At 43.6% G+C, this 60,948-nt stretch overlaps 2 protein-coding genes across 3 annotated transcripts; both read right to left on the reverse strand.

Moving 5' to 3' along the window:
• Nucleotides 1-4,268: 4,268 nt before the first annotated feature.
• Nucleotides 4,269-13,494, reverse strand: LOC135198646 (uncharacterized). Of its 2 annotated transcripts, XR_010310855.1 has the most exons (3): nt 13,377-13,494; nt 13,043-13,243; nt 4,269-4,514 (listed from the first exon to the last, which is right to left on the reverse strand). XR_010310855.1 is itself a non-coding variant. In XM_064226430.1 (2 exons), the coding sequence occupies exons 1-2, from the start codon at nt 12,790-12,792 to the stop codon at nt 4,353-4,355; spliced, it is 735 nt and encodes a 244-aa protein (XP_064082500.1). In that variant the 5' UTR covers nt 12,793-12,975; the 3' UTR covers nt 4,269-4,352. The 2 variants fall into 2 exon arrangements, 1 of the variants encoding a protein (XP_064082500.1); XM_064226430.1 differs by lacking the exons at nt 13,043-13,243; nt 13,377-13,494 and adding an exon at nt 12,220-12,975.
• A 1,442-nt stretch (nt 13,495-14,936) lies between these two features.
• On the reverse strand, nt 14,937-60,108 carry LOC135198271 (serine/threonine-protein kinase Nek4-like). The gene is made up of 5 exons (XM_064225840.1): nt 60,030-60,108; nt 22,090-22,200; nt 17,341-17,439; nt 16,633-16,782; nt 14,937-15,098 (listed from the first exon to the last, which is right to left on the reverse strand). Exons 1-5 carry the CDS (start codon nt 60,057-60,059, stop codon nt 14,937-14,939), a joined length of 552 nt encoding a protein of 183 aa, XP_064081910.1. The 5' UTR covers nt 60,060-60,108.
• Nucleotides 60,109-60,948: the final 840 nt, after the last annotated feature.

A 60,948-nucleotide genomic window follows, 5' to 3' on the forward strand; every position in this document is an offset into this window, starting at 1 on the left:
CCCGAAGATGGCCAAACGAGGTGGCCGAAACATGTAGACGCCTTTTAAAAACCAGAAACGAAGAAATAACGAGAAATACCGGATAGACCCCTGACGACTACAGCCTGTTCCTGACCTACGAAACGCACCTGTATACCTGTTGACGACCCCAGCCTGTCCCTGATAACCAGTTTGCTTTTGATAACACCAGCCTGCCCGAAACTAATAATAATAATATAATAATAATAATAATAATAATAAATAATAATAATAATAAAGATTAAAAAAAGTAATAGTAATAAATATATGTACTAAGAGCTGGACCGAGACCTTTCAATATGGCCTTCCGAAGTCACTTTCGGCAAGGAGATCGCACCTTCAGTGATTGACGCCCTATGCCTTGCACACAGCTGACATATTTGCACATTCAGTTGTCAAATTTTATTGACTGGTTGAGACGCATTATAATCATATTAACAATGGTAATGCATTGAACAGACGTGAGGATATAATATGATGTTAGTGCCTGTCTACTGCTATAATGAACAAATAAAGAAAAATACTAGGGAGAAAATTAGCCGAATAATGGTCGTCAAAGTTAAGAGACAAACGCACTCGGCTGGCTTTAAACATCAAACTGTGTATCATTTTTATTTAAGTTTAGATTTTCTTCCCTGAATATATATGGTACCTGATACTTGGTGATAGTGTAGAGATCAATTTGAGTGAGGCAGCCGAAAATAAGTGGACAATTAGATAACTGACATGATATTATAGGCCAACTTAATTTGGGAGTCAGGAGCTCCAGTTGTATGCTCGTCAAACTTCGGGAGGGGGAATAAAATGGGGAAAATGTTTTAATCTTTATAGTTAGCTTATCCTGAACAATTCATTCACAATTTCCGTTTCCAGTAATTATTTGTGTTTTGATACATCATCTCTTTGAATGTGCGGGTGTTAAAACGGCTCTCTATGATGGGACTTGGTCTTAATATCAATCGAATTCCCAAATCCGATAAAAATTTCTTCTATCCACACGAACCAACAGCAACTAAAGAACAATTCATTTATGGTAAGACACGTTGGGCTACGAACCTCGACATGCTGCAGTGTCCTAACTATAGGCAAGAGAAAGAAAATGACCAAAGACGCTATTAAGCGAGAATACTTATCTTACATTTCTTTTTTTAGAGGAACTGAGAGTGGCACCATATGACTGGTTTAATTATTGGCACCATATGACGGTGGTCACTATTCAAAAATGGCTCGGCACACATACTTGTAGCTGTTGCCAATTGTGACCCCCCCCCCCCCTCCCATTCAGATAAAATACTTCGTGTGAAGTAATAACTCCAAACCAAATGATAGTGCTAATATTATATAGTATATATCTATATATATATATATATATATATATATATATATATATATACATATATATATATGTATATATATATATATATATATATATGTATATATATATATATATATATATATATATATATATATATATATATATATATATATATATATATATATATGTGTGTGTATGTGTGTGTGTGTGTGTGTGTGAAACTATAGAAAGTAGACCAAGCCTAGGAAGTCTCACACATAGTATTTATATAGATGTAATGGAATTAATGAAGTGAAATATTCCATACTTCAATAGGAATTTTAAAAGATAACTCCGGCAGTAATTCTTATCCTGAAGCATCACAATATTTCTTGAATTTTTTGCCTTTTACAGTTTATCAGGCTCACGATTTTCAGATACTTACCATATTGCTAATATTAATATGACCTATGATAGATTTTGAAATATTTCAAGTGTCCCACCTCTCCCTTCCAATCGTAAGTTATGTCTGTGAAAGGGTAACCACCCACTAAAATGTCTGGCATTACCATCACAGCATTCTAGGATATGAAGTGCTATTGTGGTGCAAATTTTACTTTATATCTCCAATGTTGGATGCAGATCCTGTCTCCCCCTCCCTATCCGTTGTGGGGTGTCTGCCAGAGGGTAACCACCCTCAAAATGTCTGTCATTACCACACAGTACTCTAGGATGTGCAGTGCTATTGTAGTACAAATTTTACTTGGTACTATGATGTTGGATGGAGATCCTGTCTCCCCCTCCCCTCGTTGTGGGGTGTCTCTCAGGGGGTAACTACCACTAAAATGTCTGGTATTACCACCACAGTACTCTAGGATGTGCAGAACTATTGTAGTACAGATTTTACTTGGAATCTCCATGTTAGATGCAAATCCTGTCTCCCCCTCCCCCTCCCCACTCGTTGTGGGGTGTCTGTCAGGGGGTAACCACCCACTAAAATGTCTGGCATTACCATCACAGCATTCTAGGATGTGCGGTGCAATTGTAGTACAAATTTCACTTGGTATCTCCAATGTTGGATGCAGATCCTACCTCCCCCTCCCCACTCGTTGTGGGGCGTCTGTCAGGGGGTAACCACCCACTAAAACGTCTGTCATTACCACCACAGTATTCTAGGATGTGCAGTGCTATTGTAGTGTAAATTTTACTCGGTATCTCCTAAGTTGGATCTAGATCCAATTAACCCCCCCTTTTCAGTGCGTCTGTCAGGGGGAACCCAACCTCCAAAATGTCTGTCACTGGTCATTCTATAATCAGTTGAGTCTGCAGATATATTATATATTAGTTTCATCTGGTATCTCATATATTGGATCTAGACCCAAAATCTAACGAGCAATTAGTGGTGCTTGTTAAGTAAGCCACCCATATATTTTCGGCAGACGGTCAGTTTCACAGTTTACACGTCTACTCCTAAATACCAGTAGGGGTTACAGTCGGTTTCTTGTTCGTTGTATCTCAACGGTCCGGGCTGCCGCTCTACAAGGTAGAGTATGAAATTACAGGGAGCATGAGCTTGTGGGAATTACGATGTTGATAAGGTGAATGAATATAATATTCACTTCTTTCATATGGTTTAGAATATATCGTACTTTTTCAGTCTACTCTTGGCGTTCTTGTTTCAGTACTGGACCATCATTGTTCCCTTTATAAAGCGATAAAGTTGGTCATTTTACATCCTTAAACACATTTGATGTGCAATTTGATGCTTTTCACATAACACAGTAGACTTTGTTGTCCATTTTGTCACTTGGTATCAAAGGCTTATTAATTGACAAGGCTCCTACAAACGACACAGATGCACAAAGCAAGGCAGCTGGGCCAAAACAATTGTTTTTAAGGACCTTTAGTATCATCTAAGCTGTGCCACATAGATCCCACTGACACCCAGAACAGATGCTATTACAAGGAACTCTTCAATCAGATCTGGAACAATTTTACTGAGTACTTACATAATGCACTTTTACTCACAATATATTTGTGTATTTTTCTATGGGAAGTCAAACAAAAGCATGTTATGGGATATGCAAGACATAAATTACTTTATTTTCAAAAAAGTGTTTAAAACATATACTATATACTATTTATAAATATAAATGGTTAAAACATATACTGTACACTATTTATAAACATAAACTGGTAAAAATATATATAAATGCATGTAGAACTTTGGTTTTCACTGAGTACAGAGTACTCAACATTATCATGGAGTACTGTACAACATATAAATAATTTCTGTTTTGTGGGAATGTGTCATCAGTTACTCAACCTTGTATCACTATCAAGAATACAAAATTCTGGACAGACTTGAAAAAAATCCTTCCATCTATCTCACTTTCTTTTCCTCTCTCCACATGTATAAAACAGCAATTAAAAAGCATATAAATAAAGTGCCAAGATTGAGAAATCCGAGTTAGGAACATATATGTTTTTGGATACACACACACTGTTTTTGGATACACACACACACAGTGTAAAAGTACAAAAACATTAATTTACTATATACTACACTTTACTGTATAATATTTACCATGATACTGCAGAGACCCAGATGTTTAAAATTAGTATATCATTTTTTGCCTTAAAAATTACAGTCTCTTTGCAGATTACCAAGATAGAGGTCTAGACTTCTGAGAATGTTTGCAGCAGTAATGAAGATTATATGATTATTAATGTTATGATCATGATCCTGATTTACTGCAGCTTCAGAATCAGTCAATTTGAGCTAAAGAGGTTCTCTCTGTACGTATATGAAATAGTTTTTATTCACAAACACAGACATAATAAATAATTAAATAAATTCTCTATTGGATGACAATGATGCTGGAAAGACTTTCAGAAAACTGCATATGAAGGACAATCATGAAATAGTACACCCAATTCCCAAATATGGGAAAAATTCTGCAATAAATAATGATACTTCCACTTATGTGGCAGAAACTGGACGACAATAATATAATAACTCACAATTAGCACAATTTTATCATTCCTGCATAAAACAGTAACACAGCTTGAGATGACAAAGCGTTGATGACACAGCAGCAAACTTTTGGTCACCAAGTATATTACGCGCCTGGTTGTGCTGTTCATCCCAATCATCCCAGGAGCCAGACTTGACCACGGACAAGATCAACGCAGCTTGCTCCTGAAAATTTTGCAGTAACACATGAAAATAGTCAGATAATGACTTGATGACATAGGGTGAAATGTCTTGCAACAGATATTTCATAGATTTTTTGTGATAACACAAAACAAAAGTGTGTGGGAAATATTATCTTTACTCAAAAGAATCCAAAATAGCAAACATATAGAATTTACAATAAATATGAAAACCCAAACTTACTCTAATTTGGTTTGCATATCACCAGGTTCACGAACAGATTTTCAAGGATTCTTTTCTGTTCCTTTCATTCAATAAATTGAGAAATTGCGTTGTGTTTAAGTATACACTTTAATTTAATTTACCATATCTTGTGATCGTATAAACCATTACTTGACCAGGAATAGATTATTTATAATTATTACTACCTTAAACATTGTGAAATTTCCTATCCAGCGATCCGAAGAATAGTCTTATTCATCTACAAATGCCTGCTAGCAACAATATCTGACATGCATGCATGCCCTTCAATATTATTACCTCAACAAAACCCTTATAAAATCATAGACTTAGCTGTAACACATCATTTGGGAGTCCTTTCTCACTTGTGCCTTTGGCAGAAAATTTAACTTCGCGAAGGGCCAATGATATCTTTTCAAGAATTTTTTTTTTGTGTGTGTGTGTGTGTGTGTGTGTGTAAAACTCAAATTTATGAACTTGTGAAATAAATGATTTGAGTACCCCTGGGCCCCATGATGGAAAAACTACGGCACAGTTGATGACCATTGGCACGTCCACTCCCGAATTTCCTAGGTACTGCCACAAGTAGGTGAAAAAAAGTACTATAAAGATACAAAGGAACACCCTGTTTCAAGTAAAGCAGCAGAGCCAGAAAACCAAATAGAGTGCATAAATACAAAAGAAACAAACAAAAATAAATTGGTAAACTCCAATATCGTAACAATGGAACCATATATGATGAAAACAATAATTCTGAATTAGAGACAAATAATCCTCTCAGCAATACAGAAAAATATAAAAATCATAATAGACAAGCAACATACATAAAACAAGGACCAAAAAGAAACAAAAATTACCGACTTAATCCCACATTGGTACATTTTGATGACCTCTTTGGACCATAATTGGTCAAGATTTCTAGTCCTCAAGCTGACAACAAAATCTCAGCAGCGATGCTAGAAAACAAATTACTTAACATATATCCAACACAAGACATGGAATGCAGACACATCAAGGACAATGAATGGCTTATCCAAGTAACCAATAAAAAGCAGTCCACTGCCTTTTAAGTATAACAGAAAATAAATAATATAAAGGATAATAATTACAAGCCATGAAACATTGAATTATGACAGGGTACAGTCATCCTACCCAATAGCGAGCAGGAGCTTCCTCCTTCAAAACAACTATTGCTAGACTCCCTAAAATTGAGATATAACAATATCCACGATTTAGAAATATACTCTATTTCAAGTAGGAAAGATAAAAGTAAAAATATCAACATTGCCAAAAATAAAATTTACAGGCCAAGACTTACCATTTAAAATAAAAATTCTTGGACAAAATAGAGAAGTTCGTCCTTTTTGTTCCTAAACCCTTACGTACAATGTACACAGTGCTCAAGGTATGGACACACATACAAAAGATCCGTAATAAAGCTATATGTGCAGTCTGTGCATCAGATGACCATACCACTAATTGGAACTGTAAACAATCAAAATGTATTAATTGTGGCGGACTAGCCCATCACGCAAAATCTAAGGAGTGTTTCATTTTACCAATATAACACAGAACTTCAGTTGTTAATAAATAGGACAGGAATGTCAGTCATGGAAGCCAGACTTGAGCTAAAAGTAAGAGGCGTTAACAATCCATCCAAAAACCCCCACCTTTTCAAATGTGACTAAAAATCAAGACATCAAACAGCACAATGACAAACAAGATAGTATAAACATGGAAAACTGGATTTCATACCAAAATAATACTGAAACCCAAATAAAAGTGATATTACAACAACCAATACCACCACCAACATAGATGATTGCAGTTATCCATGGAAAAGAACTTCCAATAGAAGAAGAATTAAATAATGATTGATAATCGAACTAGGCAAAAAGAAAAGAATTCTAGAAAGAACCCCACCTAAGGGAAAAAAAAGAAATAAATATGAAATTACAATCAATCCAGAGAGACTCCAACTACACCAGGAGAACATTTAAAAAAGATATTAAACTAACCTCATCACAAGTGGAAAATACACAATTACCCTCAATCTCAATCAAACAGCCAACATCTGGACAGTAAAGATCACTCTTTACAATTTCCATCAAATAATACTAATGAAAATCATACCATTAAACCAAACCAAAATATAACTATCACCCCCCAACCATCCACAAGACCGAAATATCCCATTACAACAACAAAACAAATAACCCCTCAAACCAACAGTCCTTATCACTACAGAAAAGGAACAATAGAATTACAAAACCAGAAATTTCTAAAGCTAGACCAAAAACTTCTGAACCAATAATTAACATTACCAAACATGCTTCATCTTGTGGTTGTAATGAATGCTTTGTAAGTACATATAACCAACTAACTACCAAGACGAGGAACACAGTACGAATTGTATTGACAATTTTACCAAATTAAGGAGGTGCCCTTTAACACACCAACAATGATGAACGAATTATGTTCTGAATCCTTAAAATACAAAAAGAAATTATAAATCAAAAATAGACTTATTAATATTCAACTATGAAAACAAACAACGCAGAATCTAATAACCAACATACAAATACAACGATTAAAAAACCACAAATAAATTCAAATGCATATAAACTACGAGATAAAGTAAAATCATCAATCAATTTACAGAATTTAACACCAATTCCTCCCAATAATGGAATATAAATCATTCAATGGAATATAAATGGTCTCTTAACCGAACTACGTCGGGTGATTACAAAGAATCATACGAGACCACAACCCAATGTGCATATGTCTACAACATATAGGAAGTAACCCTACAAATATCCAACACTATAAAATTGCCTGTTATCACCAACTGACGGTGGAAAATTAGGCACAGCCATATACGTTCATAATAGCATTAATATGAACCTGTTGACATACCATCTATGCCATATCAAATAACATCAATTAAACTGTATATGCCTGATAAAAGTAAAATTACTATTTGTAATTTATATAACCAACCAAATTTCAATGCAAATTCAGTGATTTTCTGAACTTATTAGCAAAAGTATACAGGAACCACTACTTATAGTAGGAGATTTTAATGCACATAATCATTATGGGATATTAATAACCCCACTGACACATCCGGAATCAACATAGAGAATACTATAATGAAACACAATCTGTATTGTCTCAATGAAAGCGAAGTTCCAACATATTTTTCAATACACACCTAACCTTTTCTTCAATTGACATTTCATTATGTTCAAATGATGTAGCGGAGAAATTTGAATGGAACGTCCTAGACGATTCATACACAAGTGACCATTTCCCAATCATTCTGAACTTTAAGTAATGTCAAAATATTGCCACCTACAAGATATATATCCAAAAAGCTAACTGGGATAAATATTTCCTATACACAGAAACATACCACCACCCCATTCATAATGAAGACCACAATACTACATGTGAATCCTTCTCAAACTTCATAATAAATGCTGCAGATAAAAGTATTCCAAAAACCAAAACACATTCCACAAAATCCCCTGTCCCATGGTGGAATCCAACATTAACAACATTAAGAAAATAAAATAAAACATATATTGAGTCGCAATCTAAACAGACTAAAACAAAACTCGCCTTAAATCACTCAACAAAATGCCCTATAGTATAAACATATTAAACAAAATAGTTATACAAACATAACAATTAACCACATTAAACCACTATATAACAAATATCACAGCCAAATTTAGAAAAACGGTAATAGCTGAAAAAATCGCATCATGGAAGGAATATGTCTCAAACATATCTTCAAACACATCCACAAGGGATGTCTGGCAAAAGATAAGGAAAATCAATGGAAAACATATAAGACCTCCAAGAAGTGCAATACATTTAAATGGAAAAAATATACCATGATACTTATGAAATATCAAACATATATTGGGAAACATTTTGAAAACATCAGTGCTTATCCAGCCTAGATACACATTTTCAAAGTATCAGAAAACAAAAAGAAAATATAATACTCAATTTTGAAACTTGAAGACCTGGAATATAACTATATTTTTAACATGGATGAACTAGATAATGCCATCAACTCTTGTCATCCCTCTGCACCAGGATATGATAAAATATCATTTGAAATGATAGAAAAATTAGCTCCTATAGCTAAATCATATTTATTAAAATTTTACAATAGTATCTGGCTAAAACGTGTCTTTCCTGATAAATGGAAACATGCCATAATTATTCCAATAAACAAACCAGGAAGGATGCAAGTAATCCATCCAATTATAGACCGATATCTCTAACAAGTTGCCTATGCAAAATCTTAGAAAAAATGGTTAATGCACGATTAACGTATGTAATAACCAAAGAATCCATTTTAACACCAACACAATCTGGTTCAATAGCTGGCAGATCAACCCCTAGATCCCTTAACAACATTTAGAAGATCAATATCAAAAAACTTTGCTTTAAACAAAAGAAATTAACAGTAGCTTATTTTTTATTTTTTGATATAGAAAAAGCATACGATACAACATGAACATACCAACATCATGCAAAAAACTCCACTCCAAGGGACTAAGAGGCCACTTACCAATATGTTTATTAAGAACTTCTTAACAAACAGAACTTTTCAAGTAAGAGTAGAAAATTCCTACTCAGTAACCTATAAACTGGAAGAAGGAATCCCTCAAGGTAGTGTCTTGAGCTGTACATTGTTTGCTTTAGCAATCAATGACATTACTATAAAACAAATTTACCAAGTGGTGTAAAAACAGTTTATATGTTGATGACTTTGTCATTTACTATACGAGTAGTAATCTGAGACATGCTCAGAGAGTTCTCAGTACTGCCATTTCAAATATATGTAGTTGGGCAAATTCAGTTGGATTTAATTTTCAACTGATAAAACAAAAGCAATCGTCTTCTACAAAGACAAAAGGTGGATGAAGAACCAAACAATCAAACTGCATCTTTATAGCACTGAAATACAATTTTGTACAAAAATCAAGTATCTAGGAGTAATTATTTTGATCAACATTTAAATTGGAAAGAGCACATCAAATACATTAAAGCCAAGGGCATCAAAGCCCTTGCCATATTAAAAAAGTTATCACACACTAATTGGGGAGCAAAGCGAGACATTTTATTAATGATATATAAGGCAACAGTCTTATCCATAATAGATACTGCTGTCCAATATATTCATCCGCCTCAGAATCTGCATTAAAATCTCTCGATGCAGTGCACCATGAAGGCGTGCGATTGTGCACAGGAGCTTTCCGATCGTCCCCAACAAACTCACTTTTGGTGGAGGCAGGTGTTTTGCCCTTAAAACATCACCGTAATTTAATAACAATACAAAGAGGTCTTTCAATGCAAGCAGGATCGTCTCCTGCAACTTACTGCTTCCAAAACTGTAATCAAGTAACAGCAGTTTAATAGTACTAGCTCTTTCCCAAAAAGAGCTAGATACATAATGAACATACATAATATGAATCCAATTTTTCACCCACCAATGGAATTGCCACCACCATGGATTTTAAAAGAGTAAAGATATGTACCTCCCTGTCTTACCTACTCAAAAAACAAAATGACAATTACGGAAATGTACCGCCAACATGCTTTGGAGCACATTAGAAGAAAAGGGGCGACAAATTTATGATATATACAGACGGCTCCAAAAAATAATGTTGGAGTAGGAGCATCTGCATATTCGAAAAAATATGTTAAGTAAAAAAAGCCTACCTTCAATATCATCAGTATTTACTGCTGAAGTCACAGCCATACAGATGGCTCTAGATATGATATCTGAGGCAAAAGCAAGTGTCTCTGTTATTTTCAGTGACTCACGTAGCGCTATAGATGCAATAAGACAGTATAAACCAGGAAACCAAATAGTACAGGAAATTCAAATAAAAATTCATCAACTCCTCCAATCAGGAATATCAATGGAAATATGTTGGATCCCAGCACACGTGGGAATAAAAGGAAATGAATATGCAGACTCTGGCTGCCAAAATTAGCCTGCACTATCCCTCCAACAATTTCATATGCCCCAGTGTCAGACTGGGTAAAATCAGTTAAAACATTAATTACAGGATTGGAAAGAAGAATGGGCCTCTGTGCCAACAACAAATAAACTTAAAAATATAAAAACTGAAGTCTATGCATGGAGGACATCCTCACAGGAGGAAAGAGCAAAAGAGGTGATCCTAGCAAGGCTACGTATAGGACACACAAGATTCTCACATGGTCACTTGATGTCAACACCACATGCTGACCCAGTGAAATGTAACAGATGTCAAACACCCATGACAGTACAGCATTTGCTTGTTGAGTGCCCAAATTGGACCCAGCAAAGTATATTATCTGCGGAGTTCGGAAATGAAAAATATTCTTGCGGAAAGCAGGGATTTTTCAATTAATAAAATCATAAATTTTTTTAAATAAGACGGGTTTCTCAAATAAAGTCTAATTTTTTTTTTTTTTTTTTTTTTTTTTTTCAGGTCGGATTGATCCCTGAGAACCAGCCCGAGAAGAGTCTACTTGAGACTCAGAGGTCTGGAAAAACTAACACCTATTAATAATAATAAGCTGTAACACATGATGGTAAAATTCCTCCCGAAGCTGTGTTGATTCCTTCCCCCCCTCTACATCACGAGATACCGTAAAGTAACAACGACCTTCACTGTTAGACAACTGAACCGGTACTGCCTGATTCTGACTCAAATCAGTCGGAGACGATTGGCGATCCACGCATGCGCGACCCGCATTCGCTAACGACAATCCTTAACGACTCGTTAAAGATTGCTTAGAGTTAAACAACCATTTAATGTATTTCACTCTTCAAAAACACTCAATAGTATAAAGAAATATTATATTATTACTAACAATTCAATACAACTTAATCTAATTTTCTATGCATCTTGCACTGCATAATGTTCACAATATTTCCCTTACAAACTAAAAGACAAATGACTGTTTAGTGGTCTTTATAAATGCATCTTGCACTGCATAATGTTTCACAATATTTCCATTACAAACTAAAAGACAAATGACTGTTTTAGTGGGGTTTTCTTTATAAATGCACTATCGTGATTCCATCTTGAGTCACGATAAATACAACGATCTTTGAAAAATTACATGAAGTTCTGGCTAAGTCTTGGTCTTCATGTATTCATAACTTTGTTTACTTTACCTGTTTCTCTGTGTCCTAAGTAACTTTTATTAAGAGTATTAACATGTTTATACTACTGTTACCTCTAAATGGAAAGATTTATTCTCCAATGAAATATCTTAAATTGCTTTTACTCTGTAATATATATATTCAACCTCTAATGCTATGAGTGACACCTATCCTAATACTGGACAAACAAACAGAAAATGTGCAAAGTGGTTCTTCTAAGGTTCTACAGTGCCAATGAAGTGAAGTCTTAACTGCAACTAAATAAACAATCACTCTAGTGACAGGAAATCAACACTCAGCCCAAAATGGAAAATATTTTACCTCATCAACACTTTTCATCAACGTTTCTTCTAACATTGACAGCCTGCAAGAAAGGTCCAGGCCACAATCACTAGTAACAGTAACCTTATTTCTCATATTTTTTGTTGTATCACTCTCAAAGTTGAATGAATCCTTAAGTGTCGTATCAAGCATGCTGACAAAGTCATCAATGTCGTCTGATTTGATAGGAGAAGCATTTTCTGTGCTTGCTGCTTCTGCATCTTGTGTCCTGGGAGAATTTTCACTGTTGCATTCTCCTTCACTGCTGCTGGAATCGCATACTTTGGTCTTGTCATTATTAGAATTAAGCTCTACTAGATTAGGTTCAGCTGGCAGATCACTGAGAACTTTAATATCAATTTCCTTGTCCCTTCTTTGTCTCCTCCTTACCCTAGCAGATGAAGAAAGATAAGGCAAATCATTTTCTGGCAACCTAGAATTTACTGGAGATTCATCAAGACCCTGAAATGGTATAGAACTGCTAAAATTTTCATGAGGTTCACTTTCAGAAGATGGTGCCCTTTTGATGCGTCTTCTTCTACGAGATTGTGATCCAATTTTGACGGCCTGCATGTACGTCGATCTTTTCTCGACGTTTACACTGACATTCCTTCACTCCACTAGGCTTAACCTCCATCCGAGATCGATTCTCTAATTTCATTTTATCTCCAGCTATGTGCAAAGATGCAAACTCTGTAGGCAAAACCTCACAGCATCTTTTAACAAGTACATTGGGCACATGGCATTCAAAATGTTTTTTTTTTTTCTTCCTCAATATGTCTGCATTCAAAATTCTTATTTTCTGTATATATCGTAAACTGACCTTAGAAGGAAGCTCAAAGTCTTTCTTATCATCTACACATGATGGAGCAGTTGTATCCTTAAGGAAGGTTGAAATATGTTCCCGTATAAAAGGTTTGTGCAAAATCTGGGAAGCACTAGGACGGAGATTAGGGCTGCGGCTTAACAAGGAGAGAACGAGGCTTCGCAATTCATCTGTGTACTTGGAAGATATACCTTCAACCTAAAAAGATGGGAAAATAATACCTGAATAGGGAGTTCTATAAACAGTACCAATGTTAAAAGCTAAATAAAACAAATATGTTGTCATACATAAATAAACAATAATAAACAAATACACTGTATCCTTAACATACCTTTCCCCTGGATATTCGACAGATAAGTGCCGACAAATCACGAGCAACGAATGCATGCTTCAGAGTTATCAATTCATATAAACAACAGCCAAGGGCCCAAACAAATCACTCTTGTAGCTATATGGATCCCAGAAAATAATTCTGGACTCTGTTGCTAAAATGGAAGAATGCAAAAACAAGATCATTTTACAGCCAGACAAATCGGTGGCAATGATGGAAATATGGAACTCTCTGGGTTTAAAAAATGGGATATCTCCTGTCCATCATCTAACATACTCTCAATCAATGCTTCAAACACTTTTGGAGAGTTTATATTTACAATATCTCCACTAAAATATCTAACTTTCAATCCTTTATGTTCATACTAATTAAAATAAACATTTATCAAAAAAGAGAAATAATATACTTTCTGAGCTGTTAGTAAGCAACATAGAAAAGCAATATCTCCTACCATAATATTACTCTGTCATGCCCATACTGTAACTAACATGTTAGTTTATGCTGGAACATTTAATATCTAAAACAAGTATATCATCAGAACAGAATTGTTTTTTTTTTTTCCCAAGAAACCAATTTGATTTATGAAATTTGGCTGACAAGCCAAGTGCGGGGGTACTTTCCGTCGTTCAGCACTTATAACTGTGAAAAATGGGAGTTGGAGAGGATGGGGAGCAGGATAAAGGGATCCAGAAAATAAAAGAGATGAAGTACAAAGAGCTAAAGGGGGAACTGAAAGAAAACTACACAATTGCACTTAGAAGTAACAGTTAGAGGTGCTGGAAGAGGGCTGACAGAAGGGAGCAGGAGCAAGTACAGTGAACACCCTATTCGCAGACTCCAGATTTGCAAATTTCTCTCTGGAACATATAATACCCACATTATTTGTAGAAAATTTGCCTATTTGCAGTATTTTTCTATGAGATATCTATGAGTTATATCCACAAATTCCTGGTTTTTATAACAATTTCATCATAAAATGCACTTTTTGTAATAAAACTATTAAAAAACCAGGTATAAAAATTGTTTGTGGATTTTTCCTAAGTTTTAATTAACAAAATAGGCAGTTTTAAGCATTTTTATAGGGGTTGAAACTGTTTGCCAAAGATCCTACTTTGGAATATAAAGCCCTATTTACATGAACTCTTTCTTACAAGAGTCTGTTGATGATCTACAGAAGGTGAAGTTAGAACATCTGGCTATGCTTTGAATGTTTCTGGGCTACCTTGATGAGAAGTAACAGGTTAACTGATTGCCTTATATGTAATCATCATTTATAATTAAATGACCTCGTTTTATATTCTCATCTTTTATGGTAATAATGCTGATACAAACTACTTCATGCTTTACAAGGAAGGTTAATTTTAATGTAACAATATATTACACTAATACTTTAAGACATCATCATTACCAATCAAAACAAGTCATAAAAAAAACTCATTAAATCTGTGAACAATCTAGAGCTGCAGTATTTTTAACATGAAATGTAACATTTCCATGAAAGGATTAAGCAATATACAATAGGAACTTGAAATTGTCTGACAAGCTTTTGGAACCAACACCTTACATGTAATGGTGGTGTCCAATCATCGTTGTTGCCAGGTCCACTGAGGAGTTCAACACACGGGCAATGCCAAAATCTCCCAGTTTAATAAGACCGGACCGAGTTAAGAAAATATTCTGAGTCTTCAAGTCTCGATGAAGGATGTTGTGAGAATGGAGGTACTGAAGAAAGTTCAATTAATAAATCTCCACATGTCAAAAGGTAAATCTACAGACTAAAGGTAAATCTATGGATTCCTTAACTATTCAATCGCTAAGCCCAGGACAGCAAAATGATAAAATCTGTTAAACTATGAGGTTACTATTTATTTGCATTTATGTTGCTTGGGCCAGACCTGATATCGATACCAAATGGTCAAACTGGACTGAGCTGACAGGACTACGTATGCTAGGTTTCCTAGCACATGAGCCAGGTACTCAAAACAGCAATGTCAATGAGGCTGTGTAAGCAGAAAAGACTTACATTGACAAATCTGACCCAACCAAAACATACATCTGTGGTTTCATATCTCTTGGTTTACTGAAAACTATTAAACATCTAAGATCATTTCATAAGCTACCATCAGCCACATAGCAATATCTTTTGATACAAGTAATTGCCAAAAATATAATGGTAGGAAGTTAAGTGGACAATATCTGAAGGCAAATCTTACATTTTCATCACTGACATAGCTCTCTACTTGCCACATATTTCACTGTCTGATAAACTACCTCTCCTCATGTTCAAATCCCGGTAAACATGTTCCATACCAAAATTATCTTTTCATTACTGTTATAATATTTGTATTCTTCATGAGGCAATGTTTGACTTTATTCCTTCAGTACATTGGATAATATAAGATGGCAAATCTTGCAATGTCATTTCTATCATACATATATATATTGTATGTATGCCATTTGTTTTCCTCTTTTAATAAGTGAAATTCTCTCTTTCTCTTTATTATTTAAATGTCTATCTATGGTCTCTTTATTTTCTAACTGTCAACATCCATGGTTAAAATGCAATCACACTCAACATTAACAAAAGCTGCAATGAATCCTGAAAACAATCAAGTATGATCAGCCTCTAATAGCAAAATCTTGACCCTTCCCATATGGCTGACATCCACAAAATACGTTTAAAAACTTCCTCATAAAGTGACCTACTTTTCCTAGTCTGTGCATAATTTACATAACAACCCTGGTATGTGCTATAATTGTTAGCATATCCAAGATCTCATCCTGTGAGACAAATTGTCTTTTCTTAAAGAGTCCCAAGCAGAATTTTTGTTTCTCAAAATCTTACATGTACAATCCTGGACTTAAAGAGTTAGCAAACATTTGTTTGAACTACTTTTTTCTTTACAAAAGAATATAAAAAGAACACATACACAAATAAGGTTTTCAAATTTACAGGTCTTTCAGTGGAGCTGTGGATATCACCTAAATATATTTCATGACCTTTTACAGACCACTAACATAAAGTCATTCTTTTATAGGAAACCTTAGTTGACTATGTATTGCTAAGTTGAATGAACTAAATCTCAACAGTAAGTGATGTGAACCAAATTGGTTTCATAAAAAAGATATTTTGAAACAAAATGGATTTTCTTTTTTTACCTGAATGGCAAAAAATTCAACTGAAAAATTGATTAGGAGTAGCCAACTTGAAGTACCATCAAAAGCAAAAGTACATAACCATGATATAACTATATACCTGCAGTGCCATTGTGATCTGAATGAACCAGCGTATTATCTGCTGCTCCGGAAAGAGAGTACGGTGCTGATGACGAATTTTTGTGAAGAGATCTCCTCCTTCACAGTATGTCATCAGCAGGTGCAAATGATGATTCATTTCAAAGGAGCCCTACAAAAAACTTGTGATCAATAAATGGTATACAGAAAAAAAGCAGTTTATTACAGGAGTTATGTATGGACAACCCCAAGACTAAATCACAGACTATCAAATATACTTTCTAATAACACACTTTGTCAGTTCTGTTTTTATTCTTTACATGGATACTACAATCTTCTAGGCGCTATATTCATGTAGCAAAACATCTTAACATTTTTACCTCTGTTACCTTCACAAAAACTGACAAAAACCAAAAATAATCAGGGCCAAATCCCCACAGCATCTGGTAAGCTAAGGGGCTGCTATACAGGTTGATTGTCATTCAACAATCTTTGTAAATTACCTGATCAAAATATCTTAAAAATAAAAAATTATAAAAAGCCACATGGAACCTTTCAAATGACACAGAGGCAAGAGAGCACATATTGATAGGAAGGTCTTTTACATATAGTGGCAACTCCTCAAAATCAAAAAGAAAAGGAAAAAAAACCTCAACAGTTCATTTGTGTGATGAAAAATTTTATTTAAAATAACAACTGCAAATGTTGATTATTTAAAGAGGTACTGTACCTTGTATGAAACAATATTAGGGTGCTTCAGTCCTGCCAGAATATGTACTTCTTGTCTGGCAGTCTTTTCTTCTTCTGAATTTAGGTGTGAAAGTCTGACCTGAAATACACAACATTCATATGTCCGTTCACAAGTTCCACAGGTAAAATGTGATACACTGCATTGACAAAAATAAGAATAGAAAACAGAAAAAATGATATTGTTATGATACAATAAAGTTTGTTCATACTTACCTGGCAGATATATATATGCTGTATTCTCCGAAGTTCTGACAGAATTTCAAAACTCCCGGCAAACGCAGTGGTCGGCCAGGTGGTTAGTACCCATTCCCGCCGCTGGGAGGCGGGTGTCAGGAACCATTCTCTCTTTTCTATTCAGATTTTTTTAATGGATCATTGTCCCCTAGGGGAGGCTGGGCGGGTACTTGATTATAATATATCTGCCAGGTAAGTATGAACAAACTTTATTGTATCATAACAATATCATTTTGTTCATGACACTTACCTGTCATATATATATATAGCTGATTCCCACCATTGGAGGTGGGAGGGGACAGAATAAAAGGATTTTGGGAAACATTTTCACATGCAGATGATAGACATCTTGGTTCCTTACCTGTTAGCGTAGCTGACTTCGTGATTACTGTCACCAAGTCTGCTTTTGCTTTACTAGAGTCTCCAGCAAGGACGTGACCTGTATAGCTGGTGAGATCTAGATGATCTGACAACGGGGGCGTGACCACAATGTGTCTAGACCATATTGACCATACTTTAAGGGCAGCGAAGCAAAGAAAAAACCACCACCTGACCTAGCCTAGCAAAGTTAGTCCCCAAAACTTTTAAGGCTAAAATAAAGGGAAGTCCGCCTCTAGCGGTCGACCCTACAACCAAAAAACCAACAACCATAAAATAAAAGCACACCTATCCATTCTCTAAAGGATAGGATTCGTGCCACTTCCCGTACCCAAAACTGAATCTGCTGATATGTATGGTCCAAGCGAAAAGCAGTTCTCATATGTCACTTTCACATCCCTGAGGTATGTGAAGCGAACACAGAGTTGCTTCGCCAAAATGTGGTGCTCACAATATCGCTGAGCGCCATATTCTTCTGAAATGCCATCGAAGTTGCGACAGCTCTAACTTCATGAGCATTGACTTTCAGAATTTTAAGATCACTATCCGGGCAGGACGAATGGGCCTCCCTGATGGTGCTTCTCAAGAAGAACGCTAAGGCGTTCTTAGACATAGGTAAATCAGGTCTTTTCACAGAACACCAAAGATTGTCCGATTGACCTCTAATTTGTTTTGTTCTATCCAGATAGAATTTTAGAGCTCTGACAGGACACAGGACTCTTTCTGGCTCTCGACCAACAATCCCTGCTAATCCCTTGATATCAAAGTTCTTAGGCCAGGGATTGGAAGGATTTTCGTTTTTAGCTAAAAAGGAAGGACTCAGGGAACAGACTGCATTGTGTCCCCTAAATCCAACATTTTTGCTAATTGCTTGAATCTCACTCACCCTCTTCGCAGGTGGCTATGGTGGTTAGAAAGAGGGCCTTCTTCGTTAAATCTTTCAGCGAAGCCTCGTGCAAAGGTTCAAGAGACTCGCCATTAAAGATTTTAGAACTATATCCAAATTCCCGAAGGTGTTTTAACCTGTGGAACCTTTGATGTTTCGAAGGATCTCAGAAGATCGTGAAGATCCCTATCATTCGTCAAAATCTATGCCTCTATGGCGGAAGACCTGTTGACAGCATACTCTTGTATCCTCTAATTGTTGATACTGCCAGGTTGTCTACATTCCTAAGATGTAACAGGAAATCGGCGATTTGGCTCACAGAGGTCTTGGAGGAGGAAATGCCCTCTTTCCTACACCATCTTCTAAAAACAGCCCACTTAGACTGGTAGACAGATTGAGAGGAAGCTCTTCTCGCGGTGGCGATAGCTTTTGCCACCGCTCCTGAAAACCCTCTCGCTCTTTGCCAGTTTCTTGATAGTCTGAATGCAGTCAGAACTCAGAGCGAACGGGTTTTGGTGATATCTCTCGAAGTGGGGCTGTTTGAGAAGATCGGGTCTTACTGGTAGGATTCTTGGGAAGTCCACATAGTAGGGACATGACCTCTGTGAACCACTCGCTTGCTGGCCAGAATGGTGCGACCAGTGTCATCCTTGTTCCTTCCGACGCTGCTAACTTCCTTGTTACTTCTCCCAGAAGTTTTGAACTGGGGGAAAGGCGTATACATCCATCCCCGTCCAGTCCCAAAGCATTGCGTCTACTGCTACTGCTTCCGGGTCGATGATCGGTGAACAGTAAAGAGGCAGTCTCTTCGTTTTCGAAGTCGCGAAGAGGTCCACTATTGGTCGTCCCCATAGTCTCCATAACTGTTGGCAGACTTCTATGTGCAGAGTCCATTCTGTTGAAATCAATTGATTTCGACGGCTTAAAATGTCTGCTCTGACGTTCTGGACCCCTGAAACAAATCTTGTCAGGAGAGTTATGTTCTTCTCCTCTGACCATAACAGGATTTCTCTTGCTATCTTGTAGAGAGAACGAGAGTGTGTCCCCCCCTGTTTCTTGATATAAGAAAAGGCCGTGGTGCTGTCCGCGTTGATCTGGACAACTCGGCCTATGACTCGTTCTTGAAAGGCTAGAAGTGCTAAGCGAATTGCCTCTAACTCCTTGAGGTTGATGTGCCAAGGCTTCTGTTCTTTTCTCCAGAGGCCTGACATTTCCTCCTTTCCCAGAGTTGCTCCCCAGCCTGTCATAGACGCGTCTGTAAATAACACAAGGTCGGGGCTCTGAAGACAGAGGGACACTCCTTTCGACATCTTGGTGGGATCGAGCCACCACTCTAGGTGTTTCTTGACCAACGGGGATATTCTCAAATTCTCCTCTAAGTTTTGTCTGTCCTGCCAATTTTCTGTTAGAAAAAACTGTAGGGGCCTGAGATGTAGTCTCCCTAGAGAAACAAACTTCTCCAGCGAAGAAATGGTCCCCAGCAGACTCATCCATTCCTTCGCCGAGCATGTTTCCTTCTCCAGGAAGGCTGACACTTTTTCTAAGCCTTTCCGCTGACGTTCTAGTGACGGAAAAGCCCGAAACCCTCCACTGAATCCTCTGAATCCCCAGATAAACGATGGACTGTGTTGGGGTCAGATGGGACTTCTCGTAATTGATCAGGAGGCCTAAAGATTTCGCCAACAGTAACGTAGTCTGAAGGTCCTCCAGACACCTTTCTCTCGATGACGACCGTATGAGCCAGTCGTCCAGGTAAAAAAGGGAGACTCGTATCTTCGAGAGGTGAAGCCACTTTGGCCACGTTCCGCATGAGAAAAGTGAAAAATCATGGAGCTGTGCTCAGTCCAAAGCATAGAGCTCTGAACTGGAAGACCTGTCCTCTTAAAATAAACCTGAGAAACTTCCTGGACTGGGGATGGATGGGGACATGGAAGTAAGCGTCTTGGAGATCTAATGACACCATCCAATCCCCTGGTCTCAAGGCCCCTAGGACCGATTGTGATGTTTCCATTTTGAAGCTTTCTGAATAGAAAATGGGAATGGTTCCTGACACCCGCCTCCCAGCGGCGGGAATGGGTACTAACCACCTGGCCGACCACTGCGTTTGCCGGGAGTTTTGAAATTCTGTCGGACTTCGGAGAATACAGCTATATATATATCTGACAGGTAAGTGTCATGAACAAAACATAATTTTGATAATAATTCACCAAATACAAACCAATGATTTACAGCAAGTTGTTAAATGTTAATACAAGGAGGACAATTAAACTTATGCCATTATCCTCCTTGCCATTCAGACACTGTAAGTGTCTGAATGAGAAACAAAACAGTGCATTATGTTCGTAAGTATTAATCACTATAGCACAACAAGAGAAACGGGACATGTTATAAGAGAACATGATGAAAAAACTAAGAGGCCACAGCTGTACCAGTAAAATTATATAACTGAACTGGAAAAAGACCTGCTATGCTATATGCAAATGTGCCAAGAAAGCAGAGGGAAAAAGAATTTATCTTCAGGGTCTTGGTCTCACACCATAAGTGGAAAAGCGCAATACAAAACCAATTTCCAAATAAACTGAGACTGGATCAGGTATGTCAAATAAGCAAGAATGACAACAACTTGAGGCACTGATCAGTTCTGTTTTCCACACAAGGCAATGAAACGAGTGCAGTCTCCATTTCTGCAAGGTTGGATCAGGTATGTCAAATAAGCAAGAATGACAACAACTTGAGGCACTGATCAGTTCTGTTTTCCACACAAGGCAATGAAACGAGTGCAGTCTCCATTTCTGCAAGGTGACTGATGCCATTTCTAACAATACCCCTTTGACCCAACTTGAATTCCACCAGGTTATGTATAGTATTAAGTAACAAGGTGACTGACTCTTCATTAGCAACACTATTACTGTGTCACTGTACAGTATTTTAACCAGTCTATGAAGTCTTATTTTCAGGGTACCATAGATCTAACTTTAAGTACTTGTCACAGGACAAGAGAGGAAAAATTGCAATAAGAATTCCACGAAGTTGTGTAGGGTAGTTACATGGAAGACGAACAAGGAAAAAACTGTGCTGTACATGAAACAAACAAAAAGAGTACAGGACGTTGCAAAGTATGTACCTATAATTCTACCTACGGGAGTAAAGAATTAATTTTCTAGTCAGTGTTATACTACATTTACAGTCCTGTTATCTGATGTTTAAAAAGATTACTGTTCATCTACTTACAGATTTGAGAACTAGAAGTCGACGGTCAGTAATTCTTGAGACCAACCACACAGACCCATAGCTTCCACGCCCAATTTCCTTTATCACTTCAATATCTTCCATATTGAACTCCTGAAAATAAAAACATAGATTTAAAGTCTATTTGTAATATTTGAGAGGGTAAAGGTGCACTATACTGAACAGTACACTGAAAAACCTTACAAAATGTTATTTTTATAATAAAATAAATTTTTGAACATACTCACCTGGTAGTTATATATATAGCTTACGTCCCTGACGTCACGGCAGAATTTCAAAAACTCGCGGCAATCGCCAATTGGGTAGTCAGGTGTACCACCTGTGCGCCCTCTACCCAGGTACCTGGAACCATTCCAACTATTCCTCAGATCTTCCATGCCCCTAGTCTCTAGAGGGGAGGAGGGTGGGAATTAAATTATATATAACTACCAGGAGAGTATGTTCAGAAATTTATTTTATTATGAAAATGAAATTGTTAAGATACAATAAAGTTTTATACATACTTAGCTGGCAAATATATACTTAGCTAATGTCTCTGACGTCCGACAGAATTCAAAACTCGCGGCACACGCTACAGGTAGGTCAGGTGATCAACCCCCTACCGCTGCTGGGAGGCGGTAATAGGAACCATTCCCGTTTTCTGACAGATTTTCTCTTCCACCTATCTCCTGAGGGGAGGCTGGGTGGGCCATTAAACGTATATATCTGCCAGGTAAGTATGTATAAAACTTTATTGTATCTTAACAATTTCATTTTTATACATGCAACTTACCCGGCAGATATATACTTAGCTGATTGGCACCCTTGGTGGCGGGTAAGAGATAGTTACTCAATATAAATAGCAATCCAAAAAACAGGGAAACAACGTCTTGTTGTAGGTACTATAAAATATTCTTAAAACCTTGGTTCCTACCTTATTGGGCAGAAGACTTCATGAATACTGTCTATGAGTCTGTTTGCCTCAAGAATTTCAGTGAGGATGAGACCTGTCACTGAGAACTCTTCTGGATCTTATCAATGGGGGCTAGCCCGCTTACTCGACAGAGCTTTGTCTCGGATCGTACCAATGGGGCTATCCCACTTACATGGTAGAGCCTTCACCTTTGTCATATCAACGGGGACTAACCCTCTTACAAGACAGAGCCTAGGTCCAAACCATTACAAGGAGCATGAAAACCAATCTCGACCACCTGACCAAACTAATATTGTTAGAAACTACGATTTGAAAGTGGTACATTTCCACTACCACTTTCAATCAACCATAAAAACGACACCACAAAATTAAAATTTTCTAATCTATCTAAACTAATTAAGATCGGTTTCAGCCCCTTGTCCCAGCACCGAATCCGCAGATACGTAGGGTCCGAGAGAGAAGCACTTTTCATAAGTGACACGTACATCTCTCAAATAGTTAGATGCAAATACTGAATTACATCTCCAGTATGTGGATTCGACTAAAGCCTGTAATGACATATTTTTATGAAAAGCTACGGCGGTGGCCACAGCTCTGACCTCATGCGCTTTCACTCTCAGTTGTCTGAAATGTTCCTCTTCACAGGATGAATGGGCTTCTTTAATAATGTCTCTAATAAAGAATGCTGGGCATTCTTTGACATAGTCCTACTCGGATTCCTTACTGAGCACCAAAGGCTCTCCGAGTTTCCTCCCATTCGCTTCTTTCTTTCTAGATAGAACTTGAGGATCCTGACTGGACATAAGGTTCTCTCTACCTCTCTCCCCACCAGGGACGACAATCCTTTAATTTCAAAAGTCCTTGGCCAAGGCTTAGAAGGATTCTCATTTTTGGCTAAAAATAGGGGGTTAAAGGAGCATACTGCAGAGTCCATCTTAAAACCCACTGTGCCTTCTAAAGCCTGAATTTCGCTTATTCTCTTAGCCGAGGCTAATGCAAACAGGAAGAGAGATTTCCTAGTCAGATCTCTAAATGATGAATTATTAGGAGGTTCAAACTTCTCTGACATAAGGAATTTCAACACCACATCCAGGTTCCAGCTAGGTGGTTTAGATGTTTTGGACTTCGAAGTCTCGAAGGACCTAATTAAATCATGCAGGTCTTTATCGTCTGTGATGTTTAGTCCTGTATGTCTAAAAACTAATGAAAGCATGCTCTTATAACCTTTTATGGTAGAGACTGCTAGTTAACATTTCTGCCTCAAATATAGCAGAAAATCCGCTATCTCCGTCACAGAGGTACTGGAAGAGGATACATTCTGATTCCTGGCCCACCTTCGGAAGACCTCCCACTTCGACTGGTACACGCGTATAGTTGAGGGTCTTCTGGCTCTTGCAATTGCCTTTGCAGCTGCGCGTGAAAACCCCCTCGCTCTGACGAGTCCTTCGACAGTCTGAAGGCAGTCAGACCAAAAGCGGGGAGGTTTTTGTGTTATCTGTCGAAGTGGGGCTGTCTGAGAAGATCGTTCCGTAAGGGAAGGGACCTTGGAAAATCTATCATCCATTCCAGTACCTCTGTGAACCAATCTTGGGCTGGCCAGAATGGGGCGATGAGGGTCAGCTTTGCTCCCTCCGCTGAGACAAACTTTCTTATGACTTCTCCTATGATCTTGAAAGGAGGAAAGGCGTACCCGTCTATTCCCTTCCAATCTAGAAGGAGACCGTCTATTGCTACTGCTCTCGGATCCGAAATCGGAGAGCAGTAGTTCTCCAGCCTCGCATTCCAATGCGTTGCAAAGAGGTCTATGTTGGATCTCCCCCAGAGGTTCCAAAGTTGATTGCAGACCACCGAGTGCAGAGTCCACTCTGTGGGAATGACTTGATCCCTCTTGCTCAGCAAATCTGCTCTCACATTCTTTTCGCCTTGTATAAACCTCGTTAATAGCGAGATGTTCCGATCCTTTGCCCACAGAAGAAGCTCCTTTGCCTTCTCGTAAAGGGAGAGAGAGTGAGTCCCCCCCTGCTTCCTTATGTAGGCTAGAGCTGTCGTGTTGTCCGAGTTCACTTGCAACACTGAATTTGAGACTTGGGATTCTAACTGCATGAGAGCTAGATGCACTGCCGCTAGCTCTTTCTCGTTGATGTGCCAAGACACCTGTTCCCCACTCCAGATGCCTGACACTTCTCTTGAGCCCAGAGTCGCTCCCCATCCCACTTCCGAAGCGTCTGTAAACAACACTAGGGAAGGGTTCGGTAACTGCAGTGATAGTCCCTCGTTGAGTCTTCCTGGTTCTAACCACCAGCTGAGCTCTTTCTTTATTGCTCTGGAGAGAGGAAAGGAAGGTCCCAAAACAAAAGATCCTGATTTCCTCTGATCCCAATTCTCCTTCAAGAAGAATTGAAGGGGTCTTATGTGAAGCCTCCCTACAGAAACGAACTGTTCCAACAAGGAAAGGATCCCCAGAAGACTCATCCATTCCCTCGCGGAACATCGTTCTTTCTCTAGGAAGGTTTTCACTTTTTGTATACCTCGATCCTGTCTTTCCATGGATGGATATACTTGAAAACCCCGAGAATCCATCAGAATCCCCAGATAGACAAGCCTTTGCTGGGGATCCATCTGGGATTTCCCGGGGTTTATTAACAGTCCCAAGGACTGGGCTAGATCCAAAGTCGAATTTAGGTCCTCCAGACATCGATTCCTGGATTGAGAACGAATCAGCCAATCGTCGCGATACAGAGATATTCTTATTCCTTTCAAATGTAGCCAATGAGCTACCTTTTTTTCAATCAGCCCCCGTGAATACTTTGGGGGGAGCTGTGGCAAAAACCGAAACACAGGGCCGCGAAACTGATACACTTGGCCCTGTACCATAAACCTTAGGTACTTTCTGGACGAGAGATGAATGGGTACATGAAAGTAGGCATCTTGAAGGTCCAGGGACACCATCCAATCCCCCTGCCTTAGCGCTGCAAGAACAGATGAAGTCGTCTCCATTGTAAACTTTGTTTTGATCACAAAGTGATTTAGGGCGCTTACTTCCAGTACTGGTCGCCACTCCCCTGAGGCTTTCGGTACCAGGAAGAGGCGATTGTAAAAGCCTGAGGACTGAAGGTCTTGAACCTTTTCTATCGCCTCCTTTTCGAACATCTGTTGCACCAGATGCAGGGAGGGCTTGTTTTTTTAAAGGATCCCTGTATCTCGCCGCCAACTCCCTTGGCGTAGTGGTTAAGGGAGGTTTTTCCCTGAAGGGGATAAGATATCCTCTCTCGAGGATCGAGAGGGACCAGTTGTCCGCCCCTCTCTGAGCCCAGACTCTTGCAAACTTCAAGAGTCTGGCTCCTACTGGAGTCTGGAGGACTCCTGTCTTATTGCGGTTTCGAGAATGGCCTTCGAGAAGATCGTCCTCTCTTGAATGGTCTCCTACTCTTGAGAGTGGGTCTAGAGGTTGCTCGTCCTCGAAAGGGCTGTTGGAATGAAGCCTTATGCGTCCCTACCTCTCTTTTAGCCATAGGCACAGCTGGTTTAAGCCTCTTGGCGGACTGAGCAAGAAGACCTTGCGTCGCCTTTTCCGAAAGGGATCTTGAAATATCCTTTAACTGTTTCCTTGTGGAAACAGGTATCCTGAGAGGGGAGAAAAAAATAGTAATGAGGATCTCTGCAAAGGAGAAACTAACTTGGCTAGAAACGAGCTGTGACGGACCTCTTCTTGAGTACTCCTGATCCAAAGAGAGAGGCCACTTCCATGGATCCATCCATGACCGCCTTGTCTAGGCACGAAAGTACACTGGTCAATACCTCCATAGTTACGAACTCCGGATCCTGCGCTCTTTTTGCTAGGGCTCCTAAGGCCCAGTCCATAAAGTTGAAGACTTCTAATGTGCGAAACAGACCCTTGAGCAAATGATCCATCTCGCACATTCCCCACGACGCTTTAGCCGAAAGTAAAGAGCGCCTCCTAGAGGAGTCCACTCACGCCGAAAAATCCGCGTCTGCCGACGAAGGAAGGCCTAACCCCATCGGCTTCCCTGCCAGTCTAGACGGAGGGCACATAAAGACCGTCTTACCTGCCTCCTTCTTAACCAGGAGCCAGTTCTCAAGACTCTTAATAGCCTTTTTCATTGAGAGCGTAGGTCTCATCTTGACAAAAGAGGGGGACTTTGCCAGTTTCGTGCTCGAAAGAAGAGAGCCTGGAGAAGGAGGATCAGCCGAACTAAGTGAGTCCCCAAACTCCTGAAGCAGAAGTGCAGAAAGTCTCTTATAATCTGAGACTCCCACCTCTTTAGGTTCTTCCTCTTCTGAGACTTCCTCCAAGGTTACATTCGGAGAGGGAGAATTCTTAGGAGAAGAACTCCTAGAGGGTATGAGACTCTTTTCCTTCAAGCGCACGCCAGAGGAAGAAGCAGGTTCATTATCCAGGATATGTTTACTCCCTGTCCTCGGTAAATAAGAATCCTTCGCTTCCTGCCGCTTTACAGGTTCTTGATACCTGAGCGGAGAGGCTCTAGAGCCTACCTTACCAGGCTCTTGGCGCCTGCTCGGCGAGGTGTATGCGCCTACTCTCGAGCGTCTACCAGGAGTAGGGCGCGATTCCAGGCCTAGGCTCCTTTCAGGATCTTGGCGCCTATAAGGAGAGGCGCTTGCGCCTACTCTTGAGCTTCTCTCAGGAGTAGGGCGCGAATCTAGAATTAGGCTCCTTTCAGGCTCTTGGCGCCTGCGAGGAGAGGCATTTGCGCCTACTCTTGAGCCTCCTCTAGGAGTCGGGCGTGAATCCATGTTCAGGCTCTTCTTAGGCTCTTGTTGCCTGTAAGGAGAGGCGCTTGCGCCTACTCTTGCTCGTCTTCCAGGAGCAGGGCGCGAATCCAAGATCAGGCTCCTTTCAGGCTCTTGGCGCCTGGTAGGAGAGGAGTATGCACCTACCCTTGAGCCTCTTCCAGGCTTAGGGAGCGAATCCCTAGTCAAACTCTTTCCAAGTTCTTGGCACCTGTAAGGAGAGGCGCTTGACTCCCTTGAGGAGAGCCTATCCGGAGCCCCAGGTCTTGAAGAAGGTAAGGGACTTCCATCATCCTGGCGTCTTACCGTATGCTGGCGCCTTTTAGGAGAGCCATCGTAACTCCTGGAGGGAGAGGCCTTCTCACCTCTCTCTCTATGGGAGGAGCGTAACCTCTCTCGCTCCTTACTCCTGCTTGACGAGGAGTGTCTACTCCTAGGAGAGCGTTCGCCTCTAAAAGGAGAGGATCTAGAGCCTATCTTTTGGCGTCTAGAAACGTCGTGACTCTTCCTCGAATCATAACTTCTGGGAGGGGAAGATACTCTTCCATGTTGAGAAGAAGCATAAAACGAATCGCCTTCGTAAACTCTGGGAGGAGAAGGGGGTCTTCTCGGAGAAAGGCGCCTACTAGACTCCGACCTCCTACTAGGAGATGGCCTCCTTAAAGAGCTCTTTACTGGAAGGGAGGTGTCCTTCCTGCGAGAAGGCTCCTTGCGCCTGCTTGTCGAAAGAGAGCCTACCAACGAGGAAAGATTCGCTTGAAGGCCCAACAAGAACTTCTTGGTAGATGAGTGAATCCTTCTGGTGAAGACTCCGGCGACCTCATCGCTCTCTTTGGTGCGGGAGAATACAGTAGTACCTCGAGAATACGAAATTAATCCGTTTCCGCGGAGGGCCTTCGTATAATGAGTGTGGTCTTGGAACACATTTTACATGTAAAATGGCTAATCCGTTCCAAGCCCAATCCCCAAAAACACCCCATTAAATTTCATAATAAAGCTAAATTGACCTATAAACAATGAAATACTACAACAATTTGGACCATTCAATACCTAAATTAAGAATAAAAATCCAAACCTGTAAATAAAGTGTATATTAGTGTACAAGAAATATTATTACTGTAACGTAAAATGTCGAAGCTTACCTTTCGAGTGAGGCTATCTCCGAAAGTGGGGGTGGCAGAGGGAGGAGCAGGAAGGGACAAAAAACGGCAGATACGTACACTTAACTTTACGAAACACATAAAAAAATGTCAAAAAACAAACTAAACTTTACAAAACACATTAACAACTGTAACAGTTAACTTTACAAAAAACTTAAAATAAAATTTATTTTGTCTTTTTTTGATTTTACATTTCGTTTTACTTTTTTATAGTTTACGTAATTTCAATTTCTTCACCACCAAATGGATGCCAGTCCGTTTACAGAATTTTTCGAACCACCCATGAGAAGCCTTGAACTCTGGGGTTGCCGTTGATGTCCCCTCTCCACCACCGTCGTCTTTGGCTTGGGCAATCAAATCGCCGAAAATAGCGCTGGCCTTCTGGCAGATTGCCGTCTCGGTTATCGTATCGCCATCGATTTCTTTGTCCTCGATCCATACGAGAAGCAGCCTTTCCATTTCATTATGCACAAGGCTCCTCTTGTTGGACAAAATAGTGACGCCCTTGGAAGGTGTAGCTGCTTTGATGGCTTCCTTCTGCTTAAGGATGGTGCCTATCGTCGACGGATTTCGGCCATATTCCTTAGCGATCACACTCAACCGCAAGCCAGCTTCATACTTTTTTATTATCTCCATTTTTGGTCTCCATAGAAAGCATTCTCTTCTTTCTGTGAACTTTAGCAACTTTCTTGGGACCCATGACTCTATGTACTGTACGTAATTAAGTTACGTTCTCACAACACGATAAAGTAGCACAACACGATAATATGTACGTACTGTAACGAAATCACTAACGAATTTACGTTACTAAACGAAATCATTGGAGCGAACGAATGCCGATTGCGTACGGTAAAGTTTCGGGTGCGAAGTGGCCGAGAATAAAAGCCACCCGCCAACACTAGTACCTATGTATAGAAGATGCATGATGGGAGGGATGCTGTCCAATTAGAGAGAAGAATTCATGGCTTGCTATGCATCAGGACCCAATGGGAGAGCAGGAGGATGGTGGCGAGTCTACTATAACTAAGATGGCGGTGTGCGGCGCGAGTTTCAAAATTGTTATAGGGCGAAGCTCGGACTTTCAGAAACCTTTCCTATCTTGAAAACTTTTCGTAGGTAGAGCAGTAAAATTTTTCGTCTTTGCTTTCGTAACTTGGATTTTTCGTAAGTTGAGCCTTTCGTATCTCGAGGTACTACTGTACTCCGGAAAAGGTTCCGGGCTGGAGTCTAGAGCGCCTCCTTCCGAAGGCTTCCAGGCTCTCTTGAGAGGGCGTGACCTGGAAGTGGAGCTCCATCCACGCTTAGGTGAGGAAGAGTCCGAATCGGAAAAGCACTTCCTAAGGATGCTTTTCCTATAGCTATCCAAAGCAGCCTGGGACGAGCCTACAGGATCTGCTGAAGGGACGCCTGACCGTTGGGGATACTCTACATCCCCCTTGCGGCTTTCGACATTCCTCCTCCCTTGGGCATGGGAGTCTGAAAGAGGTCTAGGCCTAGGAGCGATGCGGAGTCGGTCAGATGCCCCCTCCACTGCACTAGGGACACTGCACACGTCACTGCACACTTCACCCTTACCTTTATCCATGTCACGCAATTGCTGTTGCAAATTGCGTATTGACGCTTCCACAGCGGCTCTCTCAGAAGACGCATCTACGAGTTCGCTGCGGGGGGAAGGAGCTGAAACCACATAAGAAGATGGCGAAGGTACTACAGGGTTAGATATACTATCCTGTTCCGCAGAGCAGGATCTACTAGAACTTCTAGCCGAGGCTTTCCTTATTCCATCTCTCTCCAACTTTCTAACATATGCAGATAAATCCTTCCACTGAATTTCAGTTAGACTCTCACATACATCACACGTATTCTCAACTGAACATTCCCTTCCCCTACATTTTACACAAATAGTGTGAGGGTCCAAAGTAGCCTTCGGCAACCTCACCTTACATCCTTCATTTATGCACACTCTAAACAGAGTTCCAGGTGTTACATCAGACATCCTAAACAAGTCACAATCAATTCCAAATCAAACCAAAAACAGCGTATGCCAATAGCCAAAGATCAAATACTTCCCAAATATCTTCAGCGAAGCAAGCAAGAAATTCCATGCAGGAGCTACCAACAAAGTTGTTACTAGCACCGGCGACAGAGAAAATCTGTCAGAAAACGGGAATGGTTCCTATTACCGCCACCCAGCGGCGGTAGGGGGTTGATCACCTGACCTACCTGTAGCGGGTGCCGCGAGTTTTGAATTCTGTCGGACGTCAGAGACATTAGCTAAGTATATATCTGCCGGGTAAGTTGCATGTATAAAAATAACATTTTTAAACATCTAACTCACCTGGTAGTTATATATATAGCTGACTGACACCTTTGGTGGCGGGTCAGAGACAGCTATCATCGTTGGAATTGACATAAGGGTTAATAAACCAGCTTAAGGTTCCTACCTGTTATGGAAGCTGACTTCAATGATATCCTGCCTCATTATGTCTGCCTTCCTTAAGAGATACAGCGATCCACCCAGGGGGCTGAAGACCTCTAGGAGCTGTCAACCGGTGTACAACCTCTATGTGACAAGACCTCCTACAACACCCTTGTTCCGGGCGCTACCAAGGAACAAAATGACCACCTGACTGAAAATCAATGATTGTGGAAGACTGCGTCCAATCTCCACAAATAATACCGAATAAAAACAAAATAAGCACGCGGCGGCTCGATAAAAATTCAGTAGTTCCAAGGAAAGAAAAAGGGTATTGGGTTATGTGGTTGCAGGGGTAGTCCCTTCTCCCACTACTGAATTAGCTGCTACAAATGGCCCCAGCGTGTAGCAGTCTTCATAAAGGGTTTGCACTTGCTTCAAGTAGTGCGAGGCAAACACTGATTTGCTTCTCCAGAAAGTCGTGTCCAGGATACTCTGAAGGGACCTATTCTGCTTAAAGGCTACAGAGGTTGCTACCGCCCTAACCTCGTGTGTTTTGACTTTCAGCAGCTTGAGGTCTGCCTCAATACATTCCGAAAGAGCTTCCCTTATCATTGTCTGATAAAAAGGATAACGCATTCTTTGACATTTGCAGAGAGGGGCTTTTTAACCGAGCACCAGGCGCCTCTGACTTGCCACGTAAATCCTTCGTCCTTTCCAGGTATACTTATGAGCTCTTACCGGACACAGGACTCTCTCTAATTCTTTACCTGCGATATCCGATAGATTCGGAATCTCGAACGCTTTGGGGCAGGGCTGAGATGGGCGTTCATTCTTTGCTAGAAACCCCAGCTGTAGAGAGCAGATAGCCTTGCCATGTCTAAAACCTACAGTTTTGCTGAAGGCATGAATTTCACTGACTCTTTTTGCTGTAGCCAAACTGACTAAGAAAAGAGTTTTTCATGTGAAGTCTTTCAATGATGTTTATGCAAAGGCTCGAACCTATCACTCATGTAGAAACTTCATGGACTACGTCTAGATTCCAAGCTGGTGAGGACTGTAGTCTCTCCTTAGTGGTTTCGAAGGATCTGAGAAGGTCTTGGAGATCTTTATTGCCATAGACAAGTTTCCAAGTTTCCTGTGTCTGAAGACAGAAGAAAGCTGCCAACATGTTTCTGTATCCCTTAATGGTCGAGGTCGAAAAGTTACGTCTCCTCTTAAGGTAAAGAAGGAAGGTCAGCTATCTGGGTCACAGGAGGTACTTGGAAGAAGAAACAGAGTTGTCCCTTGCACCATCCTCTAAATATCTCCCACTTGGATTGTATACTTAATGTTGGATGACCTCCTTGCTCTTGCGATCGCTCTAGCTGCCTCCATCGAAAAACCTCTAGCTCTTGTGAATTTTTTGATAGTCTGAAGGCAGTCACTTGTAGAGCTTGGAGGTTTTGGTGATATCTTTCCAAGTGTGGTTGTTTGAGTAGATCTACTCTCAAAGGGAGACTTCTGGGAGTGTCCACCATCCATTCCAGTACCTCTGTGAACCATACTCTTGTCAGCCAAAAAGGGACCACTAGAGTCATTCTGGTGCCCTCGTGAGACACGAACTTCTGTAGAACTTTGTGTACTATCTTGAAAGGAGGGAAAGCGTACACGTCTAAATGCGACCAATCCATGAGGAACGCATCTATGTAAGTCACTTCGGGATCTGGTACGGGAGAACAGTAAGTCTCCAGCCTCTTCGTTTGTGCTGTGGCGGAGAGGTCTATGCATGGACGTCCCCAAATCCGCCACAAAGTTGTTACTAGCATCCTGATGTAGAGTCCATTCCGTTGCCAAGACTTGACCTTTCCTGCTCAGGATGTCTGCCCTGACATTCCTTTCCCCTTGAATGAAACATGTGACTAAACTCACGTTCTTCTCTTTCGCCCAGAGAAGGAGTTCTCTCGACGTCTCGTACAGGAACCTGGAGTGGGTTCCGCCTTGCTTGTTGATGTAGGCCAACGCCGTCGTGTTGTCGGGTTGACCTGCACAACCCTGTTCTGAACTGAGCTTTCGAACTCTTTGAGAGCCAAAAAGATTGCAGTCAGCTCCTTTTGATTTATGTGGAACCTCTCTTGTCCTCTGGTCCAGGAGCCTGAGACCTCCAACTTTCCTAGTGTTGCCCCCCCACCCCAAGTCCGAGGCGTCGGAAAACAACACTAGGTCTGGGTTCCTCTGCTTTAGGGAAAGGCCTTCCTGAAGCTTGACAGGGTCGTTCCACCACTATAGATATTGTTTCATCGTCTCCGAGACGGGAATGCACTTTGTCTCCAGTTCCTTCCCCTTGTCCCAGTGCCGATTGAGGTGGAACTGAAGTGGGCGAAGGTTTAGTCTTCCCAGGGAGACAAACTGCTCTAGCGTGGAAAGGGTCCCCAGCAGACTCATCCATTCCCTCGCAGAGCAGTCCGTTTTCCATTAGAAGTCCTGCAGTTTTACTAAGGCTTGTTCCGTCCTTGATGCAGACGGAAAAGCCCGAAAAGTCTGACTCTGAATCCTCATACCCAGGTACAAGATCTCTTGGGATGGGGTCAGTTGCGACTTCTGCTTGTTTACCAGAAGGCCTAGTTCCTCTGATAAACGAATTGTTGTCTGAAGATCCTCCAGGCAGCGAGTGTAGGAAGGAGCTCTGAGGAGCCAGTCGTCCAGATACAGTGAGGCCCTGAAACCTCTCGTGTGTAGCATTCCCGCTACGTTGTTCATCAGCCTCGTGAAAATTTGAGGAGCGGTGCTTAGGCCGAAGCAAAGAGCCCGAAACTGGAACACTTCTTCTTTGTAAACAAACCTCAGGTACTTCTTGGAGCTCAGGTGGATAGGGATGTGAAAATACGCATCCTGAAGATCCAAAGAGACCATCCAGTCGTCCTGTCTGACTGCTGCTAGGACTGATTTTGTCGTCTCCATTGTGAAATGATGATTGTTATAACTACAATAAAGTTTCATTACATACTTACCTTGGCATATATATATAGCTAAGACTCCGTCGTCCCCGACAGAAATTCAAATTTCGCGCCACTCGCTACAGGTAGGTCAGGTGATCTACCGGCCCTGCCCTGGGCGGCAGGACTAATAGGAACCATTCCCGTTTTCTACTCATATATTTTTCTCTTCCCCCTGTCTCCTGGGTGGGCCCTAATCGTATATATCTGCCAGGTAAGTATGTATGAAACTTTATTGTATTATAACAATATCATTTTCATACAATCAACTTACCTGTCAGATATATACATAGCTGATTGGCACCCTTCGGTGGAGGGTAAGAGACAGCTACTTCTGGAATAGACAGGTAAACAACATATGTTGTAGGTATAAATAAAAAACCTTGGTTCCTACCTGATAGGTGGTAGACTTCGTGGGTGTTTGCCCCGTAGTCTGCATCACCTCAAGAAACTTTAGCGAGATATGTGATCTATGGCCAAGAATTCTTGTGGGTCTGCCGAAGGGGTCTTATCCACTTACTCGGCAGAGCCTGAAAGGACTTTGTCAATGGGTGCTGATCCACTTATATGACAACACACCTTATTAAGGAGCACACAACCAATCCGACCACCTGATCCTAACCACCTTGTTAGTATTAAAAATTGCTCCGAGTTATCCCCAAACTCTTCGCAACAACCGTAACTCAACCAAATTGCACACGCACCACAATTTTTTCAAAAAAAAAAAAAAATTTTTTCAAAAAAAAAAAAAAAAATTTGATACTCATCTAATAAAACAAAAGATATCACAAGAGTTCCTTACTGAACGGAAGTGACTGGCCGCCTGTGCGGCATCTGCACTCGTTCAGCAGAAAGTCTAGAACATATCTATTAGACTTATGTAGTAATTAAAGATTGGTGTTAGCTCCTGTACCCAGGATTGTGCCCGCGACACAAAAGGACCTAAAGAAAAACATTTTTCATAGGTCACACACAGAACGTCCTTCAAATAGTGAGAAGCAAACACAGAATTTTACATCTCCAATATGTCGCTTCCAAGATATTCCTAAGTGACATATTTCTCTGAAAAGAGAGAGACGTAGCTACTGCTCTCACTTCATGAGCTCTTACTCTCAGGAGTTTGAAAGAATCATCCGTGCAAGCCTTATGAGCGTCCGAAATGACGTTCCTGACAAAAAAGGCTAAAGCATTCCTAGACATAGGTCTTGATGGATCCCTCACCGAGCACCAAAGACCTTGTCTAGAACCTCCCAACTGTTTCTTTTTCTGTATGTAAACTTTAACGCCCTTACTGGGCAAAGAGACCTCTCCGGTTTCCCTGCCGACGAGACCCGATAAGCCTTTTACTTCGAAGTTTCTCGGCCAGGGATTCGAAGGATTTTTCATTCTTCGCCAAGAATAATTCTTTGAAGGAACAGATGGCTGAATCTAGATTAAAACCCACTTTATCACTAAGGGCGTGCGCTCACTAACTCTTTTCGCCGTCGCCAGTGACAAAAGAAATAAACATTTTCTCGTTATGTCACGAAACGAGGCCAAGTGCAGGGGTTCAAATCTCTCTGATGACAAGAACTTAAGCACCACGTCTAGATTCCAGTTAGGGGGAGAAGTAATGTTAGACTTCTTGGTCTCAAAAGATCTAATCAGATCATGTAGATCTTTATCGTTTCCCAAATCTAGGCCTCTATTCCTAAAGACGGCCGATAGCATACTCCTATAGCCCTTTATCGTGGCTACGGAGAGACGCGATTCTTCTCTCAAAAATAACAGAAAATCAGCGATTTCTGTTACAGAGGTACTGGAGGAGGACAACTTCTTCGACTTACACCACCTTCTAAAAACTTCCCACTTCGATTGGTAAACACGGATAGTGGAAGTTCTCCTCGGGCTCTAGCGATCGAGCTTGCTGCTTTGCTAGAAAAGCCTCTCGCTCTGACAAGTCTTTCGATAGTCGAAAGGCAGTCAGAGCGAGAGCGGGGAGGTTTTGATGAAACCTCTCGAAGTGTGGTTGTCTGAGAAGATCCTTCCTTTGTGGAAGGGATCTGGGGAAGTCTACCATCCACTCCAGCACCTCTGGGAACCACTCTTGAGCTGGCCAAAAGGGGGCTATCAGGGTCATTCTTGTCCCCTTTGAAGTCACAAACTTCCTGAGCACTTGCCCCAGAATCTTGAATGGGGAAATGCGTAAACGTCTACTGAGACCAATCTAGCAGGAAGGCGTCTACTGTTAGAGCTCTGGGGTCTTCTACTACTGACAGAAGACTTCCAGTCTTTTTGAGAGGAACGTGGCAAAGAGGTCGACATGAGGAGTCCCCCAAAGAGACCAGAGATTCCGGCAAACTTCTGAGTGGAGGGTCCATTTGGTATGAAGGACCTGGTTCCTCCTGCTCAGCCTGTCCCTGCTCTCACGTTCCTTACTCCCTGAACAAACCTCGTCAACAGAGAGATGTTCCTTTGCGATGTCCACAACAGCAGGTCTCTCGCGAGCTCGTACAGGGCATACGAGTGGGTACCTCCTTGCTTTCGAATGTATGCAAGGGCGGTTGTATTGTCCGCATTCACTTGTACTATCTTGTTCCTCACTAAAGGTTCGAAGCTCTTTAGGCTAGGTGTACGGCAAACAGCTCTTTGCAGTTTATGTGCCAGGACACTTGAAAGAGCATTCCAAGTGCCTGACACCTCTCTCTTTCCCAAGGTTGCTCCCCAACCTTTTTCCGACGCGTCGGAAAACAATACAAGGTTTGGGTTCTGTGTTTCTAGGGAAGTACCTTGTTTTCCTTTAGTGGGAGTAACCACCATTCTAAATGGCGTTTCATCAGAACTGGAATGGGAAAACTGTCCGAGAGAAGCCCTGTCTTCATGTTCCACGATCTTCTGAGGAAGAACTGAAGCGGACGGAGATGAAGTCTTCCTAGAGGAAAGAACTGTTCGAGCGAGGAAAGAGTCCCTAATAGGCTCAACCATTCCCTCGCCGAAGTACGTTCCTTCCTTAGGAAGAGAGAGACTTTTTCTAAACCTCTCGTTATCTCTCTTGAGAAGGAAATACTCGAAAACCCCGAGAATCCATCTGAATGCCCAGATAGACCAAGTTCTGGCTGGGGATCAGTTGGGACTTCTCGAGGTTCACGAGTAATCCTAAGGTCTTTATCAGGTTTAGTGTCACAGTCAGGTCCTCCAAACACTGTTTCTCTGACTTTGCTCTGATGAGCCAGTCGTCTAGGTACAGAGATATACTGATTCCTTTCAGGTGAAGCCATCTCGCCACATTTTCATAAGGCTCGTGAAAACCTGAGGCGCCGTAGACAGGCCGAAACACAAGGCTCTGAATTGGAAGATCCTTCCCCCCGTCATGAAACGGAGGTAACTTCTTCGACGAAGGATGGATCGGGACGTGAAAATAGGCATCCTGGAGATCCAGAGACACCATCCAATCCCCTTGGCGAAGAGCCGCAAGGACTGATGCAGAGGTCTCCATGGAGAACTTCTGTTTTCTGAACAAACTTGTTCAGAGCGCTGACATCCAGAACTGGTCTCCAGCCCCCCGAGGCTTTCGCAACCAAGAAAAGACGATTGTAAAACCCTGGGGAGCTTTGATCCAGCACTAGCTCTATAGCTCTCTTGTCCCACATCTGATCGACCATTTGTTGAAGAGTATCTTTCAACACAGGGTCCTTGTAATTGGCGGACAATGCCCGCGGAGTTGACGTCAGGGGAGGATTGTCCAGGAAAGGAATGAGGTATCCCTTTCTGTAGAACAGACATAGACCAGCGTCTGTATCTATGAGAGTCCAGGCTTCCGCAAATCCCCGGAGCCTGGCACCTACTGGTGTTTGGAGGAGCGTTACTTCACTTTCCCCTTTTAAAGGGACGGAAAGAGGCTCTACCTCTCTTCTCAGTCGTCTTTCTTTTAGCGGCAACTCTAGCGGGAGGGCCTCCTCGAAAGGGCCGAACAGGCGTAGACACACCTTTCTTGTCTCCCACCATCACTGGTCTCTTCTTCCTGGAAGATTGCAGGAGAAGATCCTGTGTTGCTTTCTCCGTCAGAGAACGGGAAATGTCCCTCACCAACTGTGAAGGGAACAGAAAGTCAGACCTGGGAGCGAATAACAAGGCTGCCCTTTGCGAATGGGATACCGCTTTTGTCAAGAAAGCGCTAAATACAGATCTCTTCTTCAAGAGACCTGCTCCAAATAAGGAAGAAACTTCCCCTGAGCCATCCTGTACCGCCTTGTCAATACAGGACAAAATTGCAAGGAGTACGTCCGGATCGAGTCCTTCCGAGGCATGAGCCTTCTTGGACATCACCCCAAGGGACCAATCTAGGAAGTTGAAGACTTCTAAATTGTGAAAAAGTCCCTTGAGGAGATGATCCAACTCTGAAAGACCCCAAGTAATCTTCGCAGTATGAAGGCTATGTCTCCTGGATGCATCTACCAGACAGGAAAAGTCAGCTTCAGCCGAAGCTGGGAGAGTGAGCCCCATATTCTCCCCAGTCTGGTACCAAATACCTCTCTTGCCCGTAAGTCTAGCGGGAGGCATGCAAAACACCGTCCTGACTAGCTCCTTCTTGGTTAGCATCCAGCTATCCAGCGACTGAAGAGCTCTCTTCATAGAAATCGTCGGTCTCATCTTCAAGAAAGCCGACGACTTCGGCGTCTTAGAGCATGAAAAAAGTGAACGAGGCGAAGGAGGAGCGGCAGGGATCAATGCATCTCCGTATTCCTGGAGGAGGAGAGCTGTCAAAACTTTGTAGTTAGACAGCCCTTCTCTGCCGTGAGTCTCATCTTCTGAGTCCTCTTCCAAAATCGGATCAGAAGGAGAAGTTCACTCCCGTTCCGGGTCTTCTTGCCCAATAACTCTCTACGGGAGACAAAACTCCTAATAGGAGAGGGGCTAAGAGAGTGTATAGTGCTCCTCTGCTTGGCTGGCTCCTCGCGCTTGGCTGGCTCCTCGCGCCTGGCTGGCGCCTCGCGCCTCTGTAAATTCTCGCGCCTGACTGACGCCTCGCGCCTGGCTGGCCGCCTCGCCGCCTTTCTGGTGCCATATCCTTGTATGGATGAATGCTTGTCTGGCGCCTCGCGCCTGGCTGAAATCCCTCGCAGCCTGGCTGCTTCCTCGCGCTCGGGGCTGACGCTGCTGGTCTGGCAGACATATCACGTCTGGCAAAATCCCTCACCGCCTGTAAAACCGTTTTCTCGCTTGTCCCTGGCGCTTTAATCCCTATCAGACGCTTCTCGTCTGTAGGAAACTTCGCGCTTGACTGGCGCCTCGCGCTTGTCTGGCGATTCAAAATCGTCCAAAGAGTCTCTATCAGAGAAGATCTCAAAGGCCTCACGTCCCACATTGGAGCCTCTCACTCCTGGCGGGAGAAGGAAGTGACGAGACTTCTTGACAGGAGCCTCACGTCTTTCTTACGAGGGGGGATCCTTCGAAAGGACTCCTACCAAGGCGGATAACTGTTCTTGCACAGCCAAAATGATCCTCTTGGAAGCCTCTCCGGCGTCTTCTTGAACGGGAGAGGGAGATCTCGAAGGAGTTATGCCCAAACATGGGACATCAAAACCCTCTTAGCCTTCTTGATCGAAGGAGGCGCTTCTTCCGAAAAGCGTTCGGGGCTAGAATCCAACACAGGATCTTTCCAGTGCCTTTTCAGGGCTGGACAAGTCCGAATCCTTCCACCATCGCGTTTAGGAGAGGGAGAAGCGGACGAAGAGAAGCACTCTCTGAGGACTCTTTTCCTAAAGCGGTCCTGAGCAGTCTGTTCTATTTCAACAGAGCCTGCTGAAGGGACGCCTGACCGGGGGAATTCTCCACAACCTCCGTACGGCTTTCGACTTTCCTTCTCCTCTGGGCTTGGGAGCTTGGAAGAGGTCTAGGCCTGGGAGCGTCGCAGAGACGGTCAGACGCCCCCCTCCACAACACTGGGGACACCTCACTTCACTATAATAGTCACTTTCACAATCCTTACCTTTCATGGCAGCCATTTTGGATTTCATCCTGTGAAGAGTAGCTTTCAGCTCAGCAATTTCCAAGGCCGAATCTGAATGTAAGCCAGTGAGGGCCCTGATACAGAATTAGAATCAAAAGCATAGTTCAGGGAAGAGTTTAGAATCATTAAAAGGCTCAAGAGGCCTTGTACTACTACCCGCAATCTTAGATGCAGCCCTTCTGACTCTATCCCTTTCTAACTTCTTCAAGTAAGAAGTTAGAGTCTTTCCATTCCTCAACATTCAACCTCTCACACTCATGACAGGTGTTAGAAATAGAACAATCAAAACCTCTACATTTGCGACATACAGTGTGAGGATCAACCGAAGCCTTCGGTATCCTCACCTTGCAGCCTACATTCACACACATTCTCACACAACCACTTGAATCAGACATTCTTGAAGAAAATCAAAAGCAAGGTCCAAAATCCAGTCCACAGTATCGAATGCCAAAAAAACACACGATCCAGGTACGTCACCAAAAGTCCACAAAAAGATGATCAATTGTCTAGAAAAGCGAATTCCAGTCAAGAGGTGGCAGCAACGATGTTGATACCACCGGCGACAGAAAATATATGAGTAGAAAAACGGGAATGGTTTCCTAGTCCTGCCGCCCAGGGCAGGCCGGTAGATCACCTGACCTACCTGTAGCGAGTGGCGCGAAATTTGAATTTCTGTCGGGGACGACGGAGTCTTAGCTATGTATATATCTGACAGGTAAGTTGATTGTATGAAACTTTGTTTTTTGCACAAAAACGTTGAGAGCAACTCCGTCAGTACTGGTCTCCATCCTCCCGAGCTCTTGGGAACCAGGAATAATCAATTGTAAAAACCTGGTGACTCCAGATTTTGAACCTTCTCTATTGCTTCCTTCTGCAACAACAGAGAAACTTGCTGTTGTATCGCCTGCGACTTGGATTCCTCTCTGTATCTGGCCGAAAGATCTATTGGTTTTACTGCTAAAGGAGGTTTTCTCAGGAAAGGAATCTTGTACCCCTCCTTGAGCAGTTGAATGGACCATAGGTCTGCTCCTCTCTTCTCCCATTCTTACCAGAAGTTGGACAGTCTGGCTCCTACCGCTGTCTGAAGAAGAGTGCCGTCAGACCCTACTTCGTCCTTGTCTGGAGCCTCTCTTCTTTGACCTATTTCCCGTAGGTCTAGTGTTACATCTACCGAGGGCTTTACCCCGAAAGGGCTGAGAAACCTGAGACACAGGAGCTTCTTCCTTGCTTTTTTGTGTTATGAAGCTTGCTGGCAGAACTTTCCTCGCTGTTTTCGTTATTAAGTCCTGCGTGGCCTTTTGGGCTAAGGCAGAGGAGACCTCTTTCACCAACTCTTGTGGGAAAAGGTGTGAGGAAAGAGGCGCATAAAGCAGTTCTGATTTCTGAATGGGCGTGACCCCATTAGCAAGGAAAGAACAAATTTGGGCTCTTTTCTTAAGAATTCCAGCCGAGAAAAGCGCCGCTAACTCGTTGGAACCATCTCTGAGTGCTTTGTCTATACATGACATCAGATGTACTAGTTCTTCGGTGTCAACGGTCTTGAAAGACTCTATCTTCTTTCCCAAGGCTCCCAGAGTCCAGTCCAGGAAGTTAAAGACCTCAAAGGCTCTGAATATTCCTTTGAGGAGGTGGTCCATCTCTGATGTTGACCAAGAAAATGATATTGTTATGTTACAATAAAGTTTCATACATACTTACCTGGCAGATATATACATAGCTAAGACTCCGTCGTCCCCGACAGAAATTCAAATTTCGCGCCACTCGCTACAGGTAGGTCAGGTGATCTACCGGCCTGCCCTGGGTGGCAGGACTAGGAACCATCCCCGTTTTCTATCATATTTTCTCTCTTCCACCTGTCTCCTGCGGGGAGGCTGGGTGGGCCTTTAATTGTATATATCTGCCAGGTAAGTATGTATGAAACTTTATTGTAACATAACAATATCATTTTCATACAATCAACTTACCTGTCAGATATATACATAGCTGATTGGCACCCTTCGGTGGAGGGTAAGAGACAGCTTCTATATGGAATAGACAGGTAAACAACATATGTTGTAGGTATAAATAAAACCTTGGTTCCTACCTGATAGGTGGTAGACTTCGGGTGTTTGCCCAGTAGTCTGCATCACCTCAAGAAACTTTAGCGAGATATATGATCTATGGCCAAGAGTTCTTGTGGTCTGCCGATGGGTCTTATCCGCTTACTCGGCAGAGCCTAAAGGACTTTGTCAATGGGTGCTGATCCACTTATATGACAATACACCTTATGAAGGAGCACACACCAATCCCGACCACCTGATCCTAACCATATGTTAGAACTAAGGATTGTTCCGAGTTATCCCCGAACTCGTCACAACAACCGTAACTCAAAACCACTACGCACACATACATAATTTTCAAAAAAAAAAAAAAAATTATACTCAACTAATTGGATATGACAAGAATTCTCTTACTGAACAACATAGACGGCCGCCCGTGCTAGCCTAAGTCCTCCATTGTTCGAAGAGACTCTTGACCATATCCAAAAAGAAGAAAAGTATATACATTTAAGGATTGGTGTCGGCTCCCGTACCCAGAATCGTATCCGCCGATACGAAAGGACCTAGAGAAAAACATTTCTCATATGTCACACGCACGTCTTTCAAGTAATGAGATGCAAATACTGAGTTTGCATCTCCAAAATGTCGTATCTATGATGTTTTTAAAGCGACATATTCTTATGAAACGAGAGAGACGTCGCTATAGCTCTCACTTCATGAGCTTTTACTCTCAACAGTTGTAACTGTTCGTCAGGACAGGCCTTATGAGCGTCTGTAATGACGTTTCTTACAAAGAATGCCAGCGCATTCTTGGACATCAGTCTTGTGGGGTCTTTTACCGCGCACCAAAGACCTTGTCTAGAGCCTCCCATTTGATGTTTTCTCTGAAGGTAGAACTTCAGAGCTCTAACAGGGCATAGAGACCTCTCTGCTTCTCTGCCTACGAGACTCGACATGCCTTTGACTTCGAATGACTTAGGCCAGGGATTCGTAGGATTCTCGTTTTTGTCGCTAAAAACAGGGTCTTAACGAGCAAATCGCTGAGTCTCCCTTGAATCCTACTTTATCCTGCAGAGCATGCAATTCACTAATTCTCTTTGCCGTAGCTAAAGATAATAGGAATAGGCATTTTCGGGTAATGTCTCTAAACGATGCCCGATGAGGAGGTTCGAATCTTTCCGATGACAGATACTTTAGGACTACGTCTAGGTTCCAGTTCGGAGGTACTGGTTCCTTAGACTTTGAAGTCTCAAAAGATCTTATGAGATCGTGGAGATCTTTATTATCTGCCAGATCTAAACCTCTGTTCCTGCATACAGCCGAGAGCATACTTCTGTATCCCTTTATTGTGGATACGGCTAGATGAGATTTTTCTCTCAGGAATAGCAGGAAATCAGCAATTTCCGCTATAGAGGTAGTGGAGGAGGACAACTTCTTGGATCTACACCACCTTCTAAATACCTCCCACTTTGATTGGTATACTTTCGTAGTGGAGGTTCTGCGTGCTCTTGCGATCGCGCTTGCCACTTCGCGAGAAAAGCCTCTCGCTCTGACAAGTCTCTTTCGATAGTCGAAAGGCAGTCAGAGCGAGAGCGGGGAGGTTTTTGGTGGTACCTCTTGAAGTGTGGTTGTCTGAGAAGATCCATCCTTCTTGGTAGGGATCTTGGAAAATCTACGATCCACTCTACCACCTCCCGGTGAACCATTCCTGGGGGCGGCCAAAAGGGGGCTATTAACGTCATCCTCGTCTCTTTTGACGCCACAAACTTTCTCATTACTAACCCCAGGATTTTGAATGGGGAAAAGCATATACGTCTACTCGAGACCAATTTAGCAGGAAGGCGTCTAACCATAAGAGCTCTTGGATCTTCCACGACCGAGCAAAAAACTGGGAGCCTTTTTTGAAATGAATGTTGCGAAGAGATCCACATGAGGAGTTCCCCACAGAGACCAGAGATCGAGACACACTTCCTCGTGTAGTGTCCATTCTGTATGAAGGACCTGGTTCCTCCTGCTGAGCCTGTCCGCCCTCACATTCCTTACTCCCTGTACGAACCTTGTCAGCAGGGAGATGTTTCTGTGAGACGTCCAAAGTAATAGGTCTCTCGTGAGCTCGTAAAGGAACGAGGAGTGCGTCCCTCCCTGCTTCCGAATGTAGGCAAGTGCGGTGGTGTTGTCCACGTTTACTTGCACTACCTTGTTTGACACCACGAGGTTCTAGGCTCTTCAAGGCCAGATGTACGGCGAAGAGCTCTTTGCAGTTTATGTGCCAAGACACCTGTGCTGGTTCCCAGGTGCCTGACACTTCCTCTGAGCCTAATGTCGCTCCCCAACCTCTCTCCGACGCGTCGGAGAACAACACGAGGTCTGGGTTCTGTGTTCTTAGAGAGATCCCTTTGTTCTCTTCCAGAGGGAGCAAACCACCACTGTAGGTGTGACTTTTATCTCCGCTGGAATGGGAAAAACGTCCGACAGTTGTCCGGTTTTCCAGCTCCAAGACCTCTTGAGGAAGAATTGAAGCGGACGTATATGAAGTCTTCCTAGAGGGAAGAATTGTTCTAGCGAGGAAAGCGTCCCCAGAAGGCTCAACCATTCCTCAGCCGACGTTTGTTGCTTCTCTAAGAAGAGAGAGACTATCCGCAAACCTTTTGCGATTCTCTCTTGCGAAGGAAAAACTCGAAAACCCCGAGAATCCATCCGAATCCCCAGATAGACTAGGTCTTGTCTGGGGGTCAGCTGAGACCTTCTCGAGGTTCACAAGCAATCCCAACGCTTTGATTAAATCCAGAGTTAACTTTAGGTCCTCCAAGCACTGTTTTTCTTTCTCCAATCTGGCCCTGATGAGCCAGTCGTCCAGATACATAGAGACATTCACTCCTTTGAGGTGAAGAAACCTCGCCACATTCTTCATCAGGCTTGTGAAGACCTGAGGAGCTGTGGACAGGCCGAAACACAAGGCTCTGAAATGACAATTTGTCGAAAATTGCATTTTTCCTAACTATACAAACCTGAGGTCCTTTAACAATAGGAAGGTAACTAGCGGCAGCTGGGACGGTCGTAAGCTTCGAACAAGGGGAGAACGGTAGTTAACTGCTTGTCCGATCGTGCGCGCGCCCGCGCGCCCGAGAGGTGAAGAATCACTTTTGCCTTTTAGGCCCATGCAAAAAGTTGCAGAGTGAGGGGTGGCATGAGGTGGGACTATATGTAAAGGACCTCAGGTTTGTATAGTTAGGAAAAATGCAATTTTCGACAAATTGTCATTTGTTCCGATACGTAATACAAACCCTCGGTCCTTTAACAATAGGAAGACTCACTTCTTGGTGGGAGGAATCTGAGTCTTTTTGGTGAACAGACTGGTGTTCGTCCAACCCTGGAGTGCCTCCCTGGTCGTAAGAGCAAGGGAGGGATCCAAACCTCTGTCCGATTGATCGGGGTGTGCACCGCAGGATCAATGGTCAGACCTCTGGGCCAAGTACTAAGAGAGAGGCAAGCGTATCTCTTCGTACCAGCAAGCAAGAACTTGTTCCTGTTTGCAAGAGACAATCATAAAATGATGGGTTTGTCTCAATTTGGCATCCACTTCCTCCCCCTTGTTGGAGGAAGTGGTGGATATTTACTCCTATCCCTACTGAAAGGGATAGGATGGTGCTCTATTGAGTAGCTCACCTGCATCTCGTCCTTACCCAGCAGGGTGACGACCGTGTCCCCTCTACCCAAAGGTAGAGGGAAGAAAAAGATGGGAAGAGGAGCCAGTCACACTCTCATTCCTCATCCATTCTTACGGTCACACCAGGACTCGATGCTGTTCAGCCTGCGAGGGTCTGGGTTTAACTACACAATGTGTTGAGAAACAACCACGGTTCCCAAGGAAAAAGATCCAAGGAACTGTGGGCAATATCCTGAAGGTAGAAGGAGGTGCATGCGGTCCGGTTGGACCAGGCGCCTGCCTTCATTACCTGCGCCACGGAGAAGTTCTTGCGGAACGCGAGAGAATGATGAAGAGGCGTCCACACTCATCCTGGGTGTCGAGTTTCTTCAAAGACAGCTCCGTCGCACCTTCACAGGACAAAGCAGCATAGCCTTCGTATCGGAGGCGGTGACGTCCATTAGGGAGGGTATTGTGAAGGACTCGAACCAATCGTCAGTTACCGAAGGGTTCTGAGTCTTCGCTACGAAGATCGGTACGAAATCGAGCGTCACAAATCCCCATCCCTTTGTGCTTGACTTCTCAAGAGAAGTCATGCAGTTACCTAAGACGAAAAGAAGGGAATAGTCGTATGACCTATCCCTCTTCTCGACTTTGGTTATGTACAGTACTCATACTGACAAGCTATTAAGACGAAGTAATGATTGCTCTGGAACAACCGAACTAAGTCCACAGCATAGTTCGTAACTGACTCGGACGCTCTGACAGCTGCCGACTGACTGGTTCGGAATCAGTAGAGGCAAATTGTCCAAGCATCCGGGTAGTCACGTGACCTTCGCCCTTTAAAGAGTTATGCTGAGAGACCAAACAAATAAAATATTTGTTAGTCACCGATGCCGGACGGCGCGGCGATGATTCTCTTAATGCATAAGCTCAAAAGGCGAAAGTCAATTGCCTTCAAAAAGACCGAGGTCCCTGATGGCAAGAAAATCTCATAGACGTTGAATCTCAGCTTAAGGAGAAACAACACTATGTGACGTGAAGACGAAGGTAGGCAATGAATGCAACCTACGTCTTCCAGCTGAATCGAGAGAAGGAAGGAATCTCAAGATTCTAAACCTGTGCTTACAAATGACTGAAAACGCTAACCGCCATTTCATTGCTGTCCGTTGTGCAATGAAAGCGGGGCGTTCTTCAGTAATGAAACACAGGGGAGAGCCGCTTGAAGAACTGCTTCTCATGGGCTGAACGTTTGGAAGTAGAGCTGGCAGGTGTGGGAGTAGGCGATGTCTTTCAATACATCTGCTAATCCGGGGTGAACAATGAACAATTGTACACCTCCGAATACAAGATATTTTGAGGACAAACTCAGATTCCGCAAAAATCATTCGCATTATCGGGATACGATGCAGCAAGAGACTATTACAGAATTCTGTTACCGTGCGGTAAACAGAAAGATGAGAGTCGAATAGATATCTCTGTTTAAAATTCTCGCAATACCGAAGACGATGAATACTAGCGTTTCTCAGCAGTAGATGGTCATTCATGTATGCGAGAATCCCCGTTAATCAGAGACTTAAGTCCGTGATTGTTGGGCAAAGATACGGTTGTTATTCAATCAAAGCAGGTGAGAAAGACATAAACAACCGTCTATCTCAAAGCGGCAGCTGATACTGAAATGCCTCGGGCAATTCAATACGCAGTAGCTTGTCGCTGACTCGTCATCCTGAGTTGCCAAGTAATCCTTTCCACGAAGGAATGCGTTCGGCTAGAACCACCGAGCATAAAAAGATATGCTCGAGCAATTATATTTAAGCGAAACGAATTTCGGTAAATATAAAAGCTAAAATGGTGTTGTTGTGACAACACCATAAGTATATAAATTGAAACTGGAAACTCCTGGGAGGTTGCAGGCAACCCGGGTTGCAGTTCAATTAGAATACTTTTCGTCTAAGTCGCAATCCGTAGAATAACCAGGATATGCGCCTACCCCTCGGACCATTCAACTGCTTAGCAGAATCATGTCGCGAGGTTAATATACGTAGTATATTTGTAGGATTCTGAACAACGATCTCCATCCTAAATTCTTTCCTTCAAGAAAACAAAATAAGGATTGGAGATCGACCACCTTCGTTCTCTATTAAAGAGAGTGAAGGAGAAGTCTTCCTCGAAGGAAAGCTTCAATGGTGAACAGAATACTAAGACGATAGTTCCAGCCAAACTGGATATTCCCGTCCGTTCTTCTCTATTCCAGGTTGGTCGCCTACTGTGAGATAGTCTTCTTTCAGCAGCAGTCCTTCTTCCTAATGCTAGAAATTCCAGGAATTCGAGCATAGGCGAGGTTCCCGATTATCGTGTAATATCGGGGTGGGGATTCTCGTCTCGCTCACTTTGGACCGTGGTCTCGCCTAAGTGTTTGGAGATCGTAAGAAACTCTAAACACTCTGAATGCGCTAGAAATTCCGTAGAATTCTAAGCAGTCTGCGAAACCCCCACCGAATTCGTCAAACGATATCGGCTGGTGGTCCTCTCGATTCCCGTAGAAATCGAGAATGGGGCAGGATCCCTCCTCAACGACCGGGGCTTACGTCAGGTAGGACCCGAAGGTCCCCCTGGTAGCGCAGTCCCCAACGTGGGATCCTACAGAGAAATCTCTGTAGGATCCTTCCCCTTTCCCTCGTAGCCGTAAGGAGAGAGGGAATGGGGGAGGAATTGGATACTCGCTCGCCTTCCCAGTGGAACTAGCAGTTGGAGAAGAGTAGGAGCAGCCATCGCCTTGCGGCGATGGCCTCTCAGAGTCTGGGAAAACGTATCGTCAGGAGAAAACGTTTTTCCCGAGGAGGGTTACGAACTCTCACTGTAGGTAAGGGTCTGCCACCACTGTGAACGTCGTCTGGGTGGGGCTGATCGACACCTGACAGGAGAGAGCCGATACCGTCCTCCGACTCATTCCAGTCCTCGTCGAGGTCGAAACCTCTCAGGAGGACCGAAGGAGTATTTAAATACGGTGTCCGAAGACACGTAGAAACGCCGCTGTCGCAGTAGAGGAGGTGGAAGTAGCTTGATCGAACCGGCCAGAACTGAGAGAGCCTTCTTGTCCGGAGACGAGAGACTCTGGTTCAAGACAGAATCGGTAAGCTCCGATCGCGGCATACCCACCGTCGGTTTGGGTTCCCTCTCGGGCCCCAAAACGACTCGAGCAGAGACATGGGCTCTGCTGGTGGGAGCGGCGATCCTTCCCCCCGGTCGTTGTGCTGACGAATCAGTGCAATAACCTGGGTAAAGTTACTCTGAATCTCGGAAGTTACAGCGTCTTGAGGAGTAGGACCGTCCAGTCCCTCCAACAAGAGCAGCTCCAGGACCCTCCTCCTTCAGAAGAAGGACCAGCAACGATCCCTGACGGTTGCCTCCAATCACTTGCGCGTACGTCCTGGTTGGTCTAAGACCAACCTGGCACGTGCGGCGTCGTGACGGATCGTGAGCGGCGCATCTCTCACGATCACTCCTATATACCTAGCTCTTCCTGGCGTATGCCGAGGAAGTTGAAGGTATCGGAGAGACAGAACTGACGCTACCCCCCTCTCCCCCTCCCCTGACGGTCGCCTCCAATCACTTGCGCGTACGTCCTGGTTGGTCCTAAGACCATACGTGGCACGTGCGGACGCGTCGTGACGGGATCGTGAGCGGCGCACCTCTCACGATCACTCCTAGCTACCTCGCTCTTCCCGGTGTAGCCCGAGGAAGTTGAAGGTAGTGGAGAGACAGACCTGACGCTCCCCCCCCGCTCGCTGGCAGGACCAGCGTACCGTGGGGGGCTGCAGCCGATCACCAACCCGCGGTGGGGATCGATCTGCAGGCCTGGCCGTGCCGCTCACCTGTGGTGAGCAGCTCGACTGAGCACGTCGACCCCCGGTCCCGTGCGTCAGACGAGCTGCTGCTGGTCACCGTATCCGACCCGGTCCCTGTGGGAGCGGCGGTCAGGTGACCTGCAGAGCTCGCTTTCGCCGTGAGACCGGTGAGCGTCCTCGCGGCACGTCAAACCGCTGGTACCAGCCGAGGCTGGTACCGTCGGTCGAGGGGACCTGGGGGACCTCTTCCCAGCCTCAACCCGTGGCCGGTCAGAGACCGTCACGTCCACCCGAGGTACCGGCCTGGTCGCTCCGCCGAGAGCGGCCGCTGGCCTGGCGAGAGTCACCTGAGCGGCTCTCGACAGTCTTTCTGCTCCGTGCCTCGGTCATGACGCTGAGCGAACTCAGGCGTCTTAACTTTGGCTGCACGGTCACCCGAAGGAGATCGTACACTCGGAACTTCTCGCGGACGAGAAACCGAGCGGTACCTGGCTTAGCAGCAGAGCTGCCAAGACCAGGCGAGGGTGTACCAGCGGTAGCCAGCACACCCTTGGTCCCCGTCTTCTTCTTCTTCTCAGAAGGGGAGACGGGCCCCGTTCCCGAAGGAACAGGAGGACCAGCAGAAGAACCCCCCCGTCACACCGGAATGTGACGAGCCCTTCGAAGTTCCCGAAGGAGTCTTCTTAGGGGGAATAACAAAACCCGGTTACCAGCTGGTCGCTGCGAGAGCGGCCGCTGGCCTGGCGAGAGTCACCTGAGCGGTTCTCGCCAGCCTTCTGCTCCGTGCCGTGGTCTTGGCGCCGAGCGAACTCTGGCGCCGAAACTTTGGCTGCACGGTCTCCCGAGGGAGAGCGTACACTCGGGATCTCCCGCGAACGAGAGACCGAGCCGGAACCTGGCGTAGCGGCATCGCCGCTAGCACCAGGCGAGGAAGGCCAGTACCAGAGCTAACCGATACTCCTCTGGTCCCCGTCTATCTCTTCCTTACGGAAGGGGAGACGGGCCCCGCTCCCGAAGGAGCAGGAGGACCAGCAGAAGGACCCCCCGTCCCACCGAGGTGGGACGGGCCCTTAGAAGTTCCCGAAGGAGACTTCTTATGGGGGGGGTGGGGGGAGGCAGCCTTCTTCTTCTTCGGCTTATGGGCCTTAGAAGTCGAAGGGGAAGAGGCAGCAACAGACGAAGATGACACCTTCCTCTTCTTCGTCAGCTCACGCAGGACAGTCGTCAGGTCCTCCATCCAGGCCGGAGTCGGGCCTATTGCCGAAGCAACACGGCCCGACTGCACCTGTCCGGAAGGACCTGGGACTGGGGAAGACACACCATGGGCAGGACCAGCATGGACAGGCGCAGGAACCAGGAGCGACAGGAACAGCAACCAGCTCAGGAGCGGCAGGAACAGCGGCAGCGGTAAACACAGAAGGGACAGCCAAGCCAGTAGCGGTGGAACCACATCAGCGACAGGTACGGCAGGCCCAGCCATCGCCTCGTAGAATCATCGGCAGCCAGCGTGGTACTGGCGGCCGGTCCAGGGGCGAGCTGCTGGAACAGCGGAAGTCTGGGGCAGGCAACACGAAGAAAAACACAAGGCGGCGGCGGCATACCCCTCCTCGGTACGGCGGCGACCGGCCCTAGAAGCGGCAGACGGCGTCACGACACAGCATGGGGAGTGTAGACCAGCGGGGGGAAGCAGCATAAGCGGCCGTGAAGGTTGTAGTGGAGACCACTCCAAGGTCACCGCCCCAGAACCTCGCTAGACTCTGCAGCAGATCGTGGATGCTAGGCACGCCCTGCAGCCGCAGTGGTCCATACCTGTCCAAGGTCGTCTCCCACGGCTGTAGCACCTGCGGGGTAGCACAGACAGATTAGTAAGAGGGGTTCCTCACGCACCGGGGTGGGGAGACATGAACCCCCACCCCGAACGGAAGGAAGACCCCAAAAACAAAATACGAGGAAGCTGAGCGGGGGGGCAGGAAAGAAGACGAAGAATCGGATACCAAGGGAGTCGCGGGAGAGCTTTCCGACGACTTCCTGGCAGACCTTCGCTTCCCCTACCCCCGGCACAGCAGTGAAAAGTAATATGAAAATGAAACAGAATACTGCAACTGGCGATTCACATTCATAGAACTTAAAGAGGGAAAAATCAATTCCCGGTAAGAGCGGAACTTGATCCATAATATATGATGCTATCATAAATATATAGAAAATGAACAATACTGCACTTGCTATTTTCACTTTCACAGCAATAAATCGTAAGGATTAATTCCCGGGTAAGAGCGGAAATTGATCCAAAATTAAATTTGATGCAATTAATAATGAAAATGAAAAGAAAACTGCATTGCGAATCCACTTTCATTGCATTCTATTCATACAAAATAAGAGGCTCTTGCCGAGCGCAATCAAGCTCTCGGCAACGAACGCACAGGGCAAAATATAATGAAAAAGAGTACTTACATCTTTCAATTACACACTTTCGCCCAAAAATACATGACTCGGCGCGAGTGCGCCCCGCCTCGGCACCGAGACATAATTCAAGGGTTCAATTCATGAAAAGAGCGGAAATCGCCGTCTCTACGGCGATAGCTCCATGTTGATTCATAATTAAGTAATGAAAATGAAAACAGTGTACTTACAGTTTCATTTTCAAGTCAAACCAAACCATTAGTAGAAAACACAATATAAACAAAGCATACGACGATGAAGCGGGCAGAGAGCGATGACGAACACGTCCTTCACACCCGCGGCCGAAAGCAAAAGTGATTCTTCACCTCTCGGGCGCGCGGGCGCGCGCACGATCGGACAAGCAGTTAACTACCGTTCTCCCCTTGTTCGAAGCTTACGACCGTCCCAGCTGCCGCTAGTTACCTTCCTATTGTTAAAGGACCGAGGGTTTGTATTACGTATCGGAACAACTGAAAAATCCTTCCCCCCGTCATGAAACGGAGGTACTTCTTCGATGAAGGGTGGATCGGGACGTGAAAGTAGGCGTCCTGGAGATCTAAAGACACCATCCAATCTCCCTGTCGTAATGACGCCATGACTGAAGCAGAAGTCTCCATGGAGAACTTCTCCTTCTGAACAAATTTGTTCAGAGAGCTGACGTCCAGTACTGGTCTCCAGCCTCCCGAGGCTTTCGCCACCAGAAAAAGGCGATTGTAAAACCCCGGGGAGTGTTGATCCCGTACCAATTCTATCGCTCTCTTGTCCCACATTTGTTCCACCATCGATCGAAAGAGTATCCCTCAGCACAGGATCCTTGTATTTGGCTGATAGTTCCCTTGGTATTGACGTTAGGGGAGGAGTGTTCAGGAAAGGGATACGATATCCCCTCCTTAAGATCGCCAAAGATGACGCGTCTGCATTTATCAGTGTCCAGGCTTCCACAAATCCCAGGAGCCTGGCACCTACTGGTGCTTGGAGAGAGAATCTTCATTTTCCCTTCTTAAAGGGACGAAAAGCAGATCTACCTCTCTTCTCTGGGGCCTTCCTCCTTGTGGAAGGTCTGGAGGTCGGACCACCTCGAAAGGGCTGCACCGTTGTACTGGGTCCTTTCTTGTCCGATGCAGCAACAGGTTTCTTCTTTCTTGCTGACTGCGTAAGCAGATCCTGAGTTGCCTTCTCAGTTAAAGAATGCGCAATGTCCTTTACTAACTGAGAAGGGAATCAAAAAGTCATAGAGGCGCATATAGAAGTGCTGCTCTCTGAGCATGTGAGACTGCCTTTGTTAAGAAGGCGCCATATACAGTCCTTTTCTTTAAAAGACCTGCCCCAAACAAAGAGGAGATTTCAAAAGATCCATCCTGTACCGCCTTGTCAATACAAGACAATATGCATAACAGGGCTTCAGGTTCGATTCCTTCCGAATCATGGGCTTTCTTGGACATCACCCCAAGGGACCCAATCTAAGAAGTTAAAAACTTCCAATACACGAAAGAGTCCCTTGAGGAGATGATCCAGTTCCGAAATTACCCCACGTAATCCGTGCAGAATTGAGACTTTGACGCCGTGAAGCGTCAACCAAAGTCGAAAAATCTGTTTCGGTTGTAGAAGGGAGAGCAATACCCATATTCTCTCCCGTCTGATACCAAATGCCTCTTTTCCCAGCTAATCTTGCTGGAGGCATGCAGAAGACTGTCTTCACTAAGTCTTTCTTAGACTTCATCCATGAGTCTAAGGAATGTAATGCTCTCTTCATCGATATGGTGGTTTTCATTTTGAGAAAAGACGAAGGCTTCTTCGTCTTAGCACTGGAAAAGAGAGAGCGCATAGAAGGAGGAGCGGCAGGCGTCAACTCGTCTCCGTACTCCTCAAGAAGTAGGGTAGTCAACACCTTATAGTTAGACAGACCTTCTCTTCCACTATATTCGTCATCCGAGTTTTCCTCTAACTCGGGATCTACATTCTCCGCTCTCCTTTCCGAACGTTCTTCTTCTTGAGGAGACAAACTCCTAATAGGAGAGGGGCTAAGGGAATGATAATCCTTCCTCTTTCCCGCTCTAACAGTCTTGGAAGGCGTCATAAGCTTCGGCTTCTCTAGAATTTTAGAAGACGCTTCACGCTTACATGACGCTTCCCGTTCGCCAAGCGTCATGGATGACGTCTTTTGCTGACGTCTCGATGACGCTTCGCGCTTGGAAGACGCTCCGCTCTCCAAAGGCGTCCTATTTGGCGTCATAATATTGGACGGAGCGTCATGTCTATGCTCCGTTTCCAATGACGCTTCGCGTCTAAAAGACGTCTTACGTCTCTCTGGCGTTACGAAACTCTCGTAAGCACCTGTTCTCGCTCTCGAACTAGACGCTTCTGTAAGACGTTTAGCCGTTTCCCGTCTGTATGACGCTTCTCGTTGAACAGGTGAGAGAGGACGAGACTTCTTAATTGGAAGCGTCACGTCCTTCCGACGTGGCGCTAAAACTCCCCACTAGAGATGACAGTTGCTCTTGAACTGCCATAATGATCTTTCTTGACGCTTCTCTCCCACGTCCAGTGCATGAGTCTTTCGTCATCATCGGGGGAGAAGAAGGAAAGGGTACTTCCGCGTACACTTCAGGTGACGCTGACGCCCCCTTCGCTTTCTTGCTAGAAGACGGAGCGTCATCTGAGAAACGCTCTGGACTAGAATCCATGTCAGGCTTCATATGACGCTTCAGCGGTCTCGACAAGTTCGATTCCTTCCCACCCTCGTTAGGTGAGGGAGAGGGAGAGGACGAGAACACTCGCGAAGGACGCTTTTTCTATAGCGCCCTTGAGCCGCCTGCCACGAAGCAGAGCTAGCTGAAGGGACGTCTGACCGTTGGGGATTCCCCACAACCTCCTTAAGGCTTTCGACTTTCCTTCTCCTCTGGGCTTGTGAGTTTGGAAGAGGTCTAGGCCTGGGAGCGTCGCAGGGACGATCAAACGCCCCCTCCACAACACTGGGAGAACTCACTTCACTGTAATGCTCACTTTCACTAGCCTTACCTTTGAAGTCAGCCATCTTGGACTTCATGTCTCTAATTGTAGCTTTCAGATTGGCGATTTCCGATGCCGAATCCGAAAAAAGCACTCTGAGAATGAGATACATAGGGAGAATCTACATCAGTAGGATTAGAATTATCAGTGAAAGGCTCAATAGGCCTTGAACTCACATCTTTCAATCGTCTAATTCTATCCCTCTCCAACTTCTTCACAAGAAGTCAAAGTCTTCCACTCTTCTGCATTCAATCCCTCGCATTCCTTACAAGTATTAATAGCAGAACACTGAAACCCCCTACATTTACGGCATACAGTGTGAGGATCAACCGAAGCTTTCGGTATCCTCACCCTGCAGCCTACATTCACACACATTCTCACACTCACATTAGAATCAGACATACTGAGAAAAATCCAAAAGAGTTATTCCAAAAACAGTCCACTGTAGCGAATGCCAAAACACGATCCAAATACGTCACCAAAAAGCCGAAAAACGATGATCAAAGGATGAAAAATGAATCTAAGTCAGGAGGTAATAACAACAATGTTGATACCACCGGCGACAGAGAAAATATGATAGAAAACGGGGATGGTTCCTAGTCCTGCCACCCAGGGCAGGCCGGTAGATCACCTGACCTACCTGTAGCGAGTGGCGCGAAATTTGAATTTCTGTCGGGGACGACGGAGTCTTAGCTATGTATATATCTGACAGGTAAGTTGATTGTATGAAACCTTAGTCTTTCCCATGGCCACCCGACGAGAGGCGTCCACCAGACTCGAGAAGTACCCCTGGGAAGAGACAGGAACTCCCAGGCCGAGAGCTTCTCCAGTCTCATACCAGATACTCGATCTAAACGCCAATCTGGCCGGAGGAAACGAGAATACTGTCTTTCCTTGGTCCTTCTTAGTCTCCATCCAATCCCTCATGACTTTCAACACTCTCTTGGACGAGCAAGACAAAACCATCTTCGTAAATATGGCCTTCTTTGACGCCTTCCCTAGAGTAAATTCTGAAGGCGGGGAATGAGGGGCAGACGGAATAAAGTTCTCCGGAAAAACTTCTGTAAAGACCCTCATGAGTCTTTTTAAGTCCGACGAGGGGTGCTGTTCCTTCCGATCCTCTTCGTCGGAAATGTCATCTACGGGATTAACAGGAGAAGGGGGGATATCATCGTTCCCTTCTTCTGATTGTTCTAAGACCGAAGTAGTGACGTCCTGTTTCCTCCTCCTCGTCTCATTATTATCTTCTTGACGCCTGACGCCCTGGAGTCGAAACTCTTGACCCTCGGCGTCCTGGCGTCCAACTTCTTGACGCCTGGCGTCCTGGCGTCCAACTTCTTGACGCCTGGCGTCCTGGCGTCCAAACTCTTGATGCTCGGCGTCCTGGTGTCCAACCTCTTGACGCCTGGCGTCCAAACTCCTGACGCTTGGCATCCTGGCGTCCAACCTCTTGACATAAAATGACGTCCTGGCGTCCAGCTACTCGGGCGTCCTGACGTCCAATCTTTTGACGCTTGCTGTCCTGTCGAACCTTGAGGTCACTTGCTGCTGGACGCTCGCCGCCTGTGTGACATACGTCAAAAGCTTCCTCAGGATGACTTACAGCGCTTGGAACCTCTTGAGCTGGACGATTATACTGACATGCTTCTTTGCTGCAGGCTGCCAGACCTGCATCAGGGAGGAGAGTTTCTGTTGCATGTCCTGCAGCAAAGTTATTTGTGGAGCTTCTTGCTGCTGGGGACAGACTGGGGAAGCCGCAACATCATCCAACTCACTCTCCACGTCACGTAAGGGTTGGGAAGAACGATCCGGGGACGAGTACCAATCCGAAGGAGGAGGAGGAGCATGCACCGAAGGCAGAAAAGCGTCCGATATCTCTTTGTCTCTTACCAAAGCAGACGGCCGCCTGTGCAACAATTTACGTCTGTATTTAGCAGGAGAGCTACCATCAAAGCTGGAAGGGAAGCGCTCCGGGCTGCTCCAATGGCTACATCCTGGGGCCTGAGGCGTCACTTCACGACGCTGCTCAACAGTATATTTTCTTTTGAGGGGTCTTGACTCCGAAGTAAGACGCCAGCCCCGTCTGGGAACTGCGTCATCCGACAAAGAAGCACACAATTTTAGTTCGCCTTTCCTATGGCGAGGGTGAGCGTCCTGGGAAACGTCAACAGGTATGCTCGAGGGGACGACCGCTCAGGAGCTAAAACCTCTCGCCTCCCTTCGCCTGTCGACTTTCCTTCTCACAGGGGTTGGTGAGCTTGGAAGAGGTCTAGTGCTAGGAGCACGACAGGTCCGAGCGGCCGCACCCTCCACTGCACTTGCACTGATTTTAGCACTGACACTTGTGTTTCTTAAATCTCTCACATTTGACCATAACTTCTCCCTGTCTTCTGCAAGGGATTCTACCCTTTCACCAAGGGCTTGAATGGCCGCCATCATGTCCTTTAAAGTTGGATCATTACCTGTATCAGTAGGGGGATCTGGAACTACCACTATGGGAGAAGGATCAATAGGCTCATTAGCAAGGGATAGAGAACTGTCAACTCCCTGACTATCTCTAGAAGAGCGAGACATACTACTCTTGGCTCTCCTGATCCTGTCCTTTTCAAGCTTTCGCACATAGCGGTAATATTCCATCCATTTATTCTCAGGTAAACGTAAACATTCATCACATCTATCATCCAACTCACAACTCTTGCCTCTACATTTCATACAAACCGAATGTGGATCTAACGAGGCTTTAGCAAGCCAAGTCTTACATCCTCTCACACACATTCCCACAATCGAAGAAGAGTCAGACATGTTGAAAAATCCAAAAGAGAGATCAAAACAAGCAAGAGTCAAACCAACAATATCTATAAAGGGTCAAGAGAAATCCAAAGCAAATCCAAAAACAAGCAAATGCCAAAGCCAAAGTGTACTTCACCAAATAAGCTGCGAAAAAACACGGGCCAAACGAGCGAAATTCCAACGATGTCACCATACCTGACTACCCAATCGGCGATTGCCGCGAGTTTTTGAAATTCTGCTGTGATGTCAGGGACGTAAGCTACATATATAACTACCAGGTGAGTTAGGTAAATGTTTAAAATTCTGATTTAGGTTTTTGAACCTCAGAGTTACAAAATAAATGGCAATGGCAGTGCCATACTGTACAAGACCACAAAACTCATAAATTAACTTGTCAGCAATTCTCTGCAGGAATCAGGGTAGCCTGAATTGACTTTCTACCCTGCTGGCCCAACGGACACCATACCTTTTCAACCTGTGCCATGCTAATAATTCTGTATGATCCAAGTACATTGCTCCTCTTAAGTTATTAAATGAACCTGACATCCAGGATGACAGTAATTTACATACTTGTCAAAGGTCAAATTCTACTGGGCGGTACTTTGACATAGGCTAGATAGGTTTTCTGTGACATTGGGAAAATTAACATCAAAACATTAGGAGTTTGTTAGCCTGATCTGGTTGAGCATGACCTAATGTCATGTACAGCCAGATCAGGCTTTATTAAAAACAGAACAAAAATAAAATAGTTTCATTTATAATTGGAACAGCAATGAGTGGAATTTCAACTGGCTAAGTCAGGTTACTGTCTACTAGGCCTTTCTGCATAAAACCAAGGATAAATTTGATGGACAAGCAGTGATGCAAAGTTATTGTGTAGCCTAGAAAATCATCTGGGTATTACATATTTCATAACTTGGCAATTGAGGATATGACATTGTAACCTACAATTTTGAACCTAATAAACACTATGCACAAATATAGGAAGGCCTAATATATAAAAAATGAATCACGGTACTAGGTATAAGGTAAGACACCACCAGCCCCGCCCCTTCCATAGGTATCTAATACAACAAAACTGTAACCCTAGTAAACACCTCTACCTACCTAGGTAACATTAGGTTGTCAATTTTCAGGTTCTTCTATTGCCCTATCATTTCCCAGTTATTTTTTTGCATGAAGAACCTGAAATGGTTTTTCACGCAAAATTAGCTGACTGGAGTCTTTAAAATTTAGTAACTGTCATCTGTAACTTGGAGCTTTTGACATCTAATTGATTTAGGTAGCCTAGTATCTAGGTAGTATTAGGCCCAGGTTAATACCATTTGGTAGACTGGGCCAAAGTTAAGTTCTGTCCTCTGGGGTTACCTAATACTAGGTCTAGTAGGTAGCTACCTATCGAATAATTGACTACCTAGCCTATAGGCTAATTTTCATTTAAATTGGATTTAATTCCAAAATGAAGACCCTCCATTGGCCTATTGCAAGTCCAGCTGTATAAGCAACAGCCAAGTATGGCACGACTACCCTTAGGTATAGCTAGGTAGGTAGTAGGTAGAAGATACCTACTACCTATAGGCCTATGGGACTGAAGTAGGTAGTAGCTACCTAATAGGTAGTTTTGACAGCCTAAATTACTAATTAACCTTGTTTGACCTATGAAAATAGCCTATTATAAATTGTCAATAAATTAAAAAGTTACTCGCTTTTACTACCTATTAGTAATAGGCTACTAGGTAGTATGCAAATAGCCTAATGCACCCTTAAGGTGATGAGAGAATAAGGTATGTACCTTCGTAAAAAAAAGGCCTACTGCGGCCTAAATTGAAGTAATTTCACGCTGATTTCACTTTAATATGCAGGCCATACATTAAATATCACAACACATATATGGTTATCACATTAATAACGATCTGATACATTACAACAAGCATTTTAGTTAAGGCCAACGGCATGGTTCAAAATTACGCGACCCAAAGACGGCAACGTTTGTTTACAATGGGCTGCTCACCTGACAGAGAGAGAGAAAGAGAGAGTGAGTGTGTGTGTGTATGTGAGTGAGAGAAACACCTCCACTTGCCAACTATAAATTACTACGAATTTTCCAGAATAACTGACGTAATTGAAGGAATTGATTTTTTAAAACGCGTGATAAAATAGACGTCTGGAACGTAGAACCACTACGTAGCCGAGATGGAGGAGGTGGTGGTAAATGTCACCCATATGAAAAAGTCATGAAGTCCTCTATATACAAAACCACAACGTTTTATTCAACCCAGGAAGTCTTTGTCAGCCTTAGATGACGGGATGTTTTAAAAGGTTTATTTACAGTCATTTCGTTGCTTTAGTTTTAGGAATTCGAAAATAAATGTTAACTGAACAAAATGGAAAAGGCTTGGCATCGATCTGTTGATGTACCCGATTAAAAGAACATAATTATCAGATATGGGTGACATTCATCCGTCGCGGATGACTCATCATACTTATATACGAAGTCACGCGATTCGAATAAAGTTCTTTGTATACATTTAATATATATAATATGCATATCTTCTTTGCCTTCAGCCTTTCCCATTTCTATGTGGGGTCGCTGTAAGTCAGCCTTCTCCATCTTCCTCTGTTCTGTACATCTTTGCTCTCTTAACAGAACCTTTCCCTTCATGTCTTTCAGTAATTTATCTTTCCACCTGAACTTTGGCCTTCCCTTCGCTCTTCTCCCAATAATTCGTAGTACATATAATTTATGGATGTGCAACCACTCTTGTCCCTCTTGATGACAAAAAAAGATAAAACAAAAAAAAATGGACGTGTTCAGCAGTGTTGGTTTGCTCATATGGAAAGAAA

Source organism: Macrobrachium nipponense, chromosome 22 (assembly GCF_015104395.2).
Source record: "Macrobrachium nipponense isolate FS-2020 chromosome 22, ASM1510439v2, whole genome shotgun sequence".
In the NCBI taxonomy this organism is placed as follows: Eukaryota; Metazoa; Arthropoda; class Malacostraca; order Decapoda; family Palaemonidae; genus Macrobrachium; species Macrobrachium nipponense.

What these genes read in the sequence shown, in the direction of transcription:
- LOC135198646 (XM_064226430.1), bottom strand. Translation starts at nt 12,792, where the DNA reads ATGCAGGCCGTCAAAATTGGATCACAATCTCGTAGAAGAAGACGCATC. An exon ending in TGATGAAAAGTGTTGATGAG is followed by an intron (nt 4,515 to 12,219) that starts GTAAAATATTTT and finishes CAAAATTTTCAG; the next exon opens with GAGCAAGCTGCGTTGATCTT.
- LOC135198271 (XM_064225840.1), bottom strand. Translation starts at nt 60,059, where the DNA reads ATGCCGTTGGCCTTAACTAAAATGCTTGTT. An exon ending in GACTTCTAGTTCTCAAATCT is followed by an intron (nt 17,440 to 22,089) that starts GTAAGTAGATGA and finishes TGTGTATTTCAG; the next exon opens with GTCAGACTTTCACACCTAAA. An exon ending in AGATCACAATGGCACTGCAG is followed by an intron (nt 15,099 to 16,632) that starts GTATATAGTTAT and finishes AACTTTCTTCAG; the next exon opens with TACCTCCATTCTCACAACAT.